Genomic DNA, 72089 nt, shown 5'->3' on the forward strand with positions numbered 1-72089 from the left:
ACCTTTTTGCAATCTAGCCTTGTTTAAGTACACCATGACATAATCTCCAATGGAGAATTGAATGTCCTTTCTTCTTTCATCTACCTTGGCTTTTAGCTTTTGGGTATTGTCTTGAATAGCCTTTTGACTTGTTCGTGTATCTCTTTCATGGTTTGGGAAAAATCTTCAGCATGTCCACTCCTATTCTCCATTCCTCCAAGATCCATCAATTCATACACACCTCTAGGATGTATACCATAGACAATGTCAAAGGGGCTTTTACCTGTGGTTCTATTCCTGCTATCATTGTAGGCATACTCTTCTTAGGAAATGATGACATCCCAAGCTTTTCCATACTCCTTAGTTAGGCATCTTAAAAGATTAACTAGCACCCTTTTGACCACCTCAATCCAACCATTAGTTTGAGGATGGTATGCTGATCCAAATGAAAAATTGGTGCCAAGTCTACCCCACAAAATCTTCCAAAAGTGACTCATAAATTTCACATCTCTATTTGCAACTATGCTTAATGGAAGGCCATTAATCCTTACCACTTCTTTGAAGAACAAATCAGCAATGTGGCTTGCATCATTGGTTGTTTTACATGGGATGAAGTGCCCCATTTTGTTGAATCTGTTAACAACCACATAGATAATATCATAGCCTTATTTTGTCTTGGGTAGTCCTACTATGAAATCCTTGCTCACACATTCCCATGGTCTTTTAGGGACTGGTAAGGGCTAATAAAGACCTACAATGCTCATCTCTCCTTTAGATTTCATACACACCATGCATTATTCCACGTACTTCATCGCATCTTTGACTAGTTTAGGCCAATAATAGAACCTTTGGACCAGTTCTAAGGTTTTGTTGACCCCAAAGTCTCCACTTAGACTCCCATTGTGTTTCTCATATATTAGGTTCTCTCTTATTGATCCCCTTGGTACACAGAATTGATTACCCTTAAAGAGAAACCCATTTTGCAAGGTAAATTCAGAATATTTTCTATGAAAGTGGTTCTCAAAATCTAAGCATACTTTTTATGCCTCTACAAAGTCTTCATCCTCCTTGTAAAGACTCTTAAAGCTTTCTATCCCAATGCTATGCAATTGTACTTCTTGAACTGTCAACACTCTCCTACTCAAGGCATCTGCCCCTTTATTCATTTGTCCTTTCTTGTGTTTGATTATGAAAGTGAGTGCCTGCAACTACTCCATCCACTTCAAGTGCCTATTACTCAACTTTTCTTGAGTGTTGATGTAGCTTAGGGCCTTATTATTAGTAAATACAAAAAGTTCCTTTGGCAATAGATACTGCCTCTACTTCCTAAGGAACTGGACTAAGGCATAGAGTTCAAGGTCATAGGTAGAATACTTCTTTTTGGCCTCATTAAAATTTTCACTAAAGAAGGCTATTGGCCTACCTTCTTGGCTCAACACTCCCCCTACTACTAGGCTACATGCATCACATTCTAGGGTGAATATATTTTCAAAGCTAGGTAGTTACAAAATAGGTTGGGTATCTACTTGCTTCTTGAGCATTTCAAATAATCTTTCAACTTCTAAGGTCCATCTAAACTTGGACTTAACCCCACCCTTTATGGTTTCTAACAAAGGTGCACATATGCCACTAAAGTTTCTAATAAACTTTCTATAGTATTGAGGAAGACCATAAAAAATCCTTACCTCAGTTAAAGTAGTAGGTGATGGCCAGTTGAGGATTGTAGCAACATTCTCTTGGTCCATCTTCAAGGCATCCTTAGACACCACAAAGCCTAGATACACCAATTCTTACTTGAAGAAGTCACACTTCTCAAGATTGATGGCAAGCTTCTATTCATGAAGTCTCTTTAATACTACTTCCACATGCTTGATGTTCTCCTCCTTAGTCTTGCTGAAGATGAGTATATCATTTAGATACACAACTACAAATCTACCCATGGAGTCTTTAAGCACTTCATTCACGAGCCTTGTGAATGTGCTAGGAGCATTGAAGAGACCAAATGGTATCACTAGCCACTCATATAGCCCATTTGTAGTTTTAAATGTTGTCTTCCATTCATCTCCCTCCTTAATCCTGATTTGGTGGTATCCACTCTTCAAGTCCAATTTAGTGAAGTACTTTTCTCCTCCAAGGCAATACATAAGACCCTCAATCCTAAGTATGGGAAACCTATACTTGATTGTGATCCTATTTATAGACCTTGAGTTTGTACAAAATCTCCATTTCCCTCCTTTCTTGGATTCTAATACCATAGAGACTGCACATGGGCTTATGCTCTCTTGTATCAAACCTTGATCCATTAATTCTTGTACCTACCTTGCCACTTCCAAGTTTTGGTCTGGAGTGAGCTTGTATGCTACCTTGTTGGGTAGGGATGCACTTGGAACAAAGTTAATTTGGTGACTTATGACCCTTCTAGGTGGTAGTGTAGTAGGAGTTCCATCACTTACTATGTCCTTATATTTCTCAAGAAACTCTTGTACTTCCATTGGTAATGGTCGTTTGACTGTGTTATCTTCTCCTTTAGACTTCAACACTAATGCATAACTCTAACTTTCCTCTTCCTTGAGGTCTTTAAAAAATTCTTTACCACTACAAAATAGTACACTAGGTACCTTGGTCTATGGCTCTTCTCCCTCCAACAAAGATTAGATTTTGAATGTCCTACCTCCCTTCTTAAATGAGATGGAATTTGCCTTCCCATAATGCATTGTTTCTCTATCAAAATGCCACGATCTTTCCAATAGCAGATGGAAAGCATCCATGGGTAGGATGTCACACAAAAACTACTCCTTATACCTTGCAATAGGGAAGTCCACCCAAGTTTTCTCATTCACTAGTATGCTCTAACTATAACACCTCGTCAAGGGATCCATAAGAATTAACCTAAAGTTTTACTAAGTTTTCCAAACATTTTTTTTTTAAAGAAAGAATATCATACACATCAAACCATAAAGTAGTGGAAGCAATAACATACAATCATAACTAAGCAACATCACAGATTACATTCCTTAAGGATCTCAAGACATTGAATCACATTTAAATTTAATTAGTATCAAGTCTAACAATTACCACATCCACGTGAAAGAATAATTAAAAGCCCAAAGTCCATTTAAATAATATACATTTGTTCTGAATGCCACTTGACAATAAAATTTGGAATGCTCAATCATCCACTGTACATGTCAAAGTGTATGAAAGGTTGAAAGAATATACATTTATAAAAATAGATTACATCATCCCTTTCAGATCCATGATGCAAAGTACAATACAATAAGAGAAATCAATCAACATAAAGATATAACTATCCATCATAAAGATACAACCATCCATCATAATGTACAAGGATAGAATGAAAGGAAATGCAGATAAGAAAACTCTAGCCACGGTATCAATGGGCGGATCTCAATGGTAAGAGTAAAAAGCACTACCACCCGACTGTGTGGTAACCCAAAAAGGCCCACTCCCACTGCTCTAAGGAGATAGTCTCAAGTCCCAAATAGGATATCAATCCAAATATCAAAAGTAATCTCTAAGTCCAGGAAACCCTAAAAGCAATCTAACTCAAAGGTTCCAAGATAAATCGACATCTAGACCCAGAGGCACACAAAGACACGTAGGAAATCTATACTGCTAGTGGGCAAGTATCATCACATGAATCAACGCTATGGTTACCCAACTAGTCTTTTAATCCTCTGCCCCCCTAGTGACCCTATGTGGCACTAGTATCCTCTCTTACTGACAAGGCATACTAACGAGTCGGGTTACCTGGCTAGTCTTTTAATGCTCAGGCCCCTTAGTGACTTTTTGTGGTACCAATATCTTATTAATTCATTTTAAACCCATTTAATGAAATGTTATCACTTATTAAACTACTTACAATGGGTTCCCCTAACACCCACTTTGGGCCCTGGCCTCCATTGCAAACCACTTCCCAAATTAACATACAGATTACCTATCCTAGACTCATAAAAGTATAAATCAAAGAATCACAAATCTCACCTTAGCCCTATACAAGTGACTGGAAAGCATCAAAAGCTAATCACAATAACACATCAGTTCTCTATGAGCAACTAGAAAGCATCCCCAAAAAATACTAATCAAAGACTCAAAATGGTTAATTCAAATATGTCATACATTCACCTCAGCTTCACACAAGAACACTGGAAAGCAATAATGAACAATACATACAAACTCATCATAGAGCATACTAGACACATTACCATGGTTGAGTTTAAAAGATTGAGATCAATACATCAGCATGACATCACAAACACAGAACCCCCAAGCCTCTAGTAACATCCTAAGATTGGTCAAAGCTAGGTCAACCCAAACCTAAAGCATAAACAACATACCAACAACAATGTAGGTTGTAGTTTGGTTTAATCTTGAAAACACAGTTTCAGTTTATAGTAAGGTTTCAATTTTCATTTCAGTATAAGTTTTCGAGTAAACAAGATTTGCATTTTAACCCTTAACAGTATAACCCAATTCTTATATTTGGAATAAAATGCACAGATACCCCTATTTGAATTACAAGTTAATTAATATAAATAATTTAAGGGGTAATTATTTATTTAAATTATTGAAATAATAAGTAATTGATTTCTAAATAAAATAATTTACAATTTTATTAAAACTAATATTATTATTAATAATAATATTTAAATAAATTTAAAACTTCACTAATAATTTCTATCATTAATTAAAATTTAATTAATAATTATTAAAAAGGAACTACATTTTCATTCATTAATTTTTATTAGATTATTAAATATTGTTGGTGTAAATAAGTATTTACTTATTACACTTACTTAAGTTTACTTAGGTTAATGCATTATTTAATTATTTTGCATTATTTTATTATTTTTATTTGTGAGACACTTAGGAGTTTGTGCACCTTTTTGAGTTGTCATGTAGACAACACAGGAGTATACAACTCTATTTTAGCACATGGTGTCTACAACACTGTTTTACGTGTCACACCTTTGCAGGCTTATCCTCTCATCACCACACTTACTTCCATGCTTAATGGAGGATAAACCATATCTGGTGGACATATGCTTGGTTGTATGACTTATCATGGTGCTGATTACGAGACATTCTAGATGTATCTCAGAGGCCTTTATATATAGGCACTTCTAGTGTACTTTTACATTACATTGTACATTACATTAATGATGGCATGTTGAATACATTGTCATTCTGATCAGACTCTCTCTTTGGTCTACTGTGTGCTTGTGTTTGAGTTCTTAGTTCCTAGGTGAATTTTGCCCTTAGGCAAATTCTTACAAATACTAATAAAAATTATTTAAATATTAATAAAAATTAATCATAAAATTATTAATAAATAATAATTTAAATTAATAAATATTAATAAAAATTATTAATTAAATAATAATTAATTTTTTAATAATTTTTTTAAAACAAACTTAAAAATATTTGCATATAACATAAGCATTTAAAGGCCCGCCAGCCATTCAATTAATGGCTACGACCATAAACCTGTGGCTATTGCCGCACCCGTGCTACAACTGCATCAGTCATTAACTGTTGCTGTTGTAGCACTACTACGAGCAACAACTACGACTTTTAAAGCTGTCGAAAGGTAAGGTTGGGGGGGTGGGGGTGTCACGGCCCCACCTCCCCATTTTTTTTTTTTTAAATAATTTTGTTTATTTAAAATAAAAACAAAAACAAATTCCCCCCTCTATAATATATATATATATATATTATAAACATTTACAATTTTAGTCTGATAGGAAAAATATAGTCAACCATTCAAATTCCCAATTAAAAAATTTCCATTTATTTCAAACCCTCCCATACAAATTTCTTTCATCTACGGAATGACAATTTCTCATTGATTTTTCGATCTCTACATATAAAAAAGAATCAACATGCATACCAGAAATTCACAATATTAAAACACTCGTCAGAAAGAATTATTCAGATCACCATTTGACAGACATGAAGAAGACAGGAAAAGAAATAACGTAATTAACTTTGTGAATTAATCACAAGAATCTACCTGGACTTTGATGCTAAATCACTACGCCCAAAAAGGTTTGTGAGATAAATTTCTCCTCTCAAAACCTTCTTTCTTCCAAAAGTTCCTTCTTCCCAAAATTTTTCCATCCTTCAAAAATGAACCCTCAATTGGTGATAAGGAGTTCTCTCCTTAAATCGGGGCACTAATTGTGCAATCACCTAAGAGGAATCCTTGCTCACTAGACATTAACTCTTTATTATCTTTTCTTTATCTTTTTCATACACATTTAATGAATTATAAAATAACTTTATTTAATTTTGTTGGTAAACATATTTGTCACAGTAGAATTGGCCCAATGGAGTGTGTGGCAAACCGTTCACAACAGTTGGATAGGCCCTTGATATGCAGCCTTCCTTTGCGTTTAGAGGGGCAGCTCCCTCGTATGATATAATTTTGAAGCTTTTCAAATAGATATAAAATTAAAATTAAAAGGGGAGAAAGCTCATGATGACGAATGCACCACACGACTTCAAGGCTTTCCCAAACTACTAAATTAAAACCGCTAATAACAACAATCAAGATCTACGCTTGAAAACTATTACTAGCACAATGTTGATCCATAGATTCACAAACATCTACACCATACCGTGAGAATGCTCACTACAAAGAGAATCAACATTCTAAACAATTTAGATTTAGAATCAGAGAACTCAAATGTACTTCCTTTATTTCCTTGCACCAAGAAAGTAAGAAATAACTGATTACACAAAAACAACAATTGTACATACTTTCCAAAAATTGTTTTGTGATCAGAGCATAAGTTTTCCCCTCTCTATCCAAGTCCAAAAAGTCCCCTGTAAGATGAAATTTTCAAGAATTTATAGCCAATTTAGAATAACCAACTTTTCGAGTTCGTAACTACCCAAAAAGTTGGAGTTTGGACTACTTGAAGATGGTTCGTAACCAACTCTAACCCTTAAAGCTTAACTACAGTTAGAAAAACCAAAACTAGAGATAACTCTAAAGTTGACATTTTTACAAAATACATCAATAAAATTCTAAGACAACTTTTTCCTAAAACCAATTCCACACATTTTCGCTAAGAAACATAAATCATGATCCTCTTCCTTCTATACCTAAGTTTTCATCTAACATTAACTAATCATAAACATCCGTTGAATTACCATCCCTCGTTAGATGTGTTCCCTGGTCTCCTCTAATATTGCAAAATTTGAATTTATAGCACGTTGGTGTACAACAAAGTGAGGATGATAGTAGTGAGGCACCTCCATTGTTGCAGGAAGCAAAGAGTTGTTGTTATGATGATTGAAATCTTCTTCTTCTTCCTTTTCAGGGTTTTGAATCCCTCTTATTCTCTTGTGTGAATGAAGAAGCTTTCTATAAAACTCCACCTCATTAGACTTCTTCTGCAACTCATTCCTAAAATAATCCTGCTGTTGTTTGCGAAAGGCCATGCTGCCATAGACAGGCTCTCTGATCCTTCACTCTGCTTCCCAACACAAGGAGTTCACTGCCATCTTCTTATCTTCAAAGGAATCTAGCTGGTTCAGTATCTTCAACATTTTACTCACTCCATACACCTATGAACTACTTGAAATCTTCTCGCTTCCTCTGGAGGGAAAAATGGTGCCAATGGGAAATCTGCCGTGCACTTCCTCCTTTGATGCTTGCACGCTGCACACGCTTGGTTTGGTGCCAAACTTACCAGATTGTTATTATTCATGTTATTGGATCCCATTTATTCCCCCAAATATGACACACCCACAAAATGTTTTCCTCCAAAACCTTCAATTTCTCCTTCAGTTTAGTTTTTCTCTCTTTTCATGCCCGAGCCAAGGCATCAACTCTTGCTCTTGCCCTCTCACAGAATGTTTGGAGTTCCTCATCATCAGATTTTTTTTTCTTATGATGATCATTCTTGTCAATTGATGATTCAAAATACTCTGGAAGCTTCTGTGCTGGCTTAACCTCCCCAAGAACCGAGGATTCACATCTACCATTTTGATCACCAGAATTCTTCAAGCAAATTTTGCAGGTATTCTTCGATCTATGAGCATCAAACAACATGTGTTTATCTCTGTCTGAAAGACATCTATATGCCTTCAACTGTGGCCAAGAAAGGTAGATAGCAAATCAGAGGTCATTGATTTGGTCAATTCAGAGCAACAAACACACCCTTCAATGTCAAACAAAGAGCTCAGACACAAGCTTAAATGCACCCTCTGCTTTGGGATGCTTCTTTTTATCTGGATGCAATGATAATGCAAGTTGGCGATATCTTCTTTTAATCACATCAATGCCTTCATTCTCTTCTACCCGATTTTAGCCTTGGGATGAGAATTCTCCATCAAACAAAAATCTGCTATAGTTGGAAGCTTCTTAGTCTATTATGAGTATTCGTTGTTGAATTGAGATGGAGGAGAAATTTTTTTGTAGATGCTTTACAACTTGTGTGGTTCTGTTTTAAATTTCTTTGACTCTCATTTGCCATTTTTCCAAACAGCTCATGCATAATGCAATAATATCATGTCAGGTGGATTCATTGCATCATCCATGGCTTCATGCTTTGCACTAGACTAGATTTTATTAAGCAATTATCATTGTCATCGAGTAGCTATGCCTCTCTGAGGTATTCTGTCAAACAGATTCTACGCATTCTGATGTTTTCAATGAGCCGGCTGCACGCTAGGAAGATGGGAGTTACTTTATAATCTCTGTTTAAGAGCATTGATTTCTCAATGGTTGGAGAAATATTTCATCCTGCACGGCTACTTATCAATAATGGAGTGTGTTAAAATGACATGATCCTCCTTTGATTTCATGCTAGCAATATTTCAAACATAGTGAGAATTACTTAAAAGCTCCACTCTCCACTTGCGGCTTGTTAATGTATTCTTCAAACCATTATTGTGTTGGTTGTATCTCAACACCATCTATGAGTATATATGTAAGATATACCCACGCCAAGCGTCAGTATTCCCTCACTGCGTGCAGGATGGATGTGGACATTTTCTCAAACATTTGGAAATTTCCTCTGCTCCTAACTTTCCTCGCTTGCGGCTTTATCTTTGTATCATTATCACTTCAACTGTGTTGTTTTGGGTCGGTTTCTCTTCACTAGGATCAATAGATAGAATGTTGGCATGCTGCCTAGCCGTCATGGGAGTTGCCAATAGAAACAATCTTACATTCTGGGTTAATGATTCCACAAGCTTTCCATTCACTGTATGCATAAGTGAGAGACATGATAACTGCATTCCAATCCTTGTGAGCAACGAGTGTTATCTTTGTATGTGATCTTCATTAATGATTGTAAGATCATCATAACCATGTTCGAAAATCTCCCTAATTGCATTGCCAAAGCGATGTCTTTGAAAATTGATAATCATCTCTAATTGTATGCCTTTGGTTTTATGCCTGAGATTGAAAGTTACGTCTCTATTCTGCTTTGGTAGCTATCCATAGACATTTTTACTGCACATTCTTCCTGTGTAATGATTTCCAAAACCTCTGTTAGGAACCAGTTTTAGATTGCATCTTTCAATCTTTACTTCCAGCCGACAATTAATTGGAAGTTAGAAATTAATTTCGGGTTAGAATTAGGTTAAAAAGTTTGAGTACGGGGAGAGAGAGTCCTTTAGTACATGGAGAGAGAAAAATGGGAGGAGAGAGAGTGGAAACTCAAACCAAAACCTTAACCCGTACTTCTTTCTAAAGATTTTAGTACGTGGTGAGAGAAAAGTACGGGGAGAGAGAAAATTTGATTTTTCAATAGGACTAATCTCTCTCTCTCTTATTGAATAATTAATATAATTAAACTCTCTGTAAAATATTTAGGTAACAAATTTCAGTTGACTTCTCTTTTTAATTAATTTATTAAATTTCAATCTCATGCACACATTATGCAATCTTAAAACTTTTTAATAAATTAATATCCTTTTTTTTTTAATTTTTAATTTATTTTTGAAACATTAATTGATAGAATATTTATTAACTTAAATAATAATAGTAGTTAGCATTTATTTAAAAATGAACTCTAAATATATTATTATTAAATTAAATTAATATTATCACGTTCTAAAATTGAACTTATAACTTTTATCTTTAAATTTAATTCTTTTTATTTAATTAATTTCCCAATTAATTCAATATAATTAAATATTAAAAATACCATAATAATTTTCCATTAACTTAAATCATTAATTTAATCATTTAATTTGACTTAATTAATATAAAAACCACCAAAGACCCATAAGACGAAATATGAAAACCCATCATAGAAAACCACATACAAAATCAAACTAAAGGGTTATAATCATGAATTAATGTCATACGACACATTCAAAAGGTAACCAACTCAAATTCTTGTCCTAATTTTCTAGGACAAATGGGTTTAAAGGTTAGGATTTGGACTTAAGAATTTATCTCCCCTCTCTTACCATTGAGATAATGCGATAGGGTATGCTCATCTTGGAAATTCAAGGAAGTCGATACTCAGTACCTACAATCTGCATAAAATCCATGCATGTACAAACACATATATACTAAGTTAAATAGACAATGGTAGGAAGTGGTACATCATGTAGATCCCGACTAGTAGGTGACTACAATTCCCTTCTTTAACCACATTAGAAATGCCATACATAAAGAAAACATACATGCACACCATACACATGTAGTATGGGGTAAGTATCCATAAGAAAACACATATGATAATCCATCTAATTAATCATCATTAATAATTGAAAACATTGTAATAATCATCATGCATACATGAAGTATAGAGTACCAAGTAATCTCATCATAAATCAACTGAATCTGAAACAATATCTGATAATCTCAAAACAATGCTACTAATCAACAAGCATAGAAATGACCTAAAAGAGTTCATCAATGATAATAGAAATGTAAACTAGGGGTAGGCACTATACTAACCCTTATTGAGCCAAGTCACCTTATAAGGATTCACATGAGGTATCTTAATCAACTTGAGCTTATTATCTTCCTCTTTTGATATTATATTATTAGTAGATCCTAAATAAAGCTCTTCTATGCTTAGGTTCATTAGGAGTAGGTTTTTTAATCAACACCCTTCTAAACATAATATTCTCTCCCTTTTTCTGACTCTATATGGTCCACTTCAAAATCCTCCCTGCAATTGTCATCTTGAACATGTGCTATCCTCTTTTCAGGGTTAGAAGAAGAAGACTTATCAGGACATCTATATGCTATATGGCCTAGTTATCCATAGTTGTAGCACTTCATAGTGGCAAAGTAAGAACTATTCCTATTTGATCCTCTACCTCTATTTGAGCCTCCTTGGTTACCCCTACCTCTACCATAATCTCCTCTATAATTTCCTTCACTGGTTTTCTTAGTGAGATTGCTCTCACCTTGATTCCTCTACACATTACCTCTACCTTGGTAACCTCCTCTTTGTCCTCTCTAATTTCTTCCCTTGCTTTTGTCTTTGAAGTTGCAATCCCCTTTGTTTTTTTTCTTTTCCTCCATCGTTAGGGCTAGTTGATGGCACATTTGGAGAGTGGTAGATGCCCACAAATTAAGCTCCTCTTGGATATTTCACTTCAAACCTCCCAAGTATCTAGCAACCTTTATTGGCTCCTCTTCTTGCTTCTTGGATCCAAGACACAATCTCTAAAATTATTCTATGCAAGAGGTCACATCTAGGTCTTTTTTCTTCATTCCTTGCCTTCTTTTATGGAGTTGGATCTCAAAGTCTTCAGGTAGGAAGTTCTTCTTTAACTAAGTAACCATTACATTCCAATTGGCTATGGGATTCTTTCCCATGTTGATTCTCTCATCTTGTAGATACTTGCACCATGTTAATGCTGAGCCTCTGAGTCTTGACATAGCCACTTTGACCTTCTATGCCTCTAATACCCCTTCACACTCAAAATGGTTCTCCATGCCATCTAAGTAATCCATTACTACATCAATGTCCATCTTTCCACTAAAAATTGGCACACCTTCCAATGTTTTTCCTCCTAGGGCTTTGATAGCCTTCAAGAAGGGCTCTTCATTCAAGACATGGTCAAGTTTAGGTACCGCATCCTCTTTTGCTACCTCCTTATCCTTCTTATTGTCTTCTTCTTCCTTCCTTTTAGCTACATCAACAACTTCCTCTAATTTTGTCTTCACCTCTTCCAAGGCTACTTAAGGAGTCCATTCTTCTTCTTTTTCTCATCAACTTCTTTCACTAACTCTGCATTAGTCACCATGCTAGACTCATTCACTTACTCTCCAATAGCTGCAAACATACACCACTTTTTCCTAAGTCTTTAACTTGCTCTGATAACACTATGATGTGACACATAATCTTACTATTAAACCCCAAGCTCTCCTATGGTATCCTTAGGTCTTACACTTGACCTAATAGGGATTCTACTCACCATATTCTCCTTACAACTCTAATCAATAGGTCCTGCCCATTCAATTGGATGCACTTCAATAAGGTAGAACAAACTTGCTACTAACTCCTATCAACACAAGTAACCTCTGAGTGATCATTAGACCTCCCAAATAGTTATATGGTAATCTAGGAATGGTTTTAGACTCCTTTTAAGGTCCTTAATAAAAATAAATCTTGAAATCCTAATCAAGTTCCAATTTAGGAGCAAAAATGCATCCAAAGGCTAGAAATAGGGCTACAAGAATTAGCCCTCCAATTGCGGAAAAACTCAAATAACCTCTAAATATCCTTAACAAGGGCTAAAAAAATAGCCATTCTAGATACCCTTTAAGAGTTCTTAAAGATTTTGAGGGTCTAAGGACATCAACCTGTCCTTAGAGTGCTAGCACAAAATCAACCTTAAATTAAGGGTTTTAAGTGTTTTTTCAGCAATCACATACAAGAACAATTTTTTCCACTCTCAAAATTCCACCACAGCTTTCCATTTGGTTTGGGGTTACTCCACAACACCTTCAAGAATCTCCCAATCTCATGTTTAAGTATCAATCATGTTCAACCTCTCCAAATCCACTACTCTGCTCTATGATCCCTAACCAAGTTACTAGGACTTGCCAAGGGCATCACTGCATAAATAGCTCCTCCACTTTCTAGGGCCCCATCTCCACTGTACAGAATGTACATGGAGTCATGTTCCAATTCCTAAAAGAATCTATACAAAGCATATGGTGGGAAATGGCCCTATGACCCCATTTGTACCAATAGTAAATTTAGCCCTAAATTTCAATGAGAAAAGGTCGCATAGACAACTAAAATTGTCGTCAATCTTTTTTCGTCGATTTTTTTTGTCACACTAATTTTCCGTTGAAATTTTGACTTTAAAAAGGTCGACTTACTAATGAGAGGTTCATCAATTTTCTTAGTCCAGCTTGAACTCTTATTTCCTTATTTGTGTCCATTGTTGGTCAAAATTTTGACCAATTATGGTAAAAAAAAATTTAAAAAAAAAATTAAAAATTAAAAATTAAATATAATGGTAAAAATTATGTGTTTTAGATCTTTGTAATATCCAATGAATTCAATTTTCACCCAATACAATTCTTCATTTTAACTTTTTTTGATACCAAATAAATTCAATTTTCACCCAATGGACTAGGAGTTATGACCACACAAATTTGGGGTACCAATATTAAATAATTTCCATCTTTTCTTTTTATTGTTGTAACTAATCCTTCCTAATCCTACTATCCATTTAAACTTCCAAGGAGGCAACATGTGGAAACTCTTTGGATTCTGACAAGAACCATAGTTTAGAAGTTCATTAGGTTTTTCTAGTAATGTACATACAAAATTTGAATCAACGAGGCAAAGTTGAAGACATGCATCTCTTCCACAAGGTTTGTCAATTTATATCTTAAAATTGTATCCTTGTAGCTACATGAGTCTTAAGACAATCCAAATATCAAAATAATAACAAAGTAATCATAAAACATATGATGCTAACTTGTAAGACATCACATTGTCCAACAGTTGCATAAATTTGATGTGACTTCCTAATAACAAAGGGAAAATGAAATTGAATATATTTACTGTAGAAATGTGCATGTATTCTGTCAAACTAATGCTTTAATTCAACTGCCCATAGCCTACATCAACTCCATAAACAAAAGATGTGCCATGCTAAAGCAAGGAATTTGCAAAGCCACCTATGGATAGACTAGAGTCTAATGCAACTTTTCCAGCAACATCAATACTTAATTTCTCAAGTGCTCCCTCCAACTTGTATCCTGCTTTGCCAATGGTTTTCTTGTTACAAGGGTGTCTGATGTGAAGAGAAAATCCCATGGCATATACAATGAAAATATGTTGTCAGCTACTACTAAAGTCAAGAGTATTAAGGATAATCACCTACATACATATTTTGGAACTTCAGCACTGATTTCAATGGAAGCCTTCTCTGAAATAGACATCCTAGCCTTGCCTGCCACTTGCTCGTCAACTAAAATCTTGCCTGCAAAAGATAGAATCCCTACAAAAATCATGCAACCTAGACATGAACATGGATCAGATCAAATATGAATTACACATTCAGAAATAGTTAGAGTACAACATAAACCTAAGCTTCAGTAGTGATAAGAGATCAAACATTAAAGATACAATCCTAGAATTAATAAATTGCTTCCTAATGGCATTTAACATAACTGTGCTTCACATAGGCCTCAAGGTCTTTGATAGCTTCCAAAGAAAGCTACCAGATCTCTTTTGAAAATTCCAAGTATTAGTGCAAAGCACTAAAAAATATAAAGAGTGTAACCTACAACAAATATAGCTCCTTGACAAACAAGTATATAGTAAGTAGTTTACCTTAAACATAAGCATCACTAGAATCACAAATTAGTAGTAATGCTTAGTGGATGTTGTAAATTTCCTTAATATTTTACTTGTTGTAAACTTTTACATGCATTGTTTTTCAAATATTTGATATAATAGCATTTTATCTTCCCAGTATATTGATCTCTATCCTTGAATATTATCCACCCTCAGAATCTAAGATGTTAGATATTAAGTTTTTACCTCTAAAATGTCAAATCATAGGTAAGGCATGTGAACTGTTTTATAGAATGCCTCAAAGAAATGTCATAAACTGGTCATATAGAGCTTAAACCTAAAACAAGGCAATACAAAGATCAAGCTTTGCATGGTGATAGTAAAATACTGCATAGCTTGATACCTTCCATATAAGCACACGTCTTGGTTGGATCTAGAAAGATAGCCACTGGTTATAGAGGCAGATCCTTCCTATCGATTGATGCTATTGTGATCATAACCCATTATTGGAAGAATAGGCTATATAGAAGTTGCACTTGTGTTTCCTTCCTGTATATTGATACAACTAGATGAGCTAACTAAAATCATGGAGAGTCATGACCCTTGTAGAGTCATGCCTCTTCGGTGGCATGGCCAACTGTCCATTAGTTAAGACAAACTATTTATAAGTAATGAGCCTGATCTCAATACAAGTAATGAGCCCAATAAAAATACAAGTAATGAGCCCGATAACATTAATATGCCAATACAAACATCAATTGCCTTACTACTTTAATATGCAGTTGATCATACTGCCAATAGGCAATGTGTTGCAAACATATATATTATTCCAAACACACATAGAATCAGCGATTTCTATTGAAGGAAAATTAGAATTAGATGGCTTTTCCGAGCCATTCTCAATTTCTTCCTGTGGAGTATGTTTCTAAGAAGTTCTGTGGAAAATCCTTAGAGAAGACATTTCATGCAGCATGCTATTTTTCACCCACAAAATCATCCATTTTAGCTAGTAATATAAAGCACTCTTTCAAGATTGGATAATGAGATCTAAATCATTCTACAGTTCTTGAGCAGAGAAAACACCAAGGAAACAAGATAGATAGTACTTTTGAAAGGGTACAATAACCTCTATAATTTTTCAAAACCTAGAATAATGAACTTAAGGGAACCTTTAAAAACTAGAACATCATGCAATATCACACTCATATGCTATTTTTCAAACCAAAGGTTACAGACAAGAAAACAAAAAGAATTTTACATCTTGCACAATTTTTTTATGGGAAATAAATTAATCTAATACTCAAGCCAAAGTAAGAAAGCACATTAAGGACATGCGAAGAGGTCCGGTAATGATAAGCTAGTCAAAAGAACCACAATTACAAGACCAATCAAAACTGACAAAAAAGTAATGCCTTGTATGAACCTTAGTAGTAGCTGGAAGTTCACAGATACTTTCTGGCTGAATGTGAAAACCTAGATGAAAAATACAATTTAATTAAACTCTACTCTATCTGCATATCCACTACAAACAAAGCTTTTCTAAAATAGATGTAGTTGAAGTCTTAATGAGAAAAATATTAGCCTCTTTAGAGTGCCAAAGTTACACTGCGAACCTTAAATAGTATTATCAGCCCAACTAGGACAATCCATGATAGACCATAACCTACCAAGAAATTTATTAAAACATTTTAGATAGCATGGATCATCTAAATGTGATAACCCTCATGTTATAGTAGTACCTCACACAAAATTCTATGCTAAATGAGGGTATGAAAACATAATGCATAAGTATTTACCATTGTGTTCACAACAATTAAAACTAATGTTGGAATCAAGGAGAACAAAAATTAAGCAAGACCATGGAGCCAGGGAGGATTTAAATACAGCTATAATGACTGTTTTTTTTTTGCAAATAATAGCTAAGCATTGTAATAAGGAAAATCAACTTGGTATAAATACATAAAGGAACAAAGAGTAAAAAGAGTAATGACCGTAGAATGATGCCCAGTTATTTTTGAGTGCTGATATGGATTCTGAACAAAGGAAATGATTGAAAAAAAAAATGCAAATGAAATACCAACGAAATTGCATGCTTATAAACTATAATTTTTTTTTTAAAAATACTCAGATAAAGAGGCACAAATTAGTTAACAAGGACTTACTGTAAGAGAAGTATCCTTTCCTGTGGTGTATAACTTATAAACAATGCCATATTGAAAGATAACAAATTGTAGGCTCAGTATATTCTCAAATATTCTTCCCCTCAAGGACTGGATATGTACTTGCAAAAAGTACATTTTTTATATCACACAACGTGCCAATATGAAATGTGTAACAATTATTTTACGATTGACGTTTTGACTTCACTCATAGACTGTACAATGCTGGGATTCAAGGAATATGGCTGACACTTTTGAAAAGTCATCTTCCTTTAACATGTCATCCCTCATAGAGTTGCCTCCCTTGGCAATTGAAGTGACACAATTAGATGTTAAAGACGTGGAACTAAATATCAACTATTTTAGACTAGAAAAAAGAGTAGATGGAGAAAGGATATGCAACACAAATATATGTGAAGGATTGGCACATATTAATGAGTCTGAGAAAATCTATTTAAGGAAAAATGCAATTATTCAATACTTGAGGACAAGAGGAAGTAAGCAGATCTAAATATGAAAAATGTGGCAAATTAATGAAGAGTTGGTAGCAAGTTTGTGAGGAAGAATTAACGCAGATGTAAAATGATTTGTAAATAAGTTTGAGCAAGTTTATATTTAGGCCTAAAAGAGGGATATAGTAGATCTGAAGGAAATTTTTAGTAGATCTTCAAACAAGTTATGGACAGATTTAAGGATTTCTACATTAAATTTATGGAGAAATTTAAATGTAGAGTTTTAAGAGAAGTGCAAAGAGACTGCATCAAATATGTATGGTCAGATTTTATGAAGGCAAAGAAAGTGTTTATCATCAATTGAAAAGGAAATATTTTGAGGAGAAGAATACTTATTTGGAAGTTAGTGCTTCCACATGCCAAGCTATCTTACTCATGCATTTCTTTAAATGAACAAAATCCATGCTACAATATATAAAATTTTAAATCATAAATGTCATGTAATATACTATGTTTTGTAAGTAGCCATAGTTAATAAAAGACACAGACAAGTCTCTACCTGCTCCTGTGCACCGACCATGTCCTTCTTTTCTGCCTGGAATCCAATGTAAAGTGGAACAAAGATTAGTCAGGACCTTAAACAATGAAACCCTAAAATCTAATTTAAACTAAAATCATTGGAATTAGTCCGGTAATGGACTTATGACATCAAACTAGATAGAGCTAAAAATTACCTTTTTATTGGTGGCTACGTCTTCTGCATGCTTAACTAATGATGTTCCCTCACTAGTTACATGCTATAGAAAAGAGATGCATAATGAGAAACCAAACCACAATGAAATCAAAGAGATTTGCTTTCATCTCCAAAAAAATCTTGTGAATTTGGAACTGAACGGCTTAGCAGATTTCTAATTAATATTTATACCTACTTGAAAATTTGAGCCACAAGTTCCAATCCTTTAGGTATCCTACAAAATAATCTATACATCCTTGAAAGATCATCCACCTGCACCAAAAGTCAGAAACAGTAGAAGATTGTAAGCAACAAAAATACTAAAAAGCATGGTCGCAACTCCCACACAAGTAGCAATATTAAAACTCATAGACCAAAATAATACCTTGTCATCTCTTAGCAATGCATGGCAACCTGAATGTTCCTTCTCCAATAGTTGACTCTCATACTGAGATAGTAATTCATTTTGTACTTTCTGTAAAAAAGAACACAAAAATGAAACCTTTTCATCTGATTTTGAATTTTGGCTTCAGAAAACTATTAATGCGAGCCCTAGACATTCCTAAAAGCCTTGGGAAGTACAATATCAAAACTTGAACATCTAAATTCTAAAACAAGCAAGTTGATTTTCATGTCTATTTATTAGCAACATTTTTATGGTTGGCTGAATCCACGGATTCTCATAGAGATAATGTGTATTTTATAAAGACTTACTTCTATAAAATTCCTGTTCACTACTAGAATGCAGATAATGGGCAACTGTCTCTTTTTCTCACTTCAAACATTCCTCAGCCTGTAGTACAATATTGATATGCATTAACTTTTAGTTAAAGAGCCTTTTCATAATAGAAGGCAAAATTGTCAAATCATGTTTCCTTTCCTAACTCCCCCTTCAGTGCTGACCTTGAGCATATAATCTGGACAAGAATCCTCTAAAATCCACGAGGAAGCCTTTTGAGAATAGTAAGAAGCAGTGTCTTCCAACATGGGTACTTCGAAATCCTTTTCATAGAACTCCATGCTACCCATCCCAATCTCTACAAAGATGCCAAGAACATTTTTCAACAAAGCCCGATCAATTTGTTCTCCTTCATGTTCCTTATCAATCTGAGATAACATTTGTGGATAAGAACATATTTAGTAAATAAATAAAATTATTAAAAATTCTAAAGAGCTGTTGACAAATTATCAACATTTTTAGAAATATACCAGATTTATCACTACATCCTTTACATTATTCCTAATTTCTTGGTAGACCTGTAAAAGGGAAAACATTGTTCCAAAATTGCTAATGATATTTAACATATTTAATCTACTCATAAATATCAATCCTACTACCATATATATGATAAATAGGTGAAAAACAATATGAAGATACAAAATAGAGCAACAATATTGGATATTTATAGTTATACTGACCAGTTCATGAAAGCATCAAAACCAATCAACATCAAGATATGTTGAGGAAGTATATTATCTGTATGAATGCCTTAAAAATATTCATAAGAAAATCAATCTAGGGTGAGCAGTATTTATTCCACAACATAGCTTTTAAACAAACAAATGTGAACCTCACAAAGCCTAACATTAGAGAGAGACATGAAGAGAAGATAAAAGGTGTTGATAAACAATTTTAAATGAGGACTTGAAACATGACATTAGGCATGTTCAACATAACAGAAAATCTCACAGAAAGTAGAGTACATTATCTTGAGAAAATAATAAAATATGCTTGATCCTGGAAGAAAAGAAATAATGACTATGAGCTTCATATTAAAGTTCTCAGCTATTCCAACTATATGCAAAAAAAGGTTCCATGCAAGTTTCTAGTAGGAAATGTCTATAGTTCATCATCCTCATACATAAATCTCCTCAATACAATTGAAAACATGGTTAGAGATTTAGGTTCTTGTCAACTCATGTGAAGCAAGCAGTTCACCAATCTAGCCTTATTTGTATGGTTGACTAGAGATCTATAACCTTGATACCCATCTCTTTGTAGACTTGCACACAGGCTTCAGAATACTGATGACACAATTCATTTGTCCGTAGCAAAAATACCACTATAGAATCCAAAAAAGTTAGGCCAAATAGGTAGATTATAGAATCATGAAATTGTGAACCATTACACACACACAAGAAGAATAGTACCTTGAAGCACTACTAACCAAATCTTCATTAACAGGTGGGCAACTTCAAAAAATCAAGCGTGTCGACTCTGAGAGGTCTTGATTTGTTTACCCCAAACTCAAATTAGATAATTGTCATCATAAAAATTGAAATATCTGTATCTTTTGAACGATATTGAAGAAATCCAAACATAGAATACTGACAAAAATTGTACCTGGAGATAGGTTGCCATTCTCTTAATGTTCTCAATGTATTCAGGAAGTTGTACATGAGGACCTAATCCTGAGGGGTGAGGACCCATAGAATCATTTCCACTGAAATATACAATGATTAAAGAGGGCTGTGGAATTGCATCCTCGGTGAGCCAAAGCAATAAATATATTAGACTGAGAATATCCAACATTTGCATATAGAGCAGCTACAACACCAACTTCCATATCAAACACATGAATAAACTATTGAAATGCTAAAAAGTATATGACCTCATCTATATGGTAATCATATTCTGGTTTTGCTGCTTTGTGAACAAGCAAGCCATGACATTGAGATATAATTTACAATTATCTGTAGAAACGAAGCATGATGAACAAAAAAGATAGGAAAATATAAACTTCCAAACATAATTTTTCAGCTTAACTAGTGCTTCTTGGATCAAAATCTTAGGAAACGCCACTTATTAGAAGATATATGGCATACAATACATAATTACAATACAAACCAACTAAAGTCAATAAAAGTAGCATGATGAATGGGATACTAAACCTATTCTTGAAGTCCCTCAAGCTTTTAATCTATCTTTTTTATTGAAATCACATTAAACTCAACGAAGGTTTATTTCTATAGTACCTAGCATTTTTAACAAATGAACACCTAACATGACACCATCTCCACACATAGGAATGCTAAATGTAATGCTAGTCAAGACAAATTTAGATGATGTTCATTTAGAATTCAATTATAAAGAGAAAACCACCTTCCACCAAGGCTTGTTCCACCAACACGTTGAAACTTGTTTGGAGAGTCCACTCTCAAGATGCTAACACCAGATCCAATATTTACCGGCCATTAAAATTATAATTAAGAACAAGGTTAATAATTAATGGATATATTGAGTACAAATACATGATGTGGAATACAAAACAAATAGTTCTCAAATATTTTCAAGTTTATCTACATCATTATTCTAGCAAGGAAAAATGGTCTACCATAAGATAGGGGTACAAGTTTTGGCTTCCATATAACAGTGCACTGTTGCCATCTCTTTTAGGATGAGGGCTGTTTGAGACAGTTGTATTCCTTGGATTCTCTCCATCATCACACTTTCCAATGGCATCCTCATTTGAATGAAGTTTCATACTATTCTCAACCCCACCATGTTGCCTTCCTTTCTGGCTAAGATGACAATCATTCTCATCGTCATCACTGCTATTTTCATGTGACTTCCAAGGATGTTGTATACGCCTTGCTTTATATGAGCCTGTAGCACATTTTGACTATTATATTTCTTGTTAAGAATTATGCCCAAATTTTAGATAATTCTTGGTTTGACCAAGGTAAACCAGGTTAATGGAGAAAATTTGGGAAAAAAAGCAATTCGAAGAATTTATCGCAATAATATTTATGTCAGCTTGAATATGTGTAAAATTGATAAGTTATTTTAGAGAAATGCTATACTGATCGTAAGTCTTTTCATGACATTGACATGCCATTCAGATCACTAGGATTGTAATTCCTCTAGCCCATCAGAATCCGATCTAATATCACTGTTAGGAAAAAATTTGAATTGTAAAATCAACTTTAGTCTAGCTTTTCTCCTACATTATCAACAAAGTTGGAAGTAAATGCAACACTGTAAACTCTCATACAAGAGCTCAATATGCAAAATTAGTTTTAATTCTTATATTTTCATTCAATCCACTATGATGTATTATTTTAATAAAATGTAATATATTTTTTATTTTTATTGTAGCCTTCAAATCACTCTTTAATCAATGTGATTGAAGTATTTTTTCCCGAATGGTGTTATTTAAACTTCTTTGTGCATAGTTGGACTCATGTTATCATTGATCTGATGATGCAAAATTTGGAATATATGTCTTTCTATGGTGATTTCTAAGTCATGTCTTTGTTTTGGAGTCACACCTTTTGAAGGAAGCATGTAAAATCTCATAGTTTCATGCTTTAGAACTATTACAGATTTGAAGACATCATAATGATAATCATTTCTTCTTTGCATCACTGACTTTTTGGAGTGTAAAGGTCAAATTTGTTTACTAATTTCTGATATTTGACTATGTATATTTTGGTGAGGTATTCCTTTTACTTGGTTTAGGGTAGTTGTAGATTAGGCTCTTCTCTTTTAGTGATCAGTCCTTCCTTTTCCAGTTCTGCTCTCTACTAATTTCTTCTGCCTTTGTGGCATTTTCTGTAAACTCTTATTTTAATATTAATCTATATAGGCATTAGCCTTTTGTTTTAAAATTAAAATTGGTACAAACTTGCCTCATCTTACTTTTGTATAGTACAGATTGAATGGAAATCTATCTGCAATAATGGATTAAAAAATATATGTAGAATAGATCAACAAAAAATAAATTATATTTTGCTTGCAAATGTATCTTCCTAGCTAGAAATTTATGGCACATTACCATCAAGTCCTCATTGACTGTGAGTTCTGCCCATATCTCTACAGTCAGCATAAGTTCCTTAACTTATTACTAATACTCTATCATTGTGTATTAGATTTCAAGATATGCTTTAGAGTTATAATAGAAAATTTTTGAAACTAAGGGAACATTAATATTTCATAGAAAATGAGGTTGTAAGGATTCAACAGCTAGTTTGTGCAAGGAGCATTCCATAATTCAAACCATATCAATGAATTAAGCAAAGAAAATCCAAAGGAAGTGGAAGGTCGTACCATGGATATGACTTGCTAGATTTTCTACACTCATATAACCTGATAAAATAAGTTTTTCATGCTCCCTTTGTCCCCAATAATAACCCCTCAAAGAAACTAGATTTGGATGCCTTATGTTTGCAAACTTCTTTGCTTCCGTGACAAATTCCTTTTTGTTCTTAGCCAAGCCCTCCTTCAGCCACTTCACTCTCAAAACATGTCAATTGTCTAGAGTGGCTTTATAAGAGGTACCATGATTGCTTCTCCCCAAAACCTCAACACATGCACGAGATAGCTCCTCAGCTATGAATGATAATGTATTATCTAGAAAGAAGAGATCCCTAGCCAATCGATCAAGCGATTGAAAATTCAAGATAATAGGGTGCTCTGAGGAAGAAGAAATATCTGTGCTACTAGTCTTCACATATTCAATACCCTTGGCTTTAACATTTGAATTTTCTTGTACTACAACTACAATGGTGAGTCCTTTGGGTTCAGCAGCTATAAGCCTCTTATCAGGAGCTAGCAAATTATTAGCTGAAATTTTCAAGGGCACTGGAGGTGAAGGATCCACATCTTTATGAAATTCATAATACCCAGCATTAGATGGTTGTCCTCTATTTTTTTCTTTTGTATTAACTTTCTTACAAAAGTCAACATATCTACTTAAGTGTTGTGTGGAAGAGTTTCTACTGTAGTACAGAAACAAAGCAAGACCAACAAGTAGGGCAGATCCAGCAATACACACTCCAATTATTATTGCTTTAATATCTACTCCAAGGCCCTTCTCATGTCTCCCCCTACCATTGAATTCAGGTATGCCACCAGGTAAGCCAGAAACCAAAGGAAAAAACAAATGAACATTGCCTGGAAAAAATGAGGAATAAGGGAACTTACTCAAGTTTTGCGAAACATAACCTGACAAGTCATTATAAGATAGATTCAATGCTTTTAGATTGGTAGATATCTTGTTTGGTATTTTCCCTGTTAATTGGTTGCAACAAAGGTTAAGATTCGTCAAAGCATAAAGCTTACTAACTTCACTTGGTATCATACCAGAAAATTGATTTCCTACCAAATTTAGTGACCTGAGACTGTCAATGGCACCAATTTCTCGGGGAATGAAACTATTTAGTTGGTTGTATGATAGATCCAATGATTCCAAGGGTGAATATTGATTCACTACCCGTAATGTGGCAGGACTAATTGGTTGAATATCCTATAGAGGGATTCTCCCTGTAAAGTTATTTCTAGACAAATGTAAATCTGCCAAGGTCAATGAAGTAAAAAGGTTTGTCAAAAGAGGCCCATTTAGTAGGTTGAAGCCAAGGTCAATAGTTCTAATCCTGGAATATGTCCCTAGCACAAGAGGAAGAGGACCCACTAAGGCATTGTGTGATAAATTTAGATGGATCAATCTTAAAAATGGGAAGTATGATTAGGCAAGGACCCTGTAAATGAATTCTAACTTAGATCAATCATTTCCAAATCATTCCCCCATGTCAGAGACAAACTCCCAGATAAACTGTTGTCACTCAAATCCACAACTGCACAACTACCAATTTTTTGTGGCAATACACCAGATAGTAGATTTGAGGAAAGATTGAGAATGCTAAGGGATTTTGATGTGATCATGCTCATGGAACCTACAATATTAACAAATCATAATGAATTAGGAAGCTACGGAAAAAATAATCTACAATATAAGATATCTGAAATCTCCTTTGTCTATCATATTAGTTAGTGAACCTAAAAATTAATATAACACATACAGTTCTAAAAAATTCTAGCCATTGATCACGTAAGAACTTTGCAATGTCAATGATAGAGACAATTTCTTTCCAATGTTTCTATTCAAAAATTCCTTTGAGATTGGATTTATATGCAGGGCAGACACATAAAGGCATCAATAATACAAACCACACCATAAGAGAAATCACATCAGAAGCCTAAGTGTCTTATCACTATGATCAATATGAGCGAGTAATTAATAGTACTCTAACCAAGAACCCAAGTGCTACTGGGTTTGACACAACTCCCTATAAAAACAAGAAGAATTACACGCCTACCTAGATATTGTGAATTTGCACACTACGCATGAAACTTAAACTGAAATTGAAAATACAACTAAATTTGAAATGTAGGTACTCTAAGATGGCATTCAGTAAAATGTTTGAAAAGGCTTTCACTAATGGATAAATTAAGGATTATGCCTTGATTTATTGGCAATTCCACTATCAATGCCCTCCAATTATGCATAGGCTATGACCAACACAAACAACAACTATATGTTGTCCTTAATGCATGAATTAGGGTTGGTATTCAATAATCAAGACAATCAAACTATTGATTAGAGAGAATAATTCAGGAAGAAATAACCAAAAACCATACCATTTAGCAAGCACGATTGTCAGATACAGAAACAAAAATGGCAAACAACACGTTTTGAAAATTTAAAACAAATAGAGCTAATTGCTTTTAATCATTTTTACCTGCATGCTTATTTTCAACAAAAATTATATAGCAGTAACACTACTCACATGAATAATAAGACAATATGGAATAAAGAAATGATAGGAAAGTAAAGCTCCTAGTGATAAAGGCATGAAGGCTTCTAGTGAAGACATTATGGAATAAAGAAATGAAGGCATGGGTTCACCGGCATTGAACAATTCACCATTTGCATTTTCACTCAAGCTATGTGTTTATATGTAATTTGACTTCAAGAAAATTAAACAAAAGCATGCAGAGAGGAATATCTTGCACATGAACAGACTCATAAAAGACATGTTGCTAAACTTACAAAGAATACAAAAAGCTATGTGGATGAATAAGAAAAATCTCCAAACAAAAAAAGATATAGGATGGTCTCTAACAGTATCAAGGTAACTGTAGTTCTATGGAAGACCAAACCTCTGGTTGCCCACATCAAATATCCTGGTCATCTTTGCTTCATAATGCAAACTCTGTTTGACAAACTTCAATGCTAACTATCACAATATAATAGTTGCTAACTATGGTTTCCATGCTACTTTGCGTCAAATTCAGTTATGCGATTCTATGCATAAGTGATATTATTTTCTAAAATTTATTACAGCATTAGAATCACAAAAACTCCCAAACTTGGCAAAAATACAACATATCCTATGCTTTTCTACAAACATTACACTACAATACAAATAAGTCTTAATTAATCAAATAAAAAGATTAGCTAACAAATTTTGTAGTTCAAATTGTTTCATTCCCTCAAAATACTTCCAAATAAATATATTAAAGATGTAGGTTGGTGTATTTAAAACTATGAAGCAAACCTTAGACTAACTAGGAAAAAAATCCTCCATACACTGAGTAATAAATTAATTTTACTTACTTGAAAGGCTGTTGTGGTCGAGATCCAATTCCTTTAGAGCCAAAGTATCCTCTACAAAAAGTGCATCCAAAAAATTACCATTTGTTTTACCTAATGTTGTTAGATCCAATAGAGAAAAAACATGTTGATAAACCTAATGCATTCCGAATAGATGATCTTGGTGGCCATAAACTATAGGGTGGTTGATTCTTACCTCCTTTCTCCTCTCTTGTTGACCTTGCGTGAAACTCTCGCCCCCTGCAGTCGCGTGTGTGAAAAAAAAATGAACACTACCTTGCCCTTTTTTATTATCCGTGTTAAACATAACAATGAAATAAGAAATTGCCCTTTTTCATTTTAACATTGTAAGCTTGTGTTGGTCGAAATTTCGACCAACACGGGCATCAATTTAAAAAAAAGAAGATATTTTTCCTTCCATATTCCGACCAATCTAAAACATTTGAATAGATGGTCAAAAATTTTGGTCAAAAATTTTGGTCAAATGTACAAGTGTACAAACAACCTGGCTTAGACCAATTGACTGAAGGAAAACAAAATATTTAATCCAAGAACAAAAAACCTGATAAAATAACAAACTAGAACTATAAGGAATCTTTAATGAACCTATACTAACTATTCCAACACAAAAAGATCCAAATCTAATCCATGTGTTTGCCAAATAACTCAAAAGCTTAAAACTACTATCTTCTAAACTTATTGTATAGTTCGTACAGTATAATGCAAAACTTCTCCAACCCCATTGAATAGGTTGAGAATGGCCCCATATAGGCTTTCCACCCATGCTACTAAATATTTTAGACAATTAAAATACTCTCTTGACAAAGTTGCTCAAAATGTAAGAAAAGTTGTCAATGTTGTCATTGATAACATTCACAACAATTGAGCAACTTTTACAATTTCTAGAGTTAAGCCCTCAAACTTGTACAAAAATCCATGGAAAATTTCATTATGTCCAAATAGGACTTAAAAAACCTAAACATGGCCTTAAAACTCCAATTTTCCCATTCTACCCTTCTAGACCATGAAACACCTAATTTGGCCTAGTATGCAACAAAGAGCAACTTTGCCCTATTTGGGCTTGACAAACCTAACACTCACATTCTTAGGACTACATGGGTCCCTTTATTCACCTAGTGGTGTGTCTAGCACCACTACAGGCCAAAATTCACATCTTAAGGAAAATAAAAATAATGATAAACCCCCTTCAACACAAAAGAGGTATCCCAAGGGAAATTCCCAATCCAAGAGGAAAAGGCTTCGATATCCTATGATGACAAGGAAGGGCAAAATACAAAGAGAAACTATGAAAGAAGTGTAAAATGTATCCCTTTTAAGGATATCTAAAGAGTTGTAGAAAAATATGGGAAAAAATAACACCGTCCCCATTACTAAGTAAATGGATTCCTATGGAAGGATCACACACTTGTAGCTCCAAGGTAAGGTTTCTGTTTTACCATGGGTATGCAATTATGGACAATGGAAATGTTGTGATCAAGGATACATATCCCTTGCATAAGAGGGAATCATTATGTAAATAAACAATTAAATGTAATATTGGATACCATAATATAGAAAACTATGACTTAACCAAGAGAAAATTGGATCCTTGAGAGAAGGATAAGAGGGATTAAAAATACTATCCTTCTCTTCCCCCCCTCCCCCCCCAAGTGTAGAGACAAGAATACAATTAGGAAGGACTATAATGTTACTTGAAAATTATGATTACACTTAATTATTTTACTAATGTGCTTGAAAATGAGCTCCCAAAGGATATGAAAATAATTTCACATAGTGTGAAGCAACATAATATAAATTTAAATATTATTTAAAGAAATTAGAACTAAAAATTAATTCATTGTGACATGCTATGTGACTCATACAACAATCAATGAATTTTTATGTTTTTTAATGAAAATATTGACATTTATTGGTAGAGTGATCTTGATATTGATAGTACATTGAAAAAGAGAGCTTCACAAGATTTCAACTACGCTTCTTTTTCATTTAGGTTGAACAATCAACTTAGCACTAATAAGGTCAAGGAAAATGATTTCTTGATTTCAATTGGACACAAGTGTTAGATAATAAAGAAAGGGATATGGACATAGAAAGATATTTGAAACCTTTCACTTCTATAGATCTATTATGAATCTTAAATATTTGGTGCACACATTCTAAATCATGTTGAATATCAGTAATTGATTTTTTTGAGAATTAGGTTGGATGAATTGTTTTCCCTGGAACTAATAATATTGTTAATGTATGTGAAAGAGCCATATCAATTGTTTTGTTTTCATTTATGTCAAGCCTTAGTTGGTTAGACATTATGCTAATTTAGTAGAGTACCATATCATTTGATTGGTGAAGAGGATTTGAAAAAAGTATGTTGACAAGTGTATGGTATTCAATGAGTACTTCAATGAGTTGGAATGCAAAAATGTAATATTGGTTTGATTATTTTAAAATCATGTAATGATGTGATTAAATAATGAAGACCATGTATATGTAAGATCATTTGGTTGGTCAATGAAGGAATACAATATGAATTGAGCTACTATAGTTGTCATTGAGGACTTAGAAAAGAAGAGTTAAAGTTGAGTGTTAACCAAGTGAATTATTGCCTGAGTAAAGTTGTAATGTTCATTGAGCATGAACAATAATAAAAAGTTAGTAAAATATTTATTCTGAGTCCAACATTTGATGAAAATTAAGAATGATTGAGAAGTTCAAACAATAAAGTCAAAGTTAGTTATGAGATCTACGACTTGAAAAATGTAACGAAGATCTAATGAAGGAGATTTAATAGAATGGAGATGAGTACAAAGTTAAAGGTGGAATTTTTTTCCAAGTGACTAAATTCAATGATTATGAGATCTATGATCATGATTAAGAGGCAAAATTAGGAAGATTTTGGAAGGCGGAAGTTAGCTATTTAAGGAGATGAACAAGATTGTTTTTGGTTGCTGATCATTATTGATTATATGAATAGAAGTATAAAGAAAAATAGAATGTGAAATAAGCATAACAAAAGTGGAAAGAGAAAACAATAGGAAGTGCCAAATGATAGTGTGAGTGTGTATATCATCTAGTAAGAGATCAAAAGGAAGAGATAGATCAAAGTAAAGATCTGAGAAAGAAATGTATTGCTAAACCTAACAAATCACTTGATTGCTACTTTCTTACGATTGTAGTAGGTAAAATATCTTAACTGTGTAGACCTAACAAGTCTTTGTCCTATATGGTAGCATCGATTAGTGATGTTTTGGAAGTATTTTAGAGAAGGCTACTCTTTAGAAATGTCATGGAGTGATAAGGTCTACATGATCTTTGGGTAAAATCCTCCAACTAAGTCACGCTAAAAATGTGCATATAACCTTTAACAAGGTTGGCCCCTAATAGAGCTCACTTCATAAGAGTGAAATATTTGAGTTGCTAGTTCCTAGGTGGTTTTTCCCGTTATAGGTTTTCTATGTTAAACATTTGTGTCAAATGTGTGAATGTTTATGTGTTGCAAAGTTTATTTTCAGGTTATTTGTTTAATGTTTCATCTTGGTATAAGCTAAGTGATTACTCCAATACTCATTAAAGTAAGGAACAATAAGATAACAACTTGATGCAAAAAGTTTCTAATTTTGATTTGAGAAGTTGAGCATGGTTACCAAGTTAATGATATGAAAGCTTATAAATTTTAAATTGGTACTAAAGTGTTTGAAAGGCCTATAGGATAAATGGATATAACTCCCCCTCCCCTCTCAGTTATCTAACATGAATGACACACTAAGCCATTTAAACATTCTTGTATTAACATTATATAAATATTACATTCACCTACAAAAGATGATGCAAAATCTAATAATCCCCAATCATTATCTAAAAGGGTACTTGTAGGAGAAGAAGATATGTTTTATTTAAATGGTGTAGGAACAGAAGAAGAATCAAATTCATCTCATACATAATTTTGGATCTTATCATTAGTAATAAGGTTATGCATGATATTTTTATAGATGAAATTTACCTTGTGATGTAGTGTTGAATAATTGGCGTACATAGCATGTATCTATTTACCTTGAGAAAATATTATAGTTTAAAGCACCAAGCATGACATGATTAGGCATGTGTAAAATACTAAAACCTACCTAAACAAGAAAAGGGATAATACCTATGATATATAAATAACAACATTGTCAAAGCAAGAAATTTGAATAGAATAAAGTTATATTAAAGAAATATTTATATTGTTGGAATTTACAAGTGGGAAATATACTTCTAAGAGGGGGGGGGGGGGGGGGGGGTGTGGGGGTGAATCAGAAATACTAAAACTTTAACCAATAAAACTTTTAACTTTAAAACATTGCATGTATAAACATATGAAAATAACATGTAAAGTAAATGCATCCACATAAACACTTGACACTAGATATGATTACCCAAAAACCCTCTAATGAGAAGGTAAAACTAGGGTGGGGATGACACCCACAACGCTTCACTACTGCAACAATAAAGTTGACCTATTAAGGTTACATATTTTGACCATTCTCATGATCTACCCTGTGAAAGGCTTGCCCTGTTAAGAGCTTACAAGGATTGTTAGATCCTACCCTGTTAAGGGATTTTAACACTCTATCAAAAGTGTACCTGGCTAAAGGATTTACAAAGCTTTATACAATGGTTATTAAACCAACCTATCTTCATAGGATTTCATTTTGCTAATACAATTGTTAGAAAGTATAGTAGAATGCTTGACCTGATTACTTGCAATTTGCTATTATTGATTTTAGATCCTTGTTCTGTCTAATCTGATCCTCACTGATTTGGTATGAAGCTGTTTGTAGTACTGATACTCTATTCTTTGAACTGACCTTCAGTTCTATCCCTCTTCTAAGTCACCTTTAACTCAATCAATTCACCCCCTTCACTTCAAACTTCACTAGCATTATCTCCTTGCATACTTTCTCTTTTCACACATTCTATCTATCTCTAAATTATGGGGCTTCGACCTCCTTAAAAAGATTTTGTGACTTACGGTTAGGTATGAATCTATGATTGAGATTCATCCATCTTTTTTGCTCAAATCTTTCCATTTATCTAATTGGTTGCATGTTGATTGCATAGGGAATCAAATACATTTGATCTTACCTTTTAATCCTTTGAGATCTATCCATATGTCAGCTCAAAAACAATTTACATCTTAGTTTGTAAAGGCACAAACTCTTATGTTGATTCTATGTTACTCAACACTTACTGATTATCATTGCTTGGCACATACTAAATTCTATCTTGCTCAGCTCTTGAACTTTGCTCAGCATCTATTAGTCACTCAGCTCTTGAAACTTGCTCGACATTGTCTATTTGCTCGACATCTGAATAACTTGACACTTGTTGAATTTCTAGCTCAGCACATATTGTAACTCAACATCAACTTAGAAAATTTCTTAAGTGTGTTGACACTCGATTGTCAAAAGCAATCTGAGACCAACGATCTCCCCCTTTGACATGAGTGTCAAAAACACTTAACTATACATGATGAAACTAATCTCCTTCGGTATAATATACATTCTGTTTAGCATATATACAAAACTTCAAAATTGTTCAAAATTTTATGAAGGACTATATACCTCAAAATTTTGTATCTCCCCCTGAGTTGATGTGCCATATCCTTGTAACCAAAATATTTATGAATAGATTGATGTGCCTCAGCTGATACTCCTTGTCTTCAATTTTGATACTCTTTATCTGATGTGTTCTGTTATGCATTGTTTTGCTCTATTTTCTCTCCACCTTTATTTATTTATTTTATTACTCCCCCTTTCATTTTAGCTCCCCCTTTCACATGTTTCCCCTTGCAGTTTAAGTGTCCTTCTGGCTTTACAATTTCTCCCCCTTTGCCTTTAATTTCTCTCCCTTTTTGATACTTATGTCAAAGGATCTTAGACACTAACTGAATATTTATCCAAGAAGTTCTTGTTCACTTCCATTACAATTCTCAAAGAAACATCCTAGTTTTGTATTGCTACTTCTAGGGATTTAATTTGGATGGTTGTCTCTACTACAAGGTGAACTAAGCCATCTATAGAAAGATTGGGATTTTTTTTTATCACATTCTCTGCATAGACTAGTTCCTTTTGTGAAATTTCCATGTGAGGGGTTAGGGAGGCTTGTATTTGCACCAATTTGGCTCTTGTGTTAGCCTCTTCTACTGTTAATACAACTTGTTCTTTTTGTGTGTGAAACATTGTGTTAAAATTCTTCTCACTTTGAGTTGGATCTTTAGGTAGTTGCATGCTTGATATCTTTAACTTCCTCTCCAAGCTCATGATTCTCTAGCTAGTTTCCTGTGTGAAGATAGAAGGATCACAAAATTTTGAGTACAATAAGAAGATATTCTCAAGTATTGTCTTCACCTTTTCAATTTTCTTGGCTAGCTCTACTTGTGATAGTGCTATCTCACTAGATATTCTTTCATTCACCTTTGTTTGAAACTTCCTTTCTGACCATTCCATCCATTTTGCATTAGTATCATGGTCTTCACTTTGCACCTAGTCCACTATGCTTGAAAGTTGCTCCATAATGTGCTTTGTTTCATTAGGTGTGTGCAAGCTAAATGCATCTAAAAATATGTCCTTTATTTTAATTAGTGCTTGCCTCTATTTATACTCATTTTTGAGTATCTCCTGCTTCTTCTTCCTCTCTAGTGCCTCTTGCACTTCATTGATCTGATCAATGTTCATGGTTTCATAGTCATACTTAGGAATGACTATTTCTTCATCTAGTTTAGGGTCTCCATAGTGAAGTACCCTTGCAACCTTTATATATCTTGAGCTTGGTGCTAAGATTTGAAGTGGTATTGCTTTAGTGCTCAACTTTTGTGGCATTCTTGTTCGAGTCCTAGAAGTTGGAAGATTAACCAAAGTTTGAATTACTTCTTGCTCCTTTTCTTTTGGGGTCTCCTTCTCCTCTGATCTATCTTTGTCAATAACTATTATTTGAGGTGGTGCACCTTGTACTTGTGCATTAGGAATAGGAGTATCCAATTGTCCTGTTTGGTCCTTTGTTGGTTCCTTGACAGTTGTAGTGATTTTGACTATGGAGTCAACCTTAGCTGATGTATCTTGTGTAGCTTGCTCTTTAGGTTGTCCACTTGTAGTTGTAGGATGACAAAAAATGTTTCTTGTGTTTCCATCTTATCCCTAGTGAAGTCAGCTACTGCTTTTTGCAACTCATCTACACTGACCAACACTGGATTACTACATAATTGGGCTTGTAGAGTTGTTTGGTCAAGGATCTTATTAAGATCCTCTATAGTCAATGGGTTTATGTTCTGACTAGAATTGTCAAGAACATCCTTTACTTTTATTGTTTCTATAGGTGTAGAAGTCTCATGCAGAGGACTTGGACGTGAAATTTGTGTGTCTTGCACATTCTATTCTGTTTGTTTCTCTTCAACAGTTGCCATATCATCCTTTTGAGTTTCCTTCTCCACTGTATCATCTGCCTTTTATTTTTCACCTTCACCTTCCTTTTCATTGTCATCCTCTTCTCCATTATTTCTCCCTTTAAAGGGATCTTCCTCTCCTTCTTTTACAGTTGTTAGGCCATAGATTAATTTCCATATTTGAGTGGACTTTTTCACAACATCTTCAATCTTATTCTAAAGAATACTAAATGCTCTATATTTGGGTGCAAATTTGCTCCCATGCTTCTTATTTGCCTTGGTTATTTTCCCTTTTGTGAGCTTAGGCATTACTCGAGCCAATGTTGAATCTCTTATTTCTTTCTCTATATTAAGGTAATAATGTCATTTATTTTCAAAAATAGAATATAACTCTTTGGGCATTGAATTGTCAAGTTCAAGTGGAGTTTTCTTGAACTTTTCCATCATGGTGTAGACTGATTCTTCAACCATATTTTGTTCTCCTCTACTCAACTTATGAAAATCAATTCTTTTCAAGCTAGATGAGTCTACATTATCTCTAATATTATCACATATATTTTCTAAATTAGACTTGGTGGTGTGACTTACCACTCTAAATTTCCTGTTGTCATCAGATTTAGTCCTTTCCTCATCTGATTCAGGAGGTGCAACATATTTTCTTCTTAGCTTCTTCTTTGCTGGACCTTCCTACTCAATAACCTTTGTCTTCTCTTGCTCCTTAGCCTCCTTTATTGTAGCTCTTGTACTTTCCCTTGTAATAGGCTTATTTGGGCTTGGCTTAACTATATTTTTTCCTTTAGGTTGAGCTCCAGGCTATTTTTGAGCTTTTCTTTTCTTTGGCTTTGGCTTGGTAGGTGCTTCCTTGGCTTGCTCTTCCTCCTCAACACCTTCTTCTTCTTTATTATCTTCACCCATGCCTTGTGTCAAGGCAAGTGGCCCTTGGCCTTATTCTTCTTCTTCTTCTTCATCATCTTCTTCTTCTTCTGCTTCTAATGTCCCTTCACCAAATTTGGCCTTAAGCTTTTTGACCACTTTGTCCTTCTTCTTTAGGGTTGAATTATTATTCAACTCCATCTCTACCTTGGACTTTACAACATCAAAATTGCCAAAGGGTTTTTCACTTTTATCAATATCTTCTGTAAGCAATGCTAATTGCTATTGATGCCTCATCAATGTTAATTTCATATCCAAGTGGCCTTAGCCATCTCACCCTTGATACTACTACTTGGATGTATGTATAATCAATGTCAACTAAGAAACAAATTTTGTTGATGTGTTGATCCACTAGAGAAACTGGTATTCTGAGCCTTTGCTTCATAGAATTTTTAAAGTCTTCAAAATAGCTTGTCATTAAGGTTTCAAAATTGGCTCCCATCTATTCTATATACTCATTAAGTTGTACTACTATAGACCTATTTTTCTTCCAACTTATTTTACCAAAAGAGGGAAATTCATTCTAAACATAGAAAAATATACATATCAAAATTGATCCAAACTTACACTAAGCACTCTTGGATATCCTTATTGCTCCCAAATTCTCCATAATCTGTTGCAGTTGTAATTCTACTAGATCATATGTATGATCCTACTTGACAATTTTGTATCCCACATCAACTGCAATGCATGGTACACTATTTAGTCGGTTTGACTGGTAGAATTTATGGGATATAACCCTAACAACAAATTCTACAAGTGGATCTTTGATTGTGTCAATTGTCATGCCCCTTTTGTTTCACTTTGCCACAGTGTACTTCTCTATGGCCTCTTTTGAATCACTCCTCAGGGTCTTTGGCCGTTCTAGGGTTGGGTACCTTGTTACCCTATGTATGATTCTCTTTGATAGCTTGATAGGTCCTCCCTCCAACCATAGGCATCCATCATGAATTCTACTTAGCATGATTCTTATCCACTCTGTCTTGAAAAATATAGGGAAGTCTAGGGCACGAGTTAAGACCTTTCTCTCAACAATCTAAAATTCCTACTTTAATACCCCATTCTCACAAAGTTTGTCATAGGCTTGCCAAATCTCCATGTCACCTATTGCTCCAACTTTACAATTATAACATTTTCTAATATCTTGCACCATAACAACCTCAGGTGGAATACTAAACAAAGCACCAATAGGGTCATTTTTGTAAGCCACTTCAAGAATTGTCCTAAAATCTAGTTGTTTAACTTCATTGTTGACCAACTGAACCTCAAACGGTTCCTTGTCCTTAAGATTCCTAGAGCTAGATGCCATTTCTAAAACTAGGGTTTCAAGATATAAAAATTGTGTAACTGTGTAGCTTGACACTTGAGTAAATACCTTAGATTAACGAAATAATGCTAAATCTTTGTTGGAATCTTTGCAAAAGCATCAATCTCTTCTTTGGAAATTGTTTATGTGCTCTTCTCACTCTTGCTGTATGTTTGCAATGACAAAAAATGATCGAAAACTTGACCTTATACCCTTTATTACACAACATTTAATGCTTAGTGCATATACAACTATCCACTCATCTCCTTATGCAATTCTATTTCATTCGGCTTCTATTGATTTTTCAACACTTGGCATCCATTGGAGTTTCCCTTACTCAGCTTCAATAAGAATTTCCCTTTTACTCGGCAACCACTACACACTCAACTTCTATTGACTTTGGTAGACAACTCGACATATACTAGGATTTCATTCGACATCTGAAAGAAACTTTCCTTACTTGGAAACAATGTGAAAACTTTGAAGAGTTGCATCTTTATTCATGTTGATCTATCCCTTTCAATGCTAACTCATTCTAGGAATTGACGTATGATAAAGCATTAAATATTAATCCCACATACCTTCTTACTTAGTTTGATGAAGTATGACCACTTGACCCTTTAGATGAAGTGATCCCTTCATTTGATGTGTTGTATCCATCTTTCTTCTTCCATATCTTATTCATCTCTCCTCTAATATGCTTAACATCTACCTTGCCTTTTTCATCGTTTGAGTTTGAGTTAGGTGCCTTTGATCTCATTGGATAATGCTTGCTAATATGACCAGTCTTCAAACAACTTAAGCATGTAGTTTGGCTCAACCATCTATTTTAGCTTCCACTGAAATGTGTTCTTATGCAATTCTCAGGGATTTGTCCATACTCTTGATAGTAGTGACAACTATGTCTTGTGTTGTAATCCCAATTATAGGAATTTTCATGACTTCTTCCCTTGTTTGATGATCATGTGGTCTTGGATCTGCATTCAAAGGCTTTATGTCCATACTTCTGACAATTGTAGCAATGTCCTTCAAATCTTGGTGCATGCATGGTCCTTGTCTTACATTCATGTGCCTGATAACCTTGTTTGTTGCACTTGTAACAATGGATCATGTTCTTTGGCTTAGCATTCTAACTACCATTCTTGTTCCTGCAAACATTAGTTGTATGTCCTTTCTTACCACAAAAATGAAAAGTGAGTTTGGAGTTCTTACCTTTGTCATTCCTTTGTTCAATAGTCTTGGATGAATCTCCTTCTTCAATGCTTGTGTAGCCCAAGCCTGATGTGTCTTTACTGGATCTAGGGGATTTCAATAGTTGCTCAAAGTACTTGATTGCTTCATTTGGCTTATTGAAGCTTTCAAAAAACTCCTTCTCTCTTTTTAAGTCATTCTGTAGTTGCTCATTTTGCAACTTCAATGTGGTTATTTCAATGTCCTTGACATTCAACTCATGATGGGCATTCATCATTTCGCTCAAGGTATCCAACTGCATGTTTGAGATCCTAGACAACTCTGTTGATTTTTCTTCCAATCTGTTTGACAAAATTCTTTTGTCTTCTTCAATCATGACCTTATCCTCAATGGCTTTCTTCTTTTGTTCAGTTACTTCACATAGTATTATTGCTTGTGATTCTTGCTCCAACTTGAGATTTCTAATCTCTTAAGCTTGTGCTTTGTTCTTGTCCATGAGATCTACAATTGCTGCATCAAATTCACATGAGTTACCATCTGCAAATAACTTTGTGGTGTTAATCTCCTTGTATTGAGTGTCATTCTCAGCTATGGAAATCTCTTTCCTTCTCTTTAGTGAACTCCTCAAGGCATTTCTGGCTTTATCCAATTGTTGCAGTAAGAGGTGTATCTCAATCTCCTAATTCTCAATGATTTTTCCCAACATGTAGACTTCCATCTCATAATATTTTCTCCAAGTTGTAAGGCTTCTCTTGATGAGAACTCAACTCTGATACTAATTGTTGGGATTTAAAAGTGGGAAATATACTTCTAAGGGGGGTGGGGGGTGAATAAGAAGTACTAAAACTTTAACCAATAAAACTTTTAACTTTAAAACATTGCATGCATAAACATATGAAAATAACATGTAAAGTAAATGCATTGACCACATAAACACTTGACACCAAATATGATTACCTAGAAACCCTCCAATGAGAAGGTAAAACTGGGGTGGGGATGACAACCACAACTCTTCACTACTACAGCAATAAAGTTCACTTGTTAAGGTTACATATTTTGACCATTCTCATGATTTGCCTTGTGAAAGGCCTACCTTGTTAAAAGCTTACAAGGATTGTTAGATCCTACCTTGTTAAAGGATTTTAACACTCTATCAAAAGTTTATCTGGCTAAAGAATTTACACAACATTCACTTGGAATGTCATGCTGTTAAAGGCTTTATATAATGGTTGTTAAACCAACCTATCTCCATAGGATTTCATTTTGGCAATATAATTGTTAGAAAGTATAGTAGAATGCTTGACCTGATTACTTGCAATCTACTATTGTTGATTTCAGATCCTTGTTCTATCCAATCTAATCCTCACTGATTTGGTATGAAGCTATTTGTAGTATTGATACTTTGTTCTTATAACTGATACGTAGTTCTATCCTTCTTCTAAGTCACCTTTAACTTGATCAATTCACCCCCTTCACTTACTTCAAAATTCGCTAGCATTATCTCCTTGCATGCTTTCTCTTTTCACACATTCTATTTGTCTCTGAATTATGGGGCTTTGACCCCCTTAAAAATATTTTGTGACTTAGGGTTAGCTATGAGTCTATAATTGAGATTCATCCATCTTTCCCACTCAAATCTTTCCATTTTTCTAATTGGTTGCATGTTGATTGCATAGGGAATTAAATAGATTCGATCTTATCTTTTAATCCTTCGAGATCTATCCATATGTTGGCTCAAAAATGGTTTACATCTTAGTTTGTGAAGGCACAAACTCTTATGTTGATTTTGTGTTACTCGGAACTTATTGATTACTATTGCTCGACACATACTAAATTCTATCTTTCTCAGCACTTGAACTTTTCTCGACATCTATTAGTCACTCGGCACTTGAAACTTGCTTGGCATTGTCTATTTGCTCAAAATCTAAATGACTTGGCACTTGTTGAATTTTTGGCTTGGAACATATTGTAAATCAAAATCTATATTATACTCGGCATCAACTTAGAAAATTTCTTAAGTGTGTTGACACTCAATTGTCAAAAACAATCTAAGATCAACATATATTTATCTTGTTTAAAAATTCAATGCTACACATATTAAGACTCAATCAATTATGAACTAAATTTCTTTGAATAAGATTACCATTTATAAAATAAAATAAATCATAAAAGAATCATATTGATTGCAAATTTCTTTAGGAGGCAAATCATATTGAGAAAACACAATTTAAGCTTTGTTATTGGTCGCATTCATGCATTCTAATATCGAAGTTATGTTATATTTCTTAGGAAGTGAGATAGTTGCATTTCTCAAGGCTTGTTGTAATACTCCATGGTAAGTAGGTGAAGTTTTAAAAATATCCCAAAGGGAGATCTTTAGAAGAGTAGCATGAAGTTGTTATACTAAATCACACTCCATTCCAAAATTAAGAGAGATAAATTATAAGAGGAAGCATTGGTTGAGAAGTAGGGAGTGAATGAGGGATACCTAAATGATTATTTATCTATTTAATCTTGTATTATATGTCTTGGTGTAATCAAATAATCACTAATTAAATGTTTCCTAAGTTTAATTGGGATAATGCATTTACATATTAGTTGTCACATAGACACGAGTTTTTAATTCATTTTAGCACATGATGTTGGAGAAATCCACTTGAGGGGAAATTTTATCTCATACCCCTTTATTTGTGAGATCCACTTTTTGTACTCCTATTACATTATCATCCTCTAATTGTTGCACATAATTTTTTGTATAATGGAGGATGATAAGCCATTGGTGAACATATGATTACACCTAGTGGGATTGCTAGGTTATCTAGTGATATCTGCTAGTCATCATGCATTTCCTATGTGTTCAGGCACATCTACCATGTATTCATTAATTATTATTTGATACATATTAAATAAATAATTTGATCATATCATTTTCTCTCTCTTACTTGTGCTATCAATTGAGCTTCTAAATCTTGGAAAATGTTTGTTTTTTGCTTTAGGAAAATTCTTACATGGTATCAAAGCTATAGGAGTAGCACCGGTTAGTCATAAAAGAATTATTTGCTTGAATTATAGAGAACCATGATTCAAATTTGGAGGTAAATCAATTTGTCGGGGTATCTAGTCAAAAATTTGACCTTGTTATTGCATATGGGAGGTTGCTTTGGTAAATTTTGGTAATAAATTTTCCTACATTGGGAAAAATTTGAATTTGAGGCAAAAGACTTTTACAAAGTGGGCTTGGACAACCTAATTTTGATATATGGTAATATTTTTTCAAAAAATGTTTTTGGTTATGGGATTCTATTTCAAATTTTATCATTTTTTTGGCATATTTGCTTCTACAAAAAAGTGTCTTGTTTGTAGGAGTCGATGAAATCCAACTCCATAGCTTGCCAAGATCACCTGCATGCAAATAACCTGTTGAAGGGAAACCAAGAAGGAAGACGTGGAGCTTGGAAAAAACCCTAAATGGACTTGAGAGAGAACATATTGCAAAACAATGAAAATGTATTTACAATGAAAATGTGTTGAGAAAATACAATGTTAAGAAAATACAATGAGAGAGCCCAAATTTAAAGGCCTCATGGAAGCTTGTAGAACAAATTGGAAAGAGGTAGAAGATAAGGTTGACAACTAAGCACACTTCCACAAAAAAGTGGAACATGCTAGAAGGGAACAAACTCCCTGTAAGGAAACTAGGTAATAAAGAATATAACCGTTTCCACATAACCCATAATAGATCTGAAATAAACACGGAATTAAAATCCACATGCAAGAGAATAGACAACATACCCATAAAATGTGACACAAGATATACCCTGGGAAACCCTCATTGAGGGAAAAAACCCAGCCTCCAAAAGCATCCATCACCATGTATTATTCAGCAAAAATACCATTGCCATACAACCATGGAAGCCTTCATGGCCATAGCCACAACCGAGAAAACTATGTGAACAAGCATGAATCCACACATCCCATGCCATGCTTCCAACCTTCACAAATGCTCCCTTGGCTAACCTGTCAAGCCTTGTCCCGCTCAACTCTTGCCTTTCTCACTCTTACTCTCTCTACAACAACTACCCTTGTGGCTGCTTATATAGTAGCAAGTCCCACAAAACCACCAAGTGGTATTACATAAACCATGTGCTACCTAACCCACTGACCCCACATTTAATATTGGGCATTTAATTCTTTTCCCCAATATTAAATAATTACATAAAATATTTTCACAATGTTACAATACAACTCATCAAGAATATTCCATGGGAATCTTTACATGTTGCACATCCATCTAGGCACAACATTACATAATAAAATAAAATAATAAAATAAAATAATAAAATACAACAATATTATGCAATGTGTGCAACACCCATTATCTCAACAATCTTCCACTTGTTGTATACATTGCATAGGGTCAATCTGTAGCCACATAAATGAACAAGGGAACAATCCCTACCAGCACATCCACCATCATGGATCAAAATACACCAAGTGCTCCATCCTGGTACCTGCAACAAAATCAAAGTATCCAGCATCTCGAACATGAATGATCTCACCTCCTATTATGCCACTCCCACTGGACATACATAGAAGCCATCCAAAGAGAAAACCACCCAACCTGTCACATTAGAAGATTATAAAATCCTGTACCAACTGAAATTTCAAGCACAAAAAAAAACCTGATCCAAATGTAATCACATGTATCCGTAGTTGTCAAAATATCCATAGCTGAAATAGCACCCACAGCAAGTGCCAAACCCATCCAACTATCCATACCTCCAAAAGGTATAACAAGTGAATTTCATATCACCGACATATCCAATCTATAACCTGCAATCAGAAGCCTCAAGAGCAATACCTGCCACATATATACCAATCCACTCAACACATCTCAAAGAAGTGAATCCATGTAGTATCAAGGGCATCCACAATACATAAATTGATATCTTGCAAGAACAACTCTCATAACAAGTCTCTAATAGTCTCCCAAATTCTCCACAACCAACAGAGGAAAGAGAAAGAAATAACCATGTCATCTCTCACATGACATGCATGAGCACAAACCAGTGATCACAATCTCCAACCAATCTCAAATCCAATGTAAGCAAAACTGAACATCCAGGAAGATAACCAAGACTAGAGAAACTATGCAAATCATAACCTGTATCATGTCCTTCTACACACACCTCTAGATGTAAACTGTGCAAGTATGATCTCCTCCATAAAACCCCAAAAAGAAGCCTCAACAACACCCAAACCATACCATATAACTAATCATGGATGTAAGCCTCTCACAAGAAGATCAAACTCAATAAACCATTCATAAACCAAGGAATAACCATTCCTAATCCAAGGAAAATGCCCAATATAAAACCATCTCCCAAACTCAACCAGCATAACAACATATGCACATGGAGATAACCAATGCTAAACCATCTCTCAAATGAACCCTCCAAAACTAACTCATGTACCATAGCTCACGATCCATATCCATGAAAGATAAGCATAAATATAATGCAACTGAGAGAAACAATGGGCTATACCTCTCAAGTAGCAAACCGTCGAGTAGACCAAGAGTGGGGAATGAGAATGCTCATCAAGATACCCAAGTCTCCAACCAAGACTCATCTAAGAACAATCTCCTCTCAAGTCCATATCAGGTGACTGCCCCTCAGACTTTCTGCTGAAACCATCAACTGTCCCAACAAATACTTCTCTAATCCAAGAGAAATCAGCGTCACCATCGTCTCTAAGTATCCATGAGCACCTGTAACCAATCAATCCATGCCAACTCCAAATGCAACATAGCAATATCATGAAGTATCCAGCTTATGATCAGTGTACTCAATGCCAAGAAACTAAACCAAGATCAATGTCAAAGTTCCAACCATGGCCTCAGGAACATAAACATGACAACATGATCTTACCATATCAACTAAAGAGATAACATGCTCCATATGAACACACCATAACATGTCACAACTCTAAATGCATATCAAGAGTATACCATGACATAATAATGAAACCATCCTTTCCAAGAACCCTATGAGTCCTCGAGATGCAACCATCTCCACACACCATGAAGAAAACCATCTCCACATGCCAGGAAGAACCATCTCCACACACCATGAAGATAACCAAGAACTCCATGAGTCCTCAAGATCTATCCATCTTCACACACCATGAAGATAACAAGTGCACCATGCAAATGTCAAAGATGCTTCTGCAGTAATAAGATCTAAGACAAACCTCCAACATCTGCAAACACTCAATAAATATATCAATGCCAACAACTCCCACTCAACTGTGGTACCAAGTGACCTATGGCATCATAAAATCCATCTCCTACCTGAAGATCCAAACCAAACCAGGAACTAATCCTATACTGTCACCTCATCACTGTCACAAGCTCCCACTAAACCATGTATCCAAGCTATCCATGACATCATGATGAAAATACCATCCTCTAACCATGAGAATCAACCAAGGCATCAAACCATCAAAGAACTCAAAGTGCACATCATGAGCTCCTCAAAAGAAAACCAAATAACCATGATCCTCAACCAAAAAGATATACCACCATAACTAAATCAGAAATCCAAGCTAATGAACATCAAGGATGTACCTGTATAACCAATCATGTCATGCCAAAATCTATGACACCATGATCACATCCATGAACCGAGCATCAGGCTCTCAATATGTCCAACCTGTTAGCATAAAATAGTCAACCACAATCCTCCACCATGATTGTCCTTGGTAACAACATCTCATCCCTTCTACATAAAGAAAATAGTAAATCATGTGACTTAGGGAATAGATAACCCAAATCCAAGCCACCAATCTGAATATGCATCAATAATGAAAGATCAATGGGCAAAGACAACCCATAACCAAGCTATAAATGCAACTTGTAAGTATAGACCGCTTACAACACTGCACAACTTGTAGACCCAACAAGTCATCATACATATCCAAACCAAACACTGATAACCATATCATCATGAGACCAATCTGAAATATGAATTGAGTATACAATGACATCAAATCTTAAATCTCCAATGCCATAAACTCACAATGTTACCATAGTCAAAATATACCTATAAACTATTTAGATAAATATATCACTAAATAAATCATGCCAAACTTGCACCAAATCTAAACCAATGTGTAGAGCTCTCCAAGAGCTTTCCGTTGACTACTCAAAGTCCAAAATTTGACTCCGTATGCCCAAGTTATGCCCTAATCTGTGCTCAAAATAAGCAACATCTGACTTTAGGGCTCTTAAAACCTAAAAAAATTTCAAAATCATAGAACCAAACCTATACGATGGTCTAGTGCTCTAAATTAGCTTTCCAACGCCTATAAGAACTCTGAAATCCGATATTTTGAGAGAAAGTTATGGCCGTTTTACTAAGACAGTCTTTTTACCATTTTCAATACGATTTTTCATTATTTATTTATTTATTTATTTTTTTCAGTGATGAAAATTTCGACAAGATTAAATTTGATGGCCATCATGGGCTGAAAGAAAAAAACTCTTTCATTTCCTTTGAACATGGCCAAACTAGGGCATATTATATATCAAATTTTATGGAAATGTCAACCCAAATCCAATGGTGAGGTCTTTTTTTTACCCAGGAGGTCATTTATGCATGCTACCCCCCAAAACCCTCATTTTAAATGAAACATCCAAAAAAAAATTTTCTCTAACAATTTCACATGCCCAAATCTTTTAACATCCCATCATAACAGCAAACCCAAAAGCCTCAGATCTACAATAAATCATTAATATATCTTGCCCATTTCTTTTATCCTCTCATGCATTCCCATGGATTCAATCTAGGGTTACAATAATAAAACCATAGCTCTGATACCACTTGTAAGGAAACTAGGCAATAAAGAATATAACCGTTCCCACATAACCCATAATAGATCTAAAATAAACACGGAATTAAAATCCACATGCAAGAGAATAGACAATATACCCATAAAATGTGACACAAGATATACCCTGGGAAACCCTCATTGAGGGAAAAAACCCAGCCTCCAAAAGCATCCATCACCATGTATTATTCAACAAAAATACCATTGCCATACAACCATGGAAGCCTTCATGGCCATAGCCACAACCGAGCAAACTATGTGAACAAGCATGAATCCACACATCCCATGCCATGCTTCCAACCTTCACAAATGCTCCCTTGGCTAACCTGTCAAGCCTTGTCCCGCTCAACTCTTGCCTTTCTCACTCTTACTCTCTCTACAACAACTACCCTTGTGGCTACTTATATAGTAGCAAGTCTCACAAAACCACCAAGTGGTATTACATAAACCATGTGCTACCTAACCCACTGACCCCACATTTAATATTGGGCATTTAATTCTTTTCCCCAATATTAAATAATTACATAAAATATTTTCACAATGTTACAATACAACTCATCAAGAATATTTCATGGGAATCTTTACATGTTGCACGTCTATCTAGGCACAACATTACATAATAAAATAAAATAATAAAATACAACAATATTATGCAATGTGTGCAACACCCATTATATCAACACTCTCGTGTTGTCAACAACTCATCACTATAAAAGTTAAATAAATACATTAACCTAAGTAAACTTAAGTAAATAGAATAAATAATTAATTATTAATTATTTACTCTAACACCCCTCCTTAAGTGCAACTTAGGGGAATGCCTTAAGCTCACAAAACTAAGATGAAAATGCAGAATGGGTCCCGGCAATGGGGCCATGTTAGGTACCCATGTACAATGCAAAGAAATGCAACCTCTGAAAATGGGGAAAGAGAGAACACCATGTGGGAAAAACCCTCCCCCAAAAAGAGGTAAGAACCTAATGAAGAACTGAAGAAGTCTCCAACTAGAGAAGTGTCCTAGAAAATAGGAACAAAGAGTGATCATGAAGAGCATCACTGAAGCATGAAGAAGCCGCAAAATCTGCCATCAAAAAGAAACTGTTGATCTGAAGAACCTCCATGGAAGAAGAAGGCATGAACCAAACGTGTCTATATGGTAGATGATCCATCTCACCAAAATGTATAGGTAGCCAGCCACTACAATCGCCTTGTAAATAGGATCAACTACTGAATACATAGCTCACACTATCAAACCATCAAACCACGAAAGAATTAGAACACTAGAATAACACCCCCCCCCCCCCCTCCTTAATGCAGATGGGGTGAGATGACAGGCAATTGAGAAGGTGGGCCAAAATTCTCTGCAGATAGAACCAAGAATGACGAGAGAGGAGAAGAGGTACAAACACCTATAAAGACACGGTCACACTGACACTACATGGGAAAACAAAAGGAAGAAGGCAAAAAACAACAAACAACTATCCCCCCATGGTGCTTTATAAAAATTATGCAAGTACAACCATCTCAAAACAACGTTCATGAACCTGAAATGCAAGAGTGGCACTTTATCTCAGTGTGTATACATAAAAGTGCTTACAAATGATGTCTACAATGACCAAAATAGGAAAAAAGCTGATACAAAAGATAGTACAGCCCAAATCAAAAGATTCCATGTTAAGAAAATGATCCTTGGACCTAAAACACCCAAGATATCCATCATAGAGAAAAAATGCCAAAAACATGATAGAAAGAGCATGGGCTAGAATCTGAAGGAAATGACAACATTTCTAAAAAGATGACAAAACCAACTTTCCAAAAATATAATGTTTTCAAAAAATAGACATGGGATGCAAAAGATATGCATGTCGGATTCAAAAATACAACTTCAAACTTCAACTACAAAAATGAGCAACAAAACTACATAAAAACTAAAAATACCTACACCAATATCTCTGTCTCAAAAGTAGCTTTTCGATGCTTCTTTCAAATCGAAAAAATACCTTTGTATGCTCAAGATATGGCCAAAAAATTGCAAGTAGGTCAAAATGAACCTAAAAAGCCTGGCAGGGGTGCTGATGCAAGGTGACATCATGCTGATGTTAGCAAATTATGACATTAAAATTGATGGCCTAGGGGCCATCACCACAAAAAAGATGCCACATGGCACATGCTAATGTGGTAGGGGTGATGTGGTGGTGTCCACGTGGCAAAGTGCCATGTGTCACCCTTGCACTAGTGCCGAGTCTACAAAACATATAGAGTAGCGTTGACTGTGTCCACACAAGCGGGTGACTGTTCCAGAGGAAAAAAAGTAGAGATCCCTAGAGGAGTGGTTGGAACAAAGGTTGAGCCACGGTGGAGGAGGAGAAAGGGTGGCCCACCAGCGATGGTCAGGCCCAGGCTACCCGATGATGATGCAGCCAACTACGGTGGCCTGTGAGCTGGGCGCGGGCTGCACGGAAGTGGTGGCTGGGTGGTACTATGGTGGCCGCCTGATGGTGTGCCTTATTTTGATTTTTTAAATTTTTTTTCTCTAAAATCATCTGTATGACTGTACGACAACTTGCTGGGGGGGCTAAAAAAAATTCCTTGATGCCTTGTCACCAAAATGGACAAATTTTATACGGATCTTGACTATAAATGGCCTTTCGGATCCAATGGCAGCATCCGTTTGGGCCCAAAGTGCTCCAAAAAAATGCTCTTCCCCTAGATTAAAGAAAAAAGCACAAACAAACTAGGGTTGGTGTCTTCAAATCAAAGCTTCAAAATTCCTCTAATGAAGAAGCAATAGGGAGGCTCTGATACCATGTACGAGTTGATGAAATCCAACTCCATAGCTCGCCAAGATCACTTGCATGCAAATAACTTGTCGACGAGAAACCAAGAAGAAAGAGGTGGAGCTTGGAAAAAACCCTAAATGGACTTGAGAGAGAACATATTGCAAAACAATGAAAATGTATTTATAATGAAAATGTGTTGAGAAAATACAATGAGAGAGCCCAAATATAACGACCTCATGGAAGCTTGTAGAACAAGCTGGAAAGAGGTAGAAGATAAGGTTGACAACTAAGCACACTTCCACAAAAAGGTGGAACATGCTAGAAGGGAACAAACTCCCATGTTGTCAACAACTCATCACTACAACAATTAAATAAATGCATTAATCTAAGTAAAATTAAGTAAATAGAATAAATAATTAATAATTAATTATTTACTCTAACATTGTCAAGGCTATGTATTTTCCAAATCAGGTCATAGGTAGTTGTGGGTGAAAGAGGCATCACATTAGACATCGCAATGAAAAAGCATAGGTAGGGAAACACCTTGTCCCATACATAAACATAAATTGCATAGAAACATTGGATCAACATCATACAACTTTATCCTAGACCACACCAAGCTCATCAAGCACATGCCAGTGTGCATTGTCTCACATTTGTGACTCTTAAGTCATTAAAAGATTTATGAGATCCTAATTTTAAAAGGGTGTGATTTTTTTTGATGATTAATGTACAATTATATCTTCTGAGAGGCGAGCTCACTAAAAATACCTGGCTTGTCTTTACCTTAGTTGAGTCATGTACCCTCCAACCCTGATCATAAACCCCACATTTGATACCAAATCAATCACTACATGACATGTGGCATATGATCTTTTGCACATGCAATAGTCCTTGTTAGTGACACATCAACATACACAACCAATAAATGTTTTTGTCACATGACGATTTTCAGAGCATTAATTTTTTTGATCCTCCAAACATCACTAGATGCTTTTTTCTCTTATGATTGGATGATCATTTGGACATCAGTTATGATCAGGCCAAAATTTGTCATTATTTATATATGTTAAATTTTATAGGTATATGACTATTAATTTTTAGAGGTTTTAGACTACTACAAGGTAGTTTGTGTGGAATATTAAAGCCACTGAGAGAGGAGGTGAATTAGCAGTACAATTTCCAATAGAAATTCTTGAATGATTTAAACTTAGGTGTGTGTAACAATGACAAGATAAGGCAATAAATACAAAATATAATCTAAAAATTATTTCCACATTGTTTATAACACAAAAAACCCCTAAAGGTGAAAACCCACTTTTAAATAATTTGTTATTATGCCTTATAGAAAAATGTTAAGAACACCCACTCTACAAAGCACTAACTCCTGCTACAATTTTATGAACACCGATTCCAAGGAGTACTAACAAATTGCTTACTTTAGAAAAACCTACTACATTTCATATACAAAATAAAGTTTGAATTAGAGGGATATTATTTTTCCTTGCATAGAATTTAAACATAGATCAATATTGCAAAAACCTTGTTTCTATTCCACAAAATTATTATCATAATGATAATTGAGATAAACAGTGCCTTTATCCATTGAATGCTTATGATATTATAATTATCTCTTCCCTAGATTGACCAACAAAAAATATCTTGACACACCATCTATATTACAATCTCAAAATAAATGGTCCACCCTTTTAGTTTACTTGCAACCAAAACCCTATCACTACACATCTACAAAATGATTAACAACAAAACATATTAGAAATTAGTTTTATTCATATACACTTTATTCTATCAAGGAATAGTAATCAAAAGTCTTTGACATACTATTACAATATATTTTCTTATGATCATGCTAATAAAGACAATCATGCATACTTTCACTATCAAGATCAATACATTATGAAATCAAAGATATTGATCAATTTCTTGTTCATGCAAAATAAAGTTTTCATCATGACTCCTTTTCTAATTCTATTAAGTATCTAATGATAGATTCATTGATTCACTCCAATCTTCCTTGCACCAACTAGTAATCAACATTCTCATCTAAACCTGTAATCATTTTGTCTATACATCTATGTTGCATCCAATATTCCACACAATATATCCTCAATCTTTATTGCATTCTAATACACTATCAAATGCATTATATGAGCTAATACTATTACAGCCAGTGAGATCGTATTTATATATATTTTATTAACAAAAAAATTCCACATACAAAATATTTTCATCCAATTCTATGCAAGTTTTCATATGATAATATGTAAAACTTAAGAATAAAAACTTATGCAAGTCATCTAAAGTATTCACCTAATAAGTGTCATGATTCAAATAATATTTCCATAGTGGTTTTGGTCATCCTTTCATTAACACAATATTACTATTCAACCAACTACAATCATATTATCTTCTCATTCTTTTCCTCAATTCATAGGCTAAATATCCATTATTTCCCAAAGTATTAAAACAAGCAAGTCTCTTACTCAAAAATATAATATCATTCACATTAAAGTCAAGGCATTTCTCAAATGTTCACTTTAATATCTTTTAAGACTAATCTCCTCTATAACTACCTTTTTCTTCATTCAAAAATTGATCTGCACTTGTTTCTTTTAAATGAATATTTTTTCTCCATTCAAATTGACATGTTTTTGTCATAACCTTTTTTTTCATTATGGAGTTGATTGCTCACTTTTTTGCCTATTAGAAATTTTTTTGTCACAAATTTCAAGTTTGAAAACCTTATTTTTTTAATAATTTAAAATCAATGAGTCAAATAAATAAATATTCAATTACGAATCTATCTAATAACTACAAACCACTTCATGACATAATTAATGGCCACTATTTTTCATTTTATACTGTCCTACATGCACATAGGGGAAATGACCCTGAATCATATCTTTATTACACTAGAATTAACACAATATTATTATTTCAACCAACTACAATCATATTATCTTCTCATTATTTTCCTCAATTCATAGGCTGAATATCCATTATTTTCCAAAGTATTAAAACAAACCTCTTATTTAAAAATATAATATCCTTCATGTTAAAGTCGATGCATTTTGCAAATGTTCACTTTAATATCTTTGAAAATCGATCTCCCTCCCTGACTACCTTTTTCTTCATTCAAAAATCAATCTACACTTTAATCTTTCAAATCTACACTTTAATCTTTCAAATGAATATTTTTTCTCCATTTGAATTGATATGTTTTGTCAGTCACAACCCTTTTTTCATTACCAATTTAATTGCTCATTTTTTGCCATTTGGAATTTTTTTGTCAAAAACTTTCAATTTTAAAAATATTATTTTTTAGAATAATTTAAAACTGATGAGTCAAGAAAAATAAAATAACAAATAATTTGTTACAAAACTATCTAATAACTACAAACCACTTCCTAACATAATTAATGGTCATTATTTTTCCTTTTATATTGGAAATTGTCCTACATGCAAGGAGGGGAAATGATCCTTTAATCTTCATTGCATTCTAATACACTATCAAATGCATGGTATGAGCTAATACTATTAGATTCAATGTAATCATATTTTTATATATTTTTATTAAAGGACACTTCCATATGATACTATGTAAAACTTAAGAATTAAAGCTTACACAAATCATTGAAAGCATTCATTTTATAACTATTGTCATTCAATAATATTTTCAAAGTGGTTTTGGTCATCCTTTCATTAATACAATATTACTATTTCAGTTAGCTACAACCATATTATCTTCTCATTCTTTTCCTTAATTCATAGGTCGAATTTCCATTATTTCCCAAAGTATTAAAAGAAGCAAGTCTTTGACTCAAAAATATAATATCTTTCATGTTAAAGTCGATGCATTTCTCAAATATTCACTTTATATCTTTAAAAATTGATCAACTCTCTGACTACCTTTTTCTTGTTGGACTAACCACAAATGTTCCCCTTCGAGATTTGTGACATGGCTTAACCACCTTCTATGTTCTATAAGTCTAGTGGTTGTATCGTGCATTGACAAGTTGATCTTTTGGTGCAACGACAACTCTAGCTTGTAACAAGTGGTGTAAGAGCTTGGTCATAGGTTCGAATCTCCTCAGGTAACGCTTGGGGGGGGGGGGGGGGGTTTGGACTAATCGCAAACATTCCTCTTCAAGATTCATGACATGGCTTAACTACCTCCTATGTTCTATAAGTCTAGTGGTTCTATTGAGCATTGACAGGTTGATCTTTTGGTGCAACCACAACTCTAGCTTGTAACATTTCTTTACTCAAAAATCGATCTACACTTTTTTCTTTCAAATGAATATTTTTTTCTCCAATCAAATTGATAAATTTTTGTCACATCCTTTTTTTCATTACTGAATTAATTGCTTATTTTCATAAACATTTGGAATTATTTTATCAAAACTTTCAATTTTGAAAACATGTTTTTTGAGAAATTTAAAATCGATGAGTCAAGAACATTAAAATAATAAATAACCAATTATGCATCTATCTAATAACTACAAATCACTTCTTGACATAATTAATGGCTATTATTTTTCCTTTTATACTAGAAATTGGCCTACATGCACATATGGAAAATTGCCCCAAATCAGATTTTAAGGGTTCATATTTTTAGAATAAAGGGGTGTGACTATTAGAAAAAAATGAATACTAGGTAGTCTTGGAGTACGGTGAAAATTTGCATGGCCATGATGATGATTGTCTTCAAAGGATCAATAGATCGTTTTGGGTAAAAAATGTTTTTTTGAAAAAAGGATTATGGGGGAGATTACATTGATATACTTACCTCAAATTTTATTTCATTGAGGGACATTCATTGAATCTAGGGCATTGGAGTTCTTTAGGGGACCATTTTGGGTAAAGTGGTTGCTGGCACATTTATTTTTCTCTAGATTCCTATCATAATTGAGGTTGGCTGAAGATTTATGATTTAGTAGAGATTTGAATCAAGAAGTTGGTGACCAATCAACATTGTAATTGTGAGAAGTTATTTATTTCTTATGTGGTTTTCCTTTTATACTAGAGGTATGTGTCTAACTTATTTTATTATTTGGCCTTTCCACACAATGAAATGATGATATATTTTAATTTTGCAAAAATATGAGATGCTACTAGCGAATATTGTCTTCTCTATTTCATCATCACTTTTGGTCTTTTATAGTTCTCCTATGTCTGGTGTTACTTCAAGAGATATAACATTTTAATATGGGAGTTTTCCCTATTCTAGTTTCTACACATATTACACTCCTAGTTTTCATTATAGAGGCTTGGTTATATTTGTGCAATCCTTAGCTTCTTTCATTGGTATCATTTGAGTCTAGAAATTTAAAATCAATCCATATAATGTAGAATATTAACAAGTTTGTCCAAGCCCAAGCATGAGTCATGTAATACATTCTTGATATCTTTTACAAGTAGGCGAAAGAACTCATTTTGAGTAGTATAGTGTTTATTTCTGTCAAAATTATTTTAGCATTCTAGTCTTTTCAAACTGATTTATGAATTTTTAGCTATGATCTTTAGGTTCTTTTGCTTATATATACATCTACGCATTATAAGTGGGGGAGGGAATTGATTCTATTACCTAGTATGAGAGATATTTTCTAAATAGAATTTTGAGGCACCCTATTTTATTTCATATTTCTTCTTCAGCAACCTCCTTTGGAGACAATATCCTTCCATGATCTCCTAATGTACCTTCCAATTTTTCCTTCTCTCAAATTATCTTGTCAACATGTTGTATGTGTGTTAAGTTTTCTTAGGTTGGTAAATATGTTATTACCCATAGATATGTTATTTTTTTAAGGGTGAGAGAGAGAGAGAGAGAGAGAGAGAGAGAGAGAGAGAGAGAGAGAGAGAGAGAGAGAGAGAGTATCGGTAATGGGTCGAAGCCTTGATTAATTATGTGTTACACTCGAGTAGACTCAAACCCAAGACCTCCCAAATAAGAGGCTTACAATTTACCGTTGTGTTGTATACACTTGCCTTTATATATGTGTGTGTCCATTTATATATATATACATACGCACACACACATACATATATGTGTGTGTGTGTGTGCGCGCGTGCTTATGTATGTATATATATGTTACACACACACATATGTGTGTGTGTGTGTGTGTGTGTGTGTGTGTGTGTGTGTGTGTGTGTGTGTGTGTGTGTGTGTGTGTGTGTGTGTGTGTGTGTATGTGTACATACATAAATACACATATATACATATATACATATATATATATATATACATACATACATATATACATATATATATACATACATACATATATTTATATTTATATATGTATGTATGTATATATACACATATATGTGTATATATATTTACCTATATATGTGTATATATATGCATATACATGTATTGTTGGAAATGAAGGGAGTTACTGAGAGGGGAGGGGTGAATCAGTTGCCACAAAAATAATTCCATGTCCGTGGATGTCAAATCAAACTTTTTATTGATAATGCAATTCTTTGTCTAGCTTGATTAAAACTAAAACCGAATTTGGGAAAACCACCATGCAACTAGTTACAATATTTCACTCTTTTGAAGTGAGCCTTGTTAGAAGCCAACCCCGTTAAAGGTTACAATACATACTATTAAGTATGAACTTGTTATAGGATTTAGTTCACCCTGTTAGGAGTGGCTTGGTTAGAGGTCTTCAAATACTTCAGTCTTGAAATGAATCTTGATAGAGGATTTACAATTTGGCTGTTAAGTCAACTCTGTTAAGAGATTTCTTCATTGCTACAATGGTTAGAAGGTAACAATAATTTAATTTGATATATGAAGCAACTTCTTTTGCAGATTTAGATCTCTATTTTGGCTTGACCTCTAGATCTTTACTAATCAAAATATTCTTTGCATCTACTCTGCCTTTCCCTTCGATCACATCTCTATCTTATTCCACATCTATCACTTCTTTTCCTCACTACTTGACCTTTATTATATATCATAAGCTTTGTCAAGTCAGCTTGAATACCCTTTCGAATAATCATTAAATATCTAAATAGTTGACCTTAATTAGTTAATTAATAGACAAGTGTAATATGCTGACACTTGATCAATACTGTGAGTGATCACTCAGTTAACATTGGAAGTTCTTTGATACCCAACCACTCAAATAATACTAGAAGTTGGATATAATTCATTGCCTAACTACGTGGTTAACACTAAATATCCTTCATTTCCTGACTTCTCAGTCAACACTAAATATGCTTGGTTAATATTGCAAGTTCCGCATTGCTAGATTAATATTGATATTTGTGTAACATCAATGACAACATACAATTTGAAGGATTATTTCCAACAAGCTCCCTCTTTGGCATCAATGGAAACAAAACATGTCAACATACAATGATAAAAGTATGAGCAATAATTAATATCTTTAGTTTCATTCTAATTCTCATCCATACCTACTCCCTCTGTAATTATGCCTAGATTTGTCTTAGCAGCTTCCAAATGAACTCTCCCTCTTACATCTATCATCACTTTGATATGTACTTTTATCATTTTCTCCCTCTTTACTATGTATTCTTAACATCTAAATACTTTACCTTTCTAATACTAAACTCTCCCTCTTTGACATCAAATGCTAAAGGATACATACTCTAAAGTTACTATGTAGCTTAATTTACTGACTCATATGCAATATGCTTTGCATTTCACACCTGAAGTGTGACAATCTCCATCAACATGATAGATCTTTAATGAGACTTGGTTGATGCATCACTATCTTGTGCTTTAGTGAGCATCACATAGGGGAATAACACCTAGTTTACTTCTTAGATACATAAATATATCCTTGCGTAATGCCTTAGCAAATATGTCTGTTATCTACATGTTCACATTTTCCAATCTCACCTCTTTGTCTTGAACCAATTCCCTTACGTAATTATACCTAATTGTAATGTATTTTGTCTTAGTGTGCATCACAAGATTTTTGGATATATTAATTGCACTTTTGTTATCACAATAGATAGCCACTAGTTCCTTGATTTCCTCCTTCATTTCTGGTAATAGTTTCTTGATCCATATAATGTTAGAACAATTTACTACTGCAACAACATACTTTGCCTCAACTGTTGATTGAGAAATACAATTTTGGTTCTTGCTTGTCCAAGATAGTAATCTCTTTCCAAAAAAGAATGCTCCTCCACTGGTGCTTTTTCTGTCATCAATGCTTTCTACCCAATCTGCATCAATAAAGGTTCTTAACACATGATTTCCTTCTTTCTTATACCATAAACCATATTCTTTAGTTCCTTTTAGGTACCTCATAATCATTTTTACTATCATTATGTGATTTTCTTTAGGATTTGTAGAAAACCTTGCAACTATACCAACTGCCAATGCAATATCAAGGATGGTGTGTACCACATATGTGAAGTTTCCCAATCATTGATCTATAGGTAGTCTGATTTACCTCTCTTGAGTCATCATTCTTTGAAATTTTATGTCTAGAAGACATAGATGTTCAAACCGGTTTGGAATCTTCCATTCCAAATGCTTTCAATGTGTCCCTGATGTACTTTGACTAAGTGATGAATATGTCATCCTTCATTTGATGAACTTGTAAGCTAACAAAGAATTTAATTTCTCCAAACATAGACATTTCAAATTCTTTCCTTGTTTTTTTAGAAAATTGTTTGCATAACATCTCATGTCCTCCAAATATGATATCATCCACAAATATTTCTGCTAGTAATAGCTTGTTTTGTGGTCCTTCCTTTATATACAAATTACTATTATCATTTGTCTTTTCAAAACCAATTCTTACCAGATATCCATGCATCCTTTCATACCACGCTCTGGGAGCTTGCTTAAGTCCATATAGAGATTTGTGAGGTTTACATACCATGTATCTTTTGTAATGCCCCGTCCGAAGATCCTTGGAAACAAGGATGAAAAACAATCTAGGATAATTTTTTTTAAAAAAACCAAGTGTAAGTGCACATGAAACAACCTACATGGATCAAAGGATTGCAATGGAAGACTGTTACACCATCCAACACCAATTGATCTCCAAACGCCACTACTACCAAAACCACAACCATGAAAACAAAGGAGGTCTATCAAGCTGAAAGACCAAAGGAAACTCCTAAAAAATAGGCTAAGTCTGAATTCAGAAGCCCTGATATTTCCTAAAATATTTACCTTAGCTAGTAGAGATCTGAAACCCATCTCAAATGATTTGTCGCATATATTAAAATATATATTAAGTATAAGGAATTATATATATGTCAACTTATGCTTAAACGATATATTTTAAATCCTGAAGGACTATAACAAAAACCTAAAAATTGGACTTCAAGAGAAACAATTTGAAATCAAAATGCAACAACATAGGGTCGAAGAATGCCCAAAAGGGTATCCAGATCAACTCTAGAAAATTTTGGATCATGATGAAAAGTGCCCGCTGTCCACTCGCGCAGGTTTTTACAAAAACTGTGTGATACTTTAATGTAGCATAGAAGAGTGTTGCATGACATTTCTCAAGGAGTGCAATACTTTCAGGGACTGGGTGATACTTTTCCTTAAGGCGTGCAACACTTTAAAAATGTCGTATGACATTTCTTTAAGAGGCGTGCGATACTAGAGAGTGTTGCACGATACTTCTCTAAAAGGTGTGCGATACTCTTCTAGTGTCACACAACATTTCTCAAGAAGGCATGTGATACTTTACAGTATTGTATGATACAGTTTTGTATGGGCATGCAATACATTTTTAATGTCGCACATTGCTGAACAAATATCGCCCATAGAAAATAAAGACACTTCAACAACTTAGAAAGGGGGAAAAATAGACAAATGAACCTCCACACTAGGGAGTACTGGATCCACACTTCGAGGCTAGAACACTCGAACCAGAATTGAGTAACTGAAATACAAAAAATGAGAATCTAACCATCTATCAAATAGTAAATGAAATAGTACAGAAAGGAAACATCACAACAACTGAAATAACATCGCAATGAACAGAATAACCAAGTAAGTACACAGTTCCTCCCAACCATCAATGGCTTCATAAGACCATCATGGGCCCTAGCCATCCCCCACGCGTAACATCCCAAGCCACTGATTAGATCATCGGTGTTGTCCTGATAGGGACATCACTACTAAACATGCTACAATATAAGTAAATAAAATCTAACATGCTAGTAGAAAACATAAGATAACCCTGTAATCAGATAACATCATCTACCATATGCTAAACATCATAATAAGGAATGTGTAAAAACCAACATCATGTAAACATGGAAAACAACATCCCAATGAAAGCATAAATCACTTGAAAGCATACTCTGCAAATCAAAGTACCAAGTGACACATCTAGCAACGATCACGCTAGAATAATAGACCGTCTCTGTACACCGATCCCTAGCAGTGGTTAAGGTAGCTATGCCTCCCAACCACGTGGCACCCATAGGTCCACACCCACTATGCTGATGGAGATAATGATCCAACCACACACACACAAAACAACAACTATGGCTAACACACACCCCAAACAGTATGATGACTGAATCCAAGACAGACAATGCAAAACTACAGGTCCTGGTTGGACACCTCAATGGGATACTATGTAGGGGATGACATCATGGAGAGTCGCTTGGCATCAACAAGCCCAAGCTTGGATTGTGTGTCCTCAAACTTAATTGGGTGCTCACACATTGTGTCCTCGAACTTAATTGGGTGCTCACACATTTTATTATCTTAAGTTTTATTACCACCTAGTGTTTTCTTTAATTATCACTTATATAAAACTTCCTTTGCCAACCCATGACGTCATGATCATTGAGCTGCAAAATAGAAGCCCCCTCCACATGCTACCCTACCCTACCTATGCTCATCCAATGATGAGTGCCCGTAGGCATGCAAATTCCCAACCCAACCCTAATGATCATAACTCTCGAAAGTACCACAAAAGATCGAGACTCTCAAGTCATCCGACAATGTACGCGCACGTACTCGTGTGTGGTGCACCACCATCATGAAGATAAAATAAAAGGACTAGAAGAGAACACAAAGCAACAAGTCCCTCAACTAAAAAAAAAATCGAAAGGACAGATGCAACACGCATCCCAAGTGTAAGTGCACATGAAACAACCTATACGGATCAAAGGATTGCAACAGAAGACTGTTACACCATCCAACACCAATGGATCTCCAAACACCACTACTACCAAAACCAAAACCATGAAAAAAAAGGAGGTCTATCAAGCTAAAAGACCAAAGGAAACTCCTAAAAAATAGGCTAAGTCTGAATTTAGAAGCCCTGATATTTCCTAAAATCTTTACCTTAGCTCGTAGAGATTTGAAACCCATCTCAAATGATTTATCGCATATATTAAAATATATATTAAGTATAAGGAATTAAATATACGTCAAATATACATCAACTTATACTTAAACGATATATTTTAAACCCCAAAGGACTATAACAGAAACTCAAAAATTGGATTTCAAGAGAAACCATCTAAAATCAAAATGCAACAAAACAGGGTCAAAGAACACCCAAAAGGGTATCCAGATCAACTCTAGAAAAGTTTGGATCACGATGAAAAGTGCCCATTTTCCACCCGCATAGGTTTTTACAAAAATTGTGTGATACTTTAATGCAGCATAGAAAAGTGTTGTGCAACATTTCTCAAGAAGGAGTGCGACACTTTCAGGGACTGGGCAATACTTTTCCTTAAGGTGTGCGACACTTTAATAGTGTCATACGATGTTTCTCTAAGAGGCGTGCAATACTAGAAAGTGTCACGTGACACTTCTCTAAAAGGCATGCGATACTCTTCTAGTATCACACGACATTTCTCAAGAAGGCGTGCGATACTTTACATTATCATACGATACAATTTTGTATGGGCGTGCGATACATTTTTAATGTTGCACATTGCTGAACAAATGTCACCCATAGAAAACAAAGACACTTCAAGAACTTAGAAAGGGGGAAAAATAGACAAATGAACCTCCACACCAGGGAGTACTAGATCCACACTTCGAGGCTAGAACACTCGAACCAGAACTGATTAATTGAAATACAGAAAATGGGAATCTAACCATCTATCAAACAGTACAGAAAGGAAACATCACAACAACTGAAATAACATCACAATGAATAGAATAACCAAGTAAGTACGTGGTTCCTCCCAACCATCAATGGCATCATAAGACCATCATGGGCCCTAGCCATCCCTCGTGCATAACATCCCAAGCAACCGATCAGATCATCGGTGCTGTCCTGATAGGGACATCACTACTAAACATGCTACAATATAAGTAAATCAAATCTAACATGCTAGTAGAAAACATAAGATAACCTTGTAATCAGATAACATCATCTACCATATGCTAAACATCATAATAAGGAATGCGTATAAACCAACATCATGTAAACATGGAAAACAACATCCCAATGAAAGCATAAATCACTTGAAAGCATACTCCACAAATCAAAGTACTAAGTGACACATCTAGCAACAATCACGCTAGAATAATAGACTGTCTCTGTACATTGATTCCTAGCAGTGGTGAAGGTAGCTATGCCTCCCAACCACGTGGCACCCGTAGGTCCACACCCACCATGCTGATGGAGATAATGATCCAACCACACACACACAAAACAACAACTATGGCTAACACACACGCCAAGCAGTATGATGACTGAATCCAAGACATAGACAATGCAAAACTACAGGTCTTGGTCGGACACCTCAATGGGATACTATGTAGGGGCTGACATCATGGAGAGTTGCTTGGCATTGAAAAGCCCAAGCTCGGATCGTGTGTCCTCAAACTTAATTGGGTGCTCACACATTGTGTCCTCGAACTTAATCGGGTGCTCACACATTTTATTATCTTAAGTTTTATTACCACCCAGTGTTTTCTTTAATTATTAGTTATATGAAACTTCCTTTGCTAACCCATGACATCATGATTGTCAAGCTACAAAATAGAAGCCCCCTCCACATGCTACCCTACCCTACCCATGCTCATCCAACGATGAGTGCCTGTAGGCATGCAAATTCCCAACCCAACCCCAATGATCATAACTCTCGAAAGTACCACAGAAGATGTCTTATGACATATTTTTCAAGTCTTAGTTCTTTCTTTCTTGTTTTTAAACTTGGTTCACTTGATTCTCCATGATCTTTAATCTTTTGCTTGGGCTCCTTTGGCTGATTTGGCTGCAACTTGGGTTGTGTTTCCTATGACTCGGGTTGCACTCTCTATGACTTAGGTTGTAGTACCTATAACTCAGGTTTCACTATCTGTAATTGCAACTCGGTGGATGCATTTTGTTGTTTCTTAGATCCAACTGACTGTGAGATGGGTAAAGTCTTAGGGCATAGTAAACAAACTTTTTGTAGCCTTCAGGTTACTTGCTACTATGTTCTTCACTTCTGTCTACAAATTTACATGTGTACTTTCTATAACTTTTTGAGTATCAATATTCAAACATTTATATACCTTACTCTTATTGGAGTAACCTAGGAATATGCCTTGATCACTTTTTGCATCAAGTTTTCCTTTCCTTACATCCTTCAAGATATAATGTTTTCTTCCAAATACTTTGAGATAACAAACAATTGGCTTATACCTATACCATAATTCATAAGTTATTTTGTTTGTACATTTCTTCAGTTGAACTCAGTTTAGTGTATGAACTATTGTGTTGATTGCTTCTCTTCAATATTTAGGTGCAACATTTTTCTCAACCATTAATGTTCTTGCACAATCCATGATGGATCTATTCCTTCTTTTCACTATACTATTTTGTTCTGGTGTTCTAGGTGTTGATAACTATCTTTTGATTACTATTTCATTGTAGAATTTATTGAATTCATCTCACCTCCTCAATATGATCTTAGGCATTTCAATTTTTTTAAAATTTCTTTCTCAACTCTATCCAAATACCATTTGAACTTTTGAAAAGCATCAAATTTATCTTTTAGAAACATTACAGTCATCATCCTAGAATAGTCATCAAAAAATAGAATGAAATACATGTCTCCATAGTAGCTTTCTATACCTATTGGTCCACAAAGATCTATATGAACTAGTTCCAAAACTTCTTCAGAATTGAAAGACTTTCTTTTGAAAATTCTTTTTTCTCATCTTTCCAATTTGACATTGTTTATACATTGCAATCTTAGGTTTATTTAGATTTGGTATGCCTCTTATTCTTTTGTTCTTTCTTATGGTAACCAAGTTATCAAAGTTAACATGACACATCCTTTTAAGTCATAGCCAATTTTCCTCTATTTGAGCCCATAAACATGTACTTTCAGTAAGATCTAGGTTAAAAAAATTACCTTTTGTCTAATTTCTAGTTCCAATCAAGTTTCCTTTACCATCCAATAGTTTAGCTTTGTCTATCATGAATTCTACCTTATATCCTATATTTTTAGCTATGCCACACTATGTACTAATCCTTCAACCCAATAGGCATTGTCACATTTCATTCCTTCATTTAATGCTATGAATCCTTTTCCTTTTACATAACATGGTTCATTGTTTCCAAATTTAACACTTCAACCACCATAATTTTTTAAATGTTTGAAGTTAGTTTTGTCACCAGTCATGTGATGAGAACAACCATTATCAATGATCCATGTATCATTCTTGCTAACATGAGAGGTGAGTTCCATATTTTTATTTTCCTCATTATTAGATTCATCCTTAACAATAATATAAACTTCTTCTTCTTCATTATCATTAGTATCAGAATCTTTAGCAATGTAACAAGATTTCCTTCCTTTGTCTTTGCAGTCCTTGTAGTTCTTGAAGTTTTTCTTGCCTTTGAACTTGCTATTTATTTTCTCATATTTATCTTATTTGTTTAGAAACCTTGCAACAATATGACCAACCTCTTCACATGAGAAAAAATCAATGGAATTTTTTTTGTAAATTTGCATTTCCCTTTTGATACTCTTTTTGCAAGCAAGGTTTCAATGACTTCAAGGTATTCATCTGCATCTTCTTCTTCTTCACTATCAACCCATTTTATTTTTGAGTTTCCTCCTTTTCTACCAAGAATTAGTTTAGATTTTAATGTAGATTTAGATTTGCTTGGATTAGGAGCATAGTTATCAAAGTTATTTAATTCAAAAGTAGTCAATCTTCCCACAAGTGCATCCAAGGTTATACCATTCTTTGGATTGCATCTCATCTCTTGAATTGATGAAAATATAGTTTCATAAATAGGAAGAAGAGTTTGTAGTACCTTTCTGACCACTATTTCATCAGTTATATCTCCTCTTGTAACTCTAATTGCACTCACACATTCTTTGATTCTTTCACTGTATTAGACAATATTCTCACCTTCTTTCACTTTCATTAGATCAAACTTGCCTCTTAAGCTTTCTTCCTAGGATATTTGCACATTTTTATCACCTCCATTGACTTTCTATAGTTTTTCCCATATTTCAAATGCAATAGGATAATCTTTAACCTCATCAAATTCAGAATAGTTGAGAGAGGAAGCTATATCAATCATCATTATATTGTGATCCTTTACCCCTTTCATCTATCCCAGAGTCATAGGTTTAGGTGGTGGCACATATCTTTTTTCCAAGTAGAACATACCAATATATTCAATGTTTAATAGATGCAACTTCATTAATTCCTCCCATGCTAAAAAGTTTTCTATGTTAAGCTTGGGAATCTCCCTTCTATATGACATGTCGATCTTTAACTTAGGTCCTTAAAACCTTTCCTGCTAGCACCAAATTCTCTGATACCAATTGTTAGAAATGAGGATAGTAACTAAGAGGGGAGGGGTGAATCAAATACCACAAAAAAAATTCCCTGTCCCTAGATGTCAAATCAAAATTTTTACTGATAATGCAATTATTTGTCCAACTTGGTCAAAACTAAGTTATTATTGTAACTCGGTTAACAAAAAAATATTATGAATATTAATCTATTTTAACCTTTAGTAACTTAGTTGTAGAAACATAAAGAATTGAGCAAATAACATGAACATAGATGACACTAAGACTTAACATGGAAGCCCAATTTGGGAAAACCAACATGCAACTAGTTACAATATTTTTCACTCTTCTAAAGTGAGCCCTGTTAGGAGCCAACCTTGTGAAGGTTACAATACATACTATTAAGTATGACCTTGTTAGAGGATTTATTTTAGCTTCTTAGGAGTGGCTTGGTTAGAGGTCTTCAAACACTTAAGTCTTGAAATGTCACCTTGCTAGAGGTTCTACAATCTAACTATTAAGTCAACTCTATTAAGAGATTTCTTCAATTCTACAATGGTTAGAAGTTAACAATAATTTGACCTGATTTATGAAGTGACTTCTTTTGTAGATTCATATCTTTTTTCTAGCTTGACCTCTAGATCCTTACTGATCAAAATATTCTTTTTAGCTTATTTTTCACAATTTCTTTCTCTACCTTTCCCTTTAATCATATCTCCATCTTATTGCACATCTATCACTTACTTCTTTTCCTCACTACTTGACCTTTCTTATATATCATAAGCTGTGTCAAGTAAGTTTGAATGCCCTTTCAAATAATCTTTAAACATCCAAATAGTCGACATTGATTAGTTAACTAATAGACAAGTGTAATATGATGATAGTCAGTCAATATTATGAGTGGTCACTCAGTTAACACTAGAATTCCTTTGATTCCTAACCACTTGATTAATATTGGAAGCTAGATATCCTTCATTTCCCAACTGCTTGGTTAACACTGAATTCCCTTCAGTACCTGACTGCTTAATCAACATTAAATATGCTTGGTTAATACTACAAGTTCTTCATTGCTTGGCTAATAGTTATATTTTTGTAACATCAATGGCAACATACAATTTGAAGAATGGTTTCCAACATGCGCGCACACACACACACACACACACACACACACACACACACACACACACACACACACACACACACATATAAACATATAAATACATACATACATACATATGTACGTACATATACATATACATATATGCATACATACATACATATGTACACACGCACACACAATAATTTTGGCACTATAGGAAAAATATCATTCATTGCAAATTATTGTTGTTGAATTCTCATAATCTTATTATTTTTCTTTCTTGTTATAGTACCCTTAGATACTTATTTTCTACCCTCTACTTGCTTATCTTCTTTTGAGTCTATATTTTTAATGCAAGTTTATCTTCATTAGTAAACACACACACACACACACACACACACACACACACACACACACACACACACACACACACACACACATCTCAGTTAAATTCCTTAGATTAGGTTGCTACAAGATTGGTAGTATGTTTGATGATGCATTTTTTTTTGCTAATAGTTTAGATTTACTTAAAATCATGATATACTCAAATATTATTATACTTTATTTCTTTATTTTAATTAATTATCCTTGTTGGGATAGGTTGTTGTAGATAGAATTTATTATGTAACTCCTCCTTTCCCTCCTACCATGAGACCATAATTGGGTTGGTTTCCAAGAAGAAATATCATTCCTTTCCGAGTTTGTTAACTCTTCCATTAGGAGTTTTCTTTAAATCTATTGTAACTGATGATTTATGGCATAGTGTACTAGGAAGATTGTAACTTGATACACCATTGTCACTATGTTGCCTAGTGTAATATCCCTTTTATGTATCTTACTTATGGGCACGATAGGAGATCCTCCATTATGCAGGTGTAGATTATCAAGAAATTATTTCAACTGCTTTTAGCTGATTTTATTTTATCAGGGATTGGGTGTGGTTTTTGTAAATATTAGGCAAACATATCATTACATCAAACCCTTCTCATAGCCTTGAAAAAATAGAAACCAATTCCCTCTTTTCTACTAACTTCACTCGCCCTTACCTTGATTATTTATCCTTTCAAATTCATAATGTATGAAATTTTGTTGCTAAATTGGATTTGTGGTTTATATCTATGATAAGTCACATCTTTTTTTGAAAAGGGATACATGTATTACAAGATAGATGTTCAAAAAAAAGAGAAGTGATTTTAATGGTTTAAATGATTTCTCAAAATGTAGATGTATAAAAATATGTGTGTTGTGTGTTAAGAATTGTGGACATGATAATAATATGTGTGTTGTGCATTATAGTCTTTAGCTTAATTGGACATGATAAAAGTTGACTACTCAATGTGCATATTGACCTTGACTCTTGTAGATATTTCACTTTTTACGGAGATTGTTGATGTGGCTCTGGTTTTGTAGGTGCAATCTTTACATATGGTATTAGAGAATTAGATTCCACTTTAGGGCCTTGAGTTTTCTATTATTAGTTGTGAGTTTAGGTGGCACAAACTATAAGTCAACTAAAATTAGTCTAAGCACGCCTATGTTTGGTTCTTGGGTTGATTGTTGAGTATCCAAATACTAGCTACTCTTGATAGAAAAGGAAAGGATGCTCTTTTTTTGAGCTATAGAAGTAAAAATAGTGATTTTCAAACCTTACTCCTTATGTATGGCATGCTTATTGATTGACCTTTCTTTCTTTTAAAATTTTAAAAGATAGAATATTTCTTAAATTTTCGGTAAATTATGTAGATTGGTGTGAATACATTTTTTGCCTAAAATTTGTGTAAATATATGACATGAAAGAAAAATGTGAAATAATTTGATTGTATGTTGCACCTAAAACTTAAATTCTTATTTTTCTGCATGCCTGAAGAAATGGAGATAGTGATCTTATTTTATATATTGATGTATTTAATTGATGGCTAAATTTTTTGTGAGTACTTGTGATGACGATGAAAACTATGTATTATATTTTTCAAGTAATGTATTTTGTATATGTGAGGCAAGAATTATGATACTAGACCTTCATGGGATCTCTAGGAAGTAAATCTGGCATGTCATGTATGAAGAGAAAAACCATGTAATTATTTTAAATAAATCATAAACCATGGCATGTTGCATTTTATATTTAAGGATGTTTGAGATTGCATAAAGGGAAAATAAAATGATATGATTACCAAGTTATATTGCATGAGATATGTTTTTAATACAAGTTAGGTCTTGTTCTTTAGCATGCTTTGGATGCAAGGTGTCGTGTAGCATCTATTCCCTCTTTGTGACTAGTGTCAATCATATTGTATATGTGGTTTGAATTTCAATTTGGTATGCTATTTTAGTTTTGTTGAATTTGTTAGTGATGAAGGGCTAGCTTCTTTTATTCTTAGTTTTCTTATGACCATCTAGCACCAAACCTTTTGTCTTCAATTAAATGTGGTTCTTGCTCATATTTATTTTAATTGATTTTTCTTGCCACTTTGGAGATTTCTTGTAATCTTGTGGTGGCTAGGAAGTGTGTTTCATGTTTCTAGTCCTATGATGTGAAGTGATGTTTCCTATCATGTTCAATGTGGAACATTGGTAGATTGTATAAGGGAGTAGATTGTGGATAAAATACCATTCTTTATTTCTTTCATACTTTGTATGTGATATTAGTCATAAATTGATCAAATACATTAGCATAAACATGAATGCAAATATTGGTTATACATTGCATGAGATTAGATGCATTAATTAGACATAATTGATATGAGTTTTGATGCTATGAAGAGCATTGGATGTATGTTTGATGAGTAGGTCAGCATCTCTTGATAATAATGAGCTACAAATTATGCACTATTGGTGCTCTTGATATAATGGTCAACATCTTCATCTTCTTATATGATTATTTGTGATGTATTTTATGATAAATGCATAATACTTTGGATTTTGTTAACTTTTTCAGTAGTAGAAGTAAGGGTGTAATTGTTAACCATTTCACCTTCACAAGAATTATAAAGTCTATTATCAACATCTAATTATTTATCAAGATTAGTCTATGTGAAGATTTTTTAAATATTTCAATGCCCATTAAGACATTGCTATTTATTTTACTTTATATTCATACATGTTAAAAGGGAGTGGTGCTAATTGTGGTTATTAGGGAAGGGTGGTGGTTGAAAATGTTGAACTTTTCATTCTAACAATTAATACTATTATGGTCTAAAGTGCTTTGGCCAAATCTTTTGTTTTCATATGTGTATATATGCTTCAATTATTATGTTTTACCCTACCCCTTTCATGTTCATTTTCACCAAAGATCTTTGTGTTGTGAAGAACCATGGATAGTATCTTTGTATTGTGATGAGCCCCACAGGAGATGATCACTCTATGGTCACTAGAAAAAATACTAGGCCATACTCCCATCACAAGAAAGTAGGCAAAAAATTATTAGAGATGCTCATGGGATAGAGGTTGATCACTCATGTCTCGAGAAAGCAATGTAAAATTTGTTTGAGAAGCTCATGAGATTTGGTTATTGTAGATGGATAGTTTTCCAAAGGTAGTTATATCATGATGGACCCTTTGATTCTCAATGATATATTATATTTATGATTGTACTCATGTTATCAATATTCTCAATGTATCTTTTATGTATAGTTGTACTCTTCATGTATAGCATATGGATATAATCTTTTCATAAACATTATATTTATGTTTCTAATTATATTGATGTAAAACTTAGGATGTAAAAACTAATATTTCTATAGATATATTGTCAATTATATCATTTATGTACAATTACCATGGCATTTTATCATGGATATCTATGTTTATGTTGTGATAAGATGGGCATGAGGGCCTAGATCACATAGGTGGGAAAAGTGGATCCATTAATATTTACAAGGGATTGGTGAGAATGCTTGGATTATTGACTTAGTAATCCCCACATGTTAGATGTGTTGGAATAATCAAATGGGAAGAATACTTCTAAGAGTTGGGGGGGGGGGATGAATCAAAAGTATCACACTATTTATCCCTCAAAACTTTTAAACTAAAAGTAAACTGAATGCATGTAAACATATCAAATAACCATAAAGTAAACACATGCAACACAACACATAACACCAAATTTGGTAACCCATAAAGCCTTCAAAATGAAAAGGTAAAGCTGGGGTGGGGATGATACCCACAAAATCACTGCAACAATAATGTTTGACCACTTCTGATGGTCTACCCTGTTAAAGGCTTTACATTGTATTAATAGTGACCTGTTTAAAGGATTTACAAACACTTTACATGAAGTGTCACCTAGTTAAAAGATTTATTCACCTCTTCAAAGGATCTAAAACCTAGTTATTAAGATAACCTATCAACATAGGATTTTCCTTCTAATACAATTGCTAGAGAGTATTAGACTTAATAAATTTGATAGCTTACAATCCTTGATTGCTGAATTCAAGCACTTGATTTGCTCATTCTGATCTTGATCCTCTGAGATCTAATGTCTATTCGATGCTCTTGCTTTGTTCTGATCAACTGGATATGCAATGTTGCTCCGTTCCTCTAAGTCTTTTCACACTTTTCATTGAATTTTGGTATAGTTTTCCCTTATACTACTCTCTCCCTCTCATACAATGGGGTTTTGTCCTCCTTTTAAGGATTTTGAGGACTTAAGGTTAGGTATGGATCTATGATCCATATTCAATCTTTAATTCTTGCTCATTCCTTGCACTTTTCTTATTAGTTGTATTCCTTCTCCATTTTCTTATTGGCTGCATGCAGATTGCATAGGAAATATAAAAGATTCGATCTTATCTTTTGATCCCTTCATCATCCTTCTATGTCAGCTCAAAAAATGGTTTACATCTAAGTTTGTGAAGGCACAAACTCATATATTGATTTTGTGTTACTCAACACATACTAGATTATTGGTGCTCAACACATGTATGCTTCTAGTTTGCTCGACACCTATTGCATTCTGACTCGGTACATACTGTAGCTTAGCATATATAGTGTACTTGGCTTCTATGTGAAAATTGGTTAAGTGTGTTGACACTCAATTGTCAAAACCAATCTGAGACTAACAATCTCCCCCTTTGACATGAATATCAAAAACACTTAACTAAGCATTATTTATCTAACTTTATGAGTACATTATCCAATATGTTTGGCATATATACAAAATTTCAAAAACTTGTTCACTTTTTTTGCAACAAACAATATAACTTAAAATTCTTATAACTCCTCCTGAGTTTATGTGCCATTTCTATTCCTGTAACCAAAATTCTATGCTAAATTTGTCTCATGCTAATGTATCTAATACTTTTTGCCTTTGCCCTATTTCTGTTTCCTATGCCTACTTGCTGACCTATTCTATCTATTCCATTTTCACCTGTTCTGTATTTGCAAAGTTTTATGCATATCTCCCCCTTTTATATGTCTCCCCCTTTTTGCTACCATGGGATATGTAATTACTTAGAACGTAATTACTTAGTAATCTCCCCTTTATTTCATATCTCCCCCTTTATTACATCTCCCCCTTTTTGACACTTATGTCAAAGAGTACTAGGGGTTAAGACCATATTTTGCCAAAAATGTACTATTTACCTCCATAATCATTTTAAGAGATGCATCCCAATTTGCCAAATCAATTTCTAATAACTTGTGTTGGATGACAATCTTTGCAGCAAGATGTACAAGCCCTTCTATTGTATAAAGATTAGGATCTTTCTTTAGAATAGTTTTAGCATAGAATTGCTCTTTATGGAGTACTTCCAAGTGAGGGGTGATGGAAGATTGTATCTACATTAATTTGGCCTTAATATTGGCCTCTTCACTTGTTAGTGTAGCTAATTCTTTTTGTGTGTGACGTGTTTGGGCAAAATGCTTCTCACTCTAAGCTAGGTCTTTTGGTAGCTGCACGCTAGAAATCTTTAATTTTCTCTCCAAGCTTAGGATTCTCTGACTTGTCTGCTATGTGAAACAGGAAAAATCACATAGCTTTCTATACAATGAGAATATATTTTCAAGTATCTTCTTCACTTTATCAATTTTCTTTGCCAATTCAACTTGAGATAGTGCTATTTCACTAGCTATTTTCTCATTGACTTTTCCTTGAAACTTCTTTTCAGACCATTCCATGAGTTTCACATTTGTCTCCTGGTCTTCACTTATCACCTGGTCAATAATATCTAATAATTGTTCCATTATAGGCTTTGTCTCATCTAGTGACTGCAAGCTGAAGGTATCCATAAAGATATCCTTAATATCATGCAATGCTTGCTTATGTTTATACTCCTTCCTAAATATTTCTTGCTTCTTTCTTCTATTCAATGCATCCTACATCTCTGTGATATGCTCAATGCTAATTATCTTGGAGTCATAGGTAGGTATGACAATTTCTTTATCTAACTTAGGGTCTCCATAGTGAAGTACCTTGGTCACTTTGGTTGAGCTCGAGCCTGGTGTAGAGATTTGCAAAGGTATTGCATCAGTGCTCGACTCCTGAAGAGTTTTTGTAGGAGTGCCTACTTTTGGTAACTCTACCAATGTTTGTATTGTAGCCTGCTCCTCTTCTTTTGATTTGTCCTCCTTTTCCTCATCTGTTCTCCCTTGATCAATCATAATAGTCTAAGGTGTACTTGTTGACTCTACTATAGGATTAAATTAATGTAGCAATCTATCCCGTTTGCTTTGTGTGTTTCACTACCTCTATACTCGGCTTCTGCATTTTGGTATCAACTGTTCTAGATGTGTCAATTGTTGGAAATGGTGATGGAAGCATTAGTAGTTGACCACAAGTAGTTGTAGAGATAGAAGGTGGTTCTTGTGGTTTCACCTTGTCTCTAATTGGTTCTGCTACAACCTTTTTCAACTCATCCATACTCACCAATACAAGATTCGTACATAATCTTGCTTGTAAAGTTGATTGGTGAAGGATCTTCTTGAGATCCTCTGTAGTCAGTGGATTGATGTTCTGACATGATTTGTTAGTAACATCCTTTATAGTTATAGTGTCTGTAGGTGTGATGGTTACATGAAGAGGGCTAGGAGGTGGCAATTTTGTATCTTGCACACTCTAGTCTTCTTACTGCTCATCAAGTGTTGCCAATTGATCTTCATTTTTTGTCTCCTCCTCATCTTTTTCTTTCTCTTCTTCATCTTTCTTCTCTTCTTCTCTCTTTTCTTCTTCTTTCTTTTCTTCTTCTCCTTTTCTTGTTTCCTCTACTTCTATTT

General features: G+C 34.2%; 2 pseudogenes; both read right to left on the reverse strand.

The window, feature by feature from the left end:
- Positions 1–17869: 17869 nt before the first annotated feature.
- Positions 17870–19369, reverse strand: LOC149542754 (cullin-1-like; annotated as a pseudogene).
- A 2033-nt stretch (positions 19370–21402) lies between these two features.
- Positions 21403–27274, reverse strand: LOC149542755 (putative inactive receptor kinase At5g10020; annotated as a pseudogene).
- Between the last annotated feature and the right edge of the window lie 44815 nt (positions 27275–72089).

This window comes from Cupressus sempervirens, chromosome 8, assembly GCF_028749045.1.
Source record: "Cupressus sempervirens isolate cs-2001-9-10 chromosome 8, ASM2874904v1, whole genome shotgun sequence".
In the NCBI taxonomy this organism is placed as follows: domain Eukaryota; kingdom Viridiplantae; phylum Streptophyta; class Pinopsida; order Cupressales; family Cupressaceae; genus Cupressus; species Cupressus sempervirens.